This window comes from Lathyrus oleraceus, chromosome 5 (assembly GCF_024323335.1).
Source record: "Lathyrus oleraceus cultivar Zhongwan6 chromosome 5, CAAS_Psat_ZW6_1.0, whole genome shotgun sequence".
Taxonomy (NCBI): domain Eukaryota; kingdom Viridiplantae; phylum Streptophyta; class Magnoliopsida; order Fabales; family Fabaceae; genus Lathyrus; species Lathyrus oleraceus.
In genome coordinates, this window is record NC_066583.1 from 76140364 (window position 1) to 76212452 (window position 72089).

The 72089-nt window shown below is 37.7% G+C and overlaps 1 protein-coding gene and 3 pseudogenes across 1 annotated transcript; 3 read left to right on the forward strand and 1 right to left on the reverse strand.

Moving 5' to 3' along the window:
* The first annotated feature begins 4040 nt into the window (after positions 1-4040).
* LOC127084499 (glycosyltransferase BC10) lies at positions 4041-6578 on the forward strand. The gene is made up of 10 exons (XM_051024962.1): positions 4041-4515; positions 4728-4826; positions 4912-5012; positions 5103-5174; positions 5293-5383; positions 5467-5547; positions 5764-5826; positions 5916-6038; positions 6124-6162; positions 6240-6578. The coding sequence occupies exons 1-10, from the start codon at positions 4165-4167 to the stop codon at positions 6366-6368; spliced, it is 1149 nt and encodes a 382-aa protein (XP_050880919.1). The 5' UTR covers positions 4041-4164; the 3' UTR covers positions 6369-6578.
* Positions 6579-7965: 1387 nt separating this feature from the next.
* LOC127078821 (glycosyltransferase BC10-like) lies at positions 7966-10113 on the forward strand (annotated as a pseudogene).
* A 607-nt stretch (positions 10114-10720) lies between these two features.
* On the forward strand, positions 10721-53975 carry LOC127078823 (glycosyltransferase BC10-like; annotated as a pseudogene).
* A 10294-nt stretch (positions 53976-64269) lies between these two features.
* LOC127089196 (uncharacterized) lies at positions 64270-64369 on the reverse strand (annotated as a pseudogene).
* Between the last annotated feature and the right edge of the window lie 7720 nt (positions 64370-72089).

Consider the following 72089-nt stretch of genomic DNA (forward strand, 5'->3'; position numbering starts at 1 on the left):
GTTCTTATTTTACATTTTTGTGATAATTTGTTTAGCAACATTGTAGATTTTATTGTTGGATGAGAAATAACTAAGAAGTGAAATTCACAACTGTATGTCATGAAATGAAGTAGCCTGTAACATAGGATGGAAATTAGATTATTTCATATGCTTTGCAGAGAACAAAATTGATGACACCTTGCATATGGAATGGATCAAAACATCCATGTTATTTATTTTCCAAGAAGTTTTATCCAAAGGCCTTGGATAGGTTGATGTATTTTTTCTATAAGACTACTACAGTTTTAACTATTTTTGCTTCATCGTCCTTTTTCGATAATCAACAGCTTATGATTATGATCCTTAGCCTCACTTTGGCTATTCAACATAACAATAGTCCCACAATCTATAAGTAATTGGATGAAGTTCTATGGGGAGACAAAGAAACATTGTGGATTCATTCAAACATTTCAATTGTTTTGACCTTGAAAGATGAATAGTTTGATGTTCTTATTTTACATTTTAGTGATTATTTGTTTAACAACATTGACGATTTTTGTGTTGGATTGGAAATAACTAAGAAGGGAAATTCACAATCGTATGTCATGAAATGAAGTAGCCGGTAACATAGGATGGGAATTAGATTATTTCATATACTTCATAGAGAACAATATTGATGATACCTTGCATGTTAAATGGATCAAAGCAACCATGTTATTTATTTTCCAGGAAGTTTTATCCAAATGCCTTGGATAGATTGATATACCTTTTCTATAATACTACTACAATTTAAACTATTTTCGATTCATCATCCTTTTTCGATAATAATAAACTTATAATTATGATCCTTATCCTCACTTTGGCTCTTGCACATAACATTTGTCCCACAATCTAGAAGAAATTGGATAAATTGCTATAGGGAGACAAAGAAACATGGTGGATTCATTCAAACATTTCAATTGGTTAACTTTGAAAGATAAATATTTTGATGTTCTTACTTTAAATTTTAGTGATTATATGTTTAACAACATTGTCAATTATTGTGTTGGATGGGAAATAACTAATAAGTGAAATTCAGAATTGTATGTCATGAAATGAAGTAACCTGTAACATAGAATGGAAATTAGATTATTTCATATGCTTTGCAGAGAATAATATTGAAAATACATTGCATGTGGAATGATTCAAAGCATTCATGTTATTTATTTTCCAGGAATTTTTATCCATATGCCTTTGATAGATTGATGTATTTTTTCTATAATACTACTACAATTTAAACTATTTTTGATTCGTCGTCCTTTTTTCGATAATCAACAACTTACGATTATGATCCTTAGCGTCACTTTTCCTCTTGCACATAACATTAGTTCCACAATCCAAAAGCAGTTGGATAAAGTTCTATGGGGAGACGAAGTAACATTGTGGATTCATTCAAACATTTCAATTGTCTTGACCTTGAAAGATGAACAGTTTGATGTTCTTATTTTACATTTTTGCGATAATTTGTTTAGCAACATTATAGATTTAATTGTTGGATGAGAAACAACTAAGAAGTGAAATTCACAACTGTATGTCATGAAATTAAGTAGCCTGTAACATAGGATGGAAATTAGATTATTTCATATGCTTTGCAGAGAACAATATTGATGACACGTTGCATGTGGAATGGATCAAAACATCCATGTTATTTAATTGCCAAGAAGTTTTATCCAAATGCCTTGGATAGATTGATATATTTTTTTCTATAATACTACTAAAATTTTAACTATTTTTGATTCATCGTCCTTTTTCGATAATCAACAGCTTATGATTATGATCCTTAGCCTCACTTTGGATCTTCAACATAACATTAGTCCCTCAATCCATAAGTAATTGGATAAAGTTCTATGGGAAAACAAAGAAACATTGTGGATTCGTTCAAACATTTCAATTGTTTTGACATTGAAATATGAATAGTTGTATTTTCTTATTTTACATTTTAGTGATTATTTGTTTAGCAACGTTGTCGATTTTTGTGTTGGATGGGAAATAACTAAGAAGGGAAGTTCACAATTGTATGTCATGAAATGAAGTAGCCGGTAACATAGGATGGAAATTAGATTATTTCATATGCTTTGTAGAGAACAATATTGATGACACCTTGCATGTGAAATGGATCAAAGAACCATGTTATTTGTTTTCCAGGATGTTTATTCAAAATTCCTTGGATAGATTGATATACTTTTTCTATAATACTACTACAATTTAAACTATTTTTGATTCATCATCCTTTCTCGATAATAAACAACTTATAATTATGATCCTTAGCCTCACTTTGGCTCTTGCACATAACATTTGTCCTACAATCCATAAGAAATTGGATAAATTTCTATGGGGAGACAAAGAAACATGGTGGATTCATTCAAACATTTCAATTGTTTTGACCTTGAAAGATAAATAGTTTGATGTTCTTATTTTACATTTTAGTGATTATATGTTTAACATTGTCGATTTTTGTGTTGGATGGGAAATAACTAAGAAGTGAAATTCATAATTGCATGTCATGAAATGAAGTAACCGGTAACATAGAATGGAAATTAGATTATTTCATATGCTTTGCAGAGAATAGTATTGATGACACATTGCATTTGGAATGATTCAAAGAAGTCATGTTATTTATTTGCCAAGAAGTTTTATCCATATGCCTTGGATAGATTGATGTATTTTTTCTCTAATACTACAACAATTTAAACTATTTTTGATTCGTCGTCCTTTTTTCGATAATCAACAACTTATGATTATAATCCTTTGCCTCACTTTCCCTCTTGCACATAACATTAGTTCCACAATCCATAATAAAGTCCTATGGGGAGACAAAGAAACATTATGGATTCATTCAAACATTTCAATTATTTTGACCTTGAAAGATGAATAGTTTGATGTTCTTATTTTACATTTTTGTGATTATTTGTTTAGCAACATTGTCGATTTTTGTGTTGGATGAGAAATAACTAAGAAGTGAAATTCACAATTGTATGTCATGAAATGAAGTAGCCAGTAACATAGGATGGAAATTAGATTATTTCATATGCTTTGCAGAGAATAATATTGATGACACCTTGGATGTGGATCGGATCAAAGCAACCATGTTATTTATTTGCCAGGTATTTGTATCCAGATGCCTTGGATAGATTGTTGTACTTTTTCTATAATACAACTACGATTTAAACTATTTTCGATTCATCGTCCTTTTTTGATAATCAACAGCTTATAATTATGATCCTTATCCTTACTTTGGCTCTTGCACATAACATTTGTCCCACAATCCATAAGCAATTGGATAAAGTTCTATGGGGAGACAAAAAAACATTGTGGATTCATTCAAATATTTCAATTGTTTTGACCTTGAAATATGAATAGTTTGATGTTCTTATTTTACATTTTAGTGATTATTTATTTAGCAGCATTGTCTATTTTTATGTTGGGTGAGAAATAACTATGAAGTGAAATTCACAATTGTATATCATGAAATGAAGTAACCGGTAACATAGGATGAAAATTAGATTATTTGATCATGCAAATTCTTACATGATTGATTATGAGTAACTTTTTTTAATATTAATTCAGAGTTTTTTATCATTTAAATTCATGCTTCTTCAAATTAGCATCCTTAAAAACTTAGATCTTATTTATATAAATAAATGAATATGAAATATGCATTGACACTTGTCAACTAATAAATGTGTATCCCATCAAATTATCCCTACATTTTTAAAATACTAAAACAATATTGTTAAGTGATAATTTTTTATTGGACGACGGTATAAAATTATTTTACAATGTATGTAAGTAATAATTACTGAATAACAAACTTTCAAAAAATATATATTAACAAGGATGAAATTCTTCCATCTATAATTAGATTTATTTGACGTGTATGGAAATATTTGGAAACCATAAAAAAACATTTAGAGAAAATTGATCAATATGTATTAAAGACAGTTGGGTGTTTGAGTGAGGTGGCAAGAACTCCGTAGTTTACATAAATCTCATAAATTTGTTGGCTACATGATTCTCATTAGTTATTCATTATTACTCTCCCTCATTATAGTATTATTGCATTTGCATCGCCATAGATCAATGTTTAAGAAATTACTCGTTGTTATTCTTATTCTAATCAATGAATGAATCGTGATTCATGTTTCAATGATGATAGGATTAAGAAAATACACAACAAAGAGACCTCCCACATTGATTCTTACATTTTCTGTTATTTTTTTTGTTATAATTGTTACTGCTTACATCTATTCTACACCAACAACACCACAACGTCCTGAAAAATGTAGTTTTTATTCGTCTGAAGGTTGTCGCACGCGCGATCTATTTCCAAATACTCAATTTTCTCGAGAATTAACCGATCAAGAGATCGAATCTCGTGTAGTTGTTAAAGATTTACTCAACTTTGTTCCTCTTCAAACTACAACACCTAAAGTTGCGTTCATGTTCATGACTCCCGGTTCATTGCCTTTCGAAAAACTCTGGCACCTCTTCTTTCAAGTAAGCCTTTATATTTTATCTCTTATTTAATGTTATGATATGAATCACTCAATCAGACACTGAATTCAATTTAGATGATTGAATATAAGACGTATATCGTCTGTTGTGATGTGTCATATACTAGACATGTCTTTAATTAGAAATATAATAAAAATTCATGTAACAGAAATTGAATTCATTGAAATTTCATCTTTAATCATACCAAAATGCAGGGACATGAAGGAAAATTTTCAGTTTATGTACATGCATCCAAGGAAAAACCAAGACATATCAGCAAATATTTTATTGGTCGAGAAATTCACAGCGAACCGGTACGTATGATGGCGTACATGATACTCTTAGGCATGACATATTTATTTTTTAACATAATAATAACTTATCTAAATTTTCATAAAGGTGAGTTGGGGGAGTTTTGCGATGGTTGAAGCAGAAAGAAGACTTTTGGCAAACGCGCTTTTAGACCCTGATAATCACCATTTTGTATTGTTGTCCGACAGGTAATTTTTCTTATCTGGTTTATCTTTCGTGTAAACTCGTGTTTGGTCTGGGGATTTGATCTTATTCAATGAGACCTTTTTTTGTTTCAGTTGTGTACCTATACGTCACTTCGAATTTGTCTACAGCTACTTAATGTATACAAATGTGAGCTTCATCGAATGGTAAGACGTTATGATATATATACATAATTACATATACAAAGAATTCATATTTGTTCAGTGGAAATTCTGATTAAATTCTTCTTCTTTCACCTAATTAAACTTCCACTGAAATAAAAAGCTTTCTCGATCCCGGTCCTCATGGAAATGGAAGATTTATAAAGTATATGTTGCCTGAAGTAGAGCTAAAGGATTTCCGAAAGGGTTCGCAGGTATGACTTATGTCGTAGAAATTTAGGAATCAATTGAAACTTCTTGTGGCATGTAGTTAGTTTGGATTGTGTTTGTTCTGCAGTGGTTTACAATGAAGCGGCAACACGCTATTATAGTTATCGCAGACAGTCTCTATTACACAAAATTCAAGTATCACTGCAGGGTACTTCCATGTTACTTATAAGTTATAATCACTTTATTCAGGCTTTTGCTGATTTGAAAGTATGTTACTCTTGTTAAATATGTTCATTAATCAATGAACAAAGAGATTTAATAGATTTCTTGTTAAACAATTTACAAAAGCAACACTAGTAGTTTTTCTTTCTTTCATTCTAATCACAAATCCTTAATGAGTTTACATGTTTTTAAACTTCCACAGCCAAATATGGAGGGCGGACGCAACTGTTACTCAGACGAGCATTATTTACCGACCCTTTTCCATGTCAGTGTACAATGTTCATCACTTTGATCTCTTCTAAATGGAAACAACATTCCGCTCCTTTGTTGCTAACTTACTCGTTATACATTTAGATGCTTGATCCAGGTGGAATTTCAAATTGGTCGGTAACATACGTTGATTGGTCAGAAGGAAAATGGCATCCGAGAACATTCGCTGGTCGAGATGTTAATTATGATGTCCTTAAAGCCTTAACCGTATGCGATTCAAACTAAACATTCATTATCAATTCACCTTTTTTTCCTTCTACTATTATGACATATTTTCATTCATTCACTGCAGTCCTTTGATCAAAGTCCACATATTACAAGTGAACTAAAGGTATAAATGATGAAAAAATCTTCAACATAATGATACTAAATTATGTTTTTGAATTGCGAATTTCATATGCTTTGCAGAGAACAATATTGATGACACCTTGCATGTGGAATGGATCAAAGCAACCATGTTATTTATTTGCCAGGAAGTTTTATCCCGATGCCTTGGAAAGATTGATGTACTTTTTCTATAATACTACTACAATTTAAACTATTTTCAATTCATCGTCCTTTTTCGATAATCAACAGCTTATGATTATGATCCTTAGCCTCACTTTGACTCTTGAACATAACATTAGTCCCACAATCCATAAGCAATTGGATAAAGTTCTATGGGGAGACAAGGAAACATTGTGGATTCATTCAAACATTTCAGTTGTTTTGACCTTGAAAGATGAATAGTTTGATGTTCTTATTTTACATTTTAGTGATTATTTATTTAGAAACATTGTCGATTTTTATGTTGGATGAGAAATAACTAAGAAGGAAAATTCACAATTGTATGTCATGAAATGAATTAACTATTAACATAGGATGGAAATTAGATTATTTCATACGCTTTGCAGAGAACAATATTGATGACACCTTGCATGTGAAATGGATCAAAGCAGCCAAGTTATTTATTTGCCAGGAAGTTTTGTCCAGATGCCTTGGATAGATTGATATACTTTTTCTATAATACTACTATAATTTAAACTATTTTTGATTCATCGTCATTTTTCAAAAATCAACAACTTATGATTATGATCATTCGCCTCACTTTGGCTCTTGCACATAACATTAGTCCCACAATCCATAAGCAATTGGATAAAGTTCTATGGGGAGACAAAGAAGCATTGTGGATTCATTCAAACATTTCAATTGTTTTTACCTTGAAAGATAAATAGTTTGTTGTTCTTATTTTACATTTTAGTGATTATTTGCTTAGCAACATTGTCGATTTTTGTGTTGGATGGGTAATAACTAAGAAGTGAAATTCACAATTTTATGTCAAGAAATTAAGTAGCCGGTAACATAGAATGGAAATTAAATTATTTGATCATGCAAATACGTACATGATTGATTATGAGTAACTTTTTCTTAATATTAATTCAGAGCTTTTTATCATTTAAGTTCATGCTTCTTCAAATTAACATCCTTAAATACTTAGGTCTTATTTTTATAAATAAAAGATGATGAAATATGCATTGACACTTGTCAACTAATAAATGTGTATCCCACCAAATTATCCCTACATTTTTAAAATACTAATATAATATTGTTAAGTGGTATTTTTTTTATTAGACGACGGTATAAAATTATTTTACAATTTATATCCATTAACATCTATAAATAATAATTATTCTAGGACAAGCTTTCAAAAAATGTATATTAACAAGGATAAAATGATTCCATCTATAGTTAAATTTATTTGACGTGTATGGAAATATTTGGCAACCATAAAAAAACATTTAGAGAAAAAATGATCAATATATATTGAAGACAGTTGGGCTTTTGAGTGAGGTGGCAAGAACTTCTTAGTTTACATAAATCTCATAACTTTTGTTGGGTACATGATTCTGATTAATTATTCATTATTACTCTCTCACACTATAGTATTATTGCATTTGCATTGCCATAGATCAATGTTTAAGAAATTACACATTGTTATTCTTATTCAAATCAATGGATGAATCGTGATTCATGTTTCAATGACGATAGGGTTAAGAAAATAAATAACAAATAGACATTCTACATTGATCCTTATATTTTTTTTTTTGCTATGATTGTTATTGCTTACATCTATTCTACACCAACAACATCATAACGTCTCGAAAAATATAGTTTTTATTCGTCTGATGGTTGTCGCATGCGCGGTCTGTTTCCAAATACTCAATTTTATTGAGAATTAATCAATCAAGAGATCGAATCTCGTGTTGTTGTTAAAGATTTACTCAACTTTGTTCCTCTTCAAACTACAACACCTAAAGTTGCGTTCATGTTCATGACTCCCGGTTCATTGCCTTTCGAGAAACTCTGGCACCTCTTCTTTCAAGTAAGCCTTTACATTTTCTCTCTTATTTAATGTTATGATATGAATCACTTAATCAGACACTGAATTAAATTCAGATGATTGAATATAAGTGGTTTATCGTCTGTTGTGACGTGTCATATACAAGACACGTCTTTGATTAGAAATATAATAGAAGTTCATGTAACAGAAATTGAATTCATTCCAATTTGATCTTTACTCATACCAAAATGCAGGGCCATGAAGGAAAATTTCCAGTTTACGTACATGCATCCAAGGAAAAACCAAGATATATCAAAATGTCATTTCTTGGTTGAGAAATTCACAGCGAACCAGTATGTATGATGGCGTACATGATACTCTTAGGCATGACATATTTATCTATTAACATAATACTAACTGGTCTAAATTTTCATAAAGGTGAGTTGGGGGATTTTTGCGATAATTGAAGCCGAAAGAAGACTTTTGGCAAACACGCTTTTAGACCCTGATAATCAACATTATCTATTGTTGTCCAACGGGTATATTTTCTTATTTGGTTTATCTTTCGTGTAAAGTCGTGTTTGTTTTGAGGATTTGATCTTATCCAATAACACCTTTTTCTTTCAGTTGTGTACCTATACGTTACTTCGAATTCGTCTACAGCTACTTAATGTATACAAATGTGACCTTCATCAAATGGTAAGACATTATATATATATATATATATATATATATATATATATATATATATATATATATATATATATATATATATATATATATATATATATATATATATATATATATATATATATACATGATTACATATACAAAGAATTCATATTTGTTCAGTGGAAATTCAGATTAAATTCTTCTTCTTTCACCTAATTAAACTTCCACTGAAATAAAAAGCTTTCTTGTTCCCGGTCCTCATGGAAATGGAAGATTTATAAAGTATATGTTGCTTGAAGTAGAACCGAAGGATTTCTGAAAGGGTTCGCAGGTATGACTTATGTCCTAGAAATTTAGGAATCAATTGAAACTTCTTGTGGTATGTGGTTTACAATGAAGCGGCAACACGCTATTATCGTTATCGCAGACATTCTCTATTACACAAAATCCAAGTATCACTGCAGGGTACTTCCATGTTACTTATAAGTTATAATCCCTTTATTCATGCTTTTGCTGATTTGAAGGTATGTTACTCTTGTTAAATATGTTCATTAATCAATGAACATAGAGATTTAATAAATTTCTTGTTAAACAATTTACAAAAGCATCACTAGTAGTTTTTTTTCTTCCATTCTAACCACAAATCCTTAATGAGTTTACATGTTTTTGAACTTCTACATCCAAATAGGGAGGGCGGACCCAACTGTTACTCGGAGGAGCATTATTTACCGACCTTTTTCCATGTCAGTGTATAATGTTCATCATTCTGATCTCTTCTTAATGGCAACAACGTTCCTCTCCTTCGTTGCTAAGTTACTCGTTATACATTTAGATGCATGATCCAGGTGAAATTTCATATTGGTCGGTAACATACGTTGATTGGTCAGAAGGAAAATGGCATTCGAGAACATTCGTTGGTCGAGATGTTAATTATGACATCCTCAAAGCCTTAACCGTATGACATTCAAACTAAACATTCCTTACCAATTCACCTTTTTTTTCCTTCTATTATTATGACATAATTTCATTCATTCACTGCAGTACTTTGATGAAAGTCCACGTATTACAAGTGAACTAAATGTATAAATGATTGAAAAAATATTCAACATAATGATACTAAATTATGTTTTTGAATTGCGAATTTCATAAGCTTTGCAGAGAACAATATTGATGACACCATGCATGTGGAATGGATCAAAGCAACCATGTTATTTATTTTCCAGGAAGTTTTATCCAGATGCCTTGGATAGATTTTTGATGTACTTTTTCTATAATACTACTACAATTTAAACTATTTTCGATTCGTCGTCCTTTTTCGATAATCAACAGCTTATGATTATGATCCTTAGCCTCACTTTGGCTCTTGCACATAACATTAGTCCCAAAATCCAGAAGCAATTGGATAAAGTTCTATGGGGAGACAAAGAAACATTATGGATTCATTCAAACATTTCAATTGTTTAGACCTTGAAATATGAATAGTTTCATGTTCTTATTTTACACTTTAGTGATTATTTGTTTAGAAACATACTCGATTTTTGTGTTGGATGGGAAATAACTAAGAAGGGAAATTAACAATTGTATGTCATGAAATGAATTAGCTGGTAACATAGGATGGAAATTAGATTACTTCATAAGCTTTGCAGATTACAATATTGATGACACCTTGCATGTGAAATGGATCAAAGCAGCCATGTTACTTATTTTCCAAGAGATTTTATCAAGATGCCTTGGATAGATTGATATACTTTTTCTATAATACTACTACAATTTAAACTATTTTCGATTTGTTATCCTTTTTTGATGATCAACAAATTATGATTATGATCCTTTGCCTTACTTTGGCTCTTGCACATAACACTAGTCCCACAATTCAAAAGCAACTGGATAAAGTTCTATGGGGAGACAAAGAAGTATTGTGGATTCATTCAAACATTTCAATTGTTTTAACCTTGAAAGATGAATAGTTTGATGTTCTTATTTTACATTTTAGTGATTATTTGTTTAACAACATTGTCGATTTTTGTGTTGGATGGAAAATAACTAAGATGTGAAAATCACAATTGTATGTCATGAAATGATGTAGTCGGTAACGTAGGATGGAAATTAAATTATTTGATCATGCAAAGACATACATGATTTATTATGAGTAACTTTTTTTAATATTAATCTAGATCTTTTTATCATTTAAATTCATGCTTCTTCAAATTAACATCCTTAAAAACTTAGATCTTATTTTTATAAATAAAACAACATGAAATATGCATTTACACTTGTCAACTAATACATGTGTATCCCACCAAATTATCCCTACATTTTAAAAATAATAATATAATATTGTTAACTGGTAATTTTTAATTAAACGATGATATAAAATTATTTTACAATGTGTATCCATTAAACTCTATAAATAATAATTATTGTATGACAAGCTTTCAAAAAATGTATATTAACAAGGATAAAATGATTCCATCAATAATTAGATTTATTTGACGTGTATGGAAATATTTGGCACCCATAAAAAACATTTAGAGAAAAAATGATCAATATGTATTAAAGACAGCTGGGCGTTTGAGTGAGGTGGCAAGAACTTCGTAGTTTACATAAATATCATAACTTTGTTGGTTACATAATTCTGATTAGTTATTTGCTATTACTCTCTCACACTATAGTATTATTGCATTTGCATTGCCATAGATCAATGTTTAAAAAATTACTCATTGTTATTCTTATTTTAATCAATGGATGAATCGTGATTCATGTTTCAATGATGATAGGCTTAAGAAAATACACAACAAAGAGACCTTCCACATTGTTCCTTACATTTTTTGTTGTTTGTTTTTATATGATTGTTATTGCTTACATCTATTCTACACTAACAACACCACAAGTCCCAAAAAATGTAGTTTTTATTTGTCTGATGGTTGTCGCATGCGTGATCTGTTTCCAAATACTCAATTTTATTGAGAATTAACCGATCAAAAGATTGAATCTCGTGTTGTTATAAAGATTTACTCAACTTTGTTCCTCTTCAAACTACAACACCTAAAGTTGCGTTCATGTGCATGACTCCCGATTCATTGCCTTTCGTGAAACTCTTGCACCTCTTCTTTCAATTAAGCCTTTACATTTTCTATCTTATTTAATTATATGATATGAATCACTCAATCAGACACTGAATTTAATTCAGATGATTGAATATAAGTCGTCTATCATCTGTTGTGACGTGTCATATACCAGACACGTCTTTGATTAGAAATGTAATAGAAATTCATGTAAAAGAAATTTAATTCATTCCAATTTAATATTTACTCATACCAAAATGAAGGGGCATGAAGGAAAATTTCTAGTTTATGTACATGCATCCAAGGAAAAACCAAGATATATCAGCAGATATTTTTTTGGTCGAGAAATTCACAGTGAACCGATACGTATGATGGTGTACATGATACTCTTAGGAATGACATATTTATTTATTAACATAATACTAACTGATCTAAATTTTCATAAAGGTGAGTTGGGGGAGTTTTGCGATGATTGAAGCAGAAAGAAGACTTTTTGCAAACGCACTTTTAGACACTGATAATCAACATTTTGTATTGGTAAGATTCCAATTTTGACACTATGATCCCTCATGATATCTCATAATATGCATTAGCATTGGGATCACACCTTGGCATCCTCCTTACCCCTCACTCATTGGGTTTGCATTGGGAGAGATCACCAAGCATATTTGATTGTATCATACTCCATTTTTCTTTATTTACTAACCAAAATACCAAAAATAGGTCAATGTATAGTTTGTTGCTTTTGTAGGTAGTGTGTATGCTCACCTATGCTCTATCAAGCTCATATATAGGGTTTGAGACCCTCAATGTAAGGAGCACAATCAAAAATTGGTTTACGTTGGCTCTAAGCATAATATATGGATCCCCATGATCTTCACATATCCTTTTGATCAAGAAATCATCAAGAGTTTGGAGTTTGTTTGCCTTGGAAACCCTAATTCATCTGGGTATCTTGTTTGACTTCTTCAATAAGTTTCTTTAATAATTGATCAAATATTTCAATGGATACTTCACATTACATAATCTTATGCATATATGATCCTCCATGAGTCCCAAAAGTCAAGAGAATATCAAGCTAGCAAGATGGTTCATGGTGGTTGATCAGAGGAAGTTAACTGGTCAAAATTGGGGTTCCGTAGACTCTACATCCTACAATTTTTGTCATATTCTTACAAGATAAAAGTTACTCAAAATGATATTCCAAACAACTTTCATGTTGAGGTCAAGATCTAGTTTTTCTTGGAAAGTCATTTTTTATGGTGAAAGATTATAGTTCATTTTGTCTGAACCCTAGTTTGGACGTCAACTTCCGAAGACCATAACTTTATCAATATTTTTGATATGAAAGCCATTAAAATTCCATGATAAAATTCAAGATGTCTACTTAAACTTTTATTTTGGGAGGAAGTTCAAATTGAACTTTCAAATGCATGTGCCAAGAGGAAACATTATAGGTCACTTTGGGCCAATACCATTGAACAAGTGATTTTCCTCAACTTCTAAAATGCATAACTCCTTCATGACAAATCTAAATGAGGTAATATTTGTGACCAAATTGAATATATTTGAAATATCTAAACCTTTGATGAAGGAACGTTTCTCATTTGAATTCCATAGAAAAAGTTATTCAAGGTGGAAGAAGTGAACATTTGACTTGGGACTTAGAAAATTTTCAAATATGTTTGATTTCCCAAACTTCAACCTCAAAACTCATCATGATCCAAGGTTCAAATAAAACAATTTTCAACATGAAAGTTGTTACCCTTAATCTCACCTTTCCAAAAAGTCTAAGATCATCTAATTTGGACAAAGTATGAGGGACTTGCACATAGTTCCATTGTGGGAAGTGTTTTGGCAAGTTTTGAACTTAAATGATCATTCTTATTTGCATGCTTCCACATGATGAATTCAGTACACTTTGCACATGATTTGGAAGTGGATTACATCACTCCTTAGGCCAAAACAATTGCTCATGCACCCATTCAAGAAGCTTTCCAAATTTGGCCAAAATTCAAGTGTTTCAAAAATCAAATGCATTGCCTATTTAAACAAGTTCAAGGCTTCAGAATCAACATCAACACCTTGCCCAAGCTTTGCTAGACATATTTAAACCCCCACTGCCATAGAATTTTTGAAGATTTCTCTTGAAATCGAGCTTGAACTTCATCTTCTGTTTGGAAGTTCAAACTCTAGAAATTCACTTCCCTTTTCATCTCAATTGGTTTCTGCAAGCAAGAGGAAGAGAAAACAATCAAATCCAGATCAAGGTCACGAGAAATTGGATCAACTCGAAGGTGATTTTTTAGAAACTTCATCTCTTCGGTTCTCTCTCAATTCTCTATCATTCTTTGTGATTTTTGGTTGTCTAAAGTCCTATCAATGTAGGCAAGAAGATTGAGTTTCTTTGAGGTCAAATCGAAGCAACTCAGTTCATGATCCTCAAAATTCAAATCCCTTATCTTTTTATATACTTGGAACTGGACAAAATTGAGGCCAGATTCGTGCTCCTGAGCATTTTTCCTTCAAATTAGTGTACTCACTTTTCATTTTCCATTGAGTTGAGCTTAGACCAGTTCGGTGGTCCTCACCGGAGAAGATGACCGGAGCTAGGGCTCTGGTGGTGTGTTGGCAAAGTTTTAACCATCTGATCTGGTCCATAGCTTCTAATCTCATCCATCTAAATTGATTACCACGCGTGTGGGACAGTTGAATGAAGCATTAGTGGAACGCGCGTTTCCAACCATCTGATATGCCACCTCAATTAATGAGAGAGATCAGATGGCTCTCCTTTTTTTGAATTTCTGATTATTTCATTTAATCCATTATTTTTAATTAATTCATATCAATTTCATTATTAATCCAAAAAATATGGGACTTTCACCAACAAAATTTAAATATTTTCCTCTTTCATTTTCTGAATTAAAATTATTTTTTGGATTAATTTTTATATTTTTCATGATTTAATTGTTTTTGTGCATATTTTTAATTGTTTAAAAATACTTTTGACCTTTCAAAAATAATGAATTTTTTTGTCTAAGGTCCTTTGACCTTGTTTGACCTAGGATAAATCTCTTGGCCATTTATTTGGTGTTTTGAAGAGGTTTTAGGTTTTTGATGAAACATAATTTAATTAAATGCATTTTAATTTGATTTTTAATTGATCAATTGTGTAGAAATTATGCTGAGCCATTTTTATTGACTTGTGAAGTTTGTCTATGTGTTTGGGCCTTGGTCAAGGTTGATTTGACTTTTGTTGGATTAGAATCATGGGATTTAGGGGATTGATGAAATGTACATTTCATCTCCCAAAATGAATGAATGATTTTAATTTGATAAAATTCCTCCCATGACCAACTTGTGTTTGTCTCATCTCCCCTCCCTCTTCATCTTCAATCCCATTTTACACCATCCCTTTCATTGACCAATAAAGTCTCAATATCCTAAGGCTAATCGGTTCATCAATAACTTCATGTTAAATGAACTAATACAAGTATGGATGAGATTAGGTCCATCCTTTGATCATTTTGTTTTTGTGTGTGGTATGTTTTAGGAGTATGGTTCATTATACCATATCTCTAACATGCATTAACACCAAGATTTCTATTGCCCGACCTCAGATAGTTATGACTTCTACATAAGTCCAATTACAATTGCTTAACATAGCGCTAAATTTTGACCCAAAGGCATACAATTCTAGTAAGTGAGATTGTAAGTCTCCCCCCTTTCATGGTATTATGTGGAAACTTGGCCTTTTTTCCTTCCTTTGGAAGATGTCTTGGTTCATGGATCCATGCTTGTGAATAGATGGTTGAGTGTTCTCCAAAATATGACTTAATCAATTGAAAAGCAAAACTTCACTAACATCTAATCAACTAACATTTGACTAAATTTTATCATTATTGCTTTTAATTTCAAGTCATTTACTTTATGCGATTTAAATTCAAGTCATTTACCATTCCATTTGCCATTTTACATATCATTTAACTTGTTTATGTTTATGTCATTTTCACTTTACTCACTTGAGCCATATATTGTGATTGTACATATTTTTGTGTGTATCTTGTTTGTGTTTGTGGTCTTAGGACCTTAAAATGCCTAATAAACAACAAAAACCCTAAAAAATATTTGTGTGGACTGTTGGATTTGATCTGAGCTTTGGACTTAGAATTAGGCAACATTCCCTATGCAAAAGGAGTTGGCCAATGCCAACATTTCTGAAACCAAGTTATTGTGATTAGAGCTTTCATTTGATGCAAGTATTGGGATCCACTTGAGCTCATCTGCTACATGGTCTTGATGCAAATGTTACTTTGAACCTGTGTCTAATGCCTTATTCTGAGCCATTCAAGGAGTATGTCATCTGATACATGGGAAGATTAAGAAGAAGACTATGAAGTTGCTAGCTTGGATGTGGCTATCTTTATTTGATGCCTTGCTCTTCATCTTGCTACTTGCTTATTGATATTTCTTGATTTAAAGTCCAAAGGAAAAGTGGATTTCTATATGACATTATTGTCTATTGGATTGCATCCCATTGGTCAGATCCTTTCAACTCTTAACTTTTAAATTTTTGCTTAGGATTAGTCTCTTCATCTCCTCCCACTTCTTAAATTTCAAAATCTCTCCCCCTTTTCAGAAACCTTCTTTGCTTGTGATTTCAAAACTTAGACTATATTGCAAATTAGAAACTTTGGCCTTGTGCCAATGGATTTTTAAACTCTTTTCTTAAATCAAACCTATAAATGAATCTAACCACATTGACTTAAAATTTCAAAAGAAAAAAGAACTAACACTTATTCAAACTTTTTTAGGCACCTTTGTGCCTCTTTTCAATTTAAATCTTTATTAAAATCAATTCACTCACTTTGAAATTGATACCACGAACTACGAGGTTTTGATCCCTCATTTTTATGTTGGTACATAGGCACAAGTCTGAAGGTCTTGTCAAACACAAAAATATAATTAATGAATTCTTTTCTCATCCCCACACTCTATTTATTGCAAACATCTTTTATACCAAAAACACATACGCACATGAAAAAAGTGTTCCCTAGGAGTACCTAGGACACTTTGGGTGCTAACACCTTCCCCCTGTGTAACCAACCCCATTACCTGTAATCTCTGGAATTTTATTAGTTTTGATTTAAAACTTCTTATCTTTGGGTTTTGTTCGTACTTTTCCCTTTTCCTTTGGAAACAATAAAAGTGCGGTGGCGACTCTGGTTTTATTAACGTTAAGTTTATTCATAGCTTAATGGTCATGAATTTACCGCTACAAAAATTAAGTGGTGACTCTGCTTGGGAGTAGTCCTCAGTGGGTTTAGCCTACTTTTTTTATGTGTATAGAATTGTATATTTGATGTTTGTATGATATAATTTGTCGGTTGTGCTTGGTGATCTCTGAGTGGTGAGATAATTTCTAACCCGAACTTGAGTGCAATTAAGATAGGAGGATGGTATAGTCATGTTCGACTTGTGTGGAGTAGTCCTTAATAAGTTGGCTTGAGATCCTTCTGCTCAGTGGAGACCCTTTTGGAGTTATGAATGTCACACAAGTTATTTGTGGTTAGGCATTGCTTTCTCTGATTTGGGGTCTGAGAAACTGAGGACCATAGAACATTTAACCCAACTTGGCCTATTTAGGATGTAGTGCAGAGACTGTTCAAGTGTAGACTTGATAACAATTGTTACGCGATACTACACTCAGACGAGTTTCTCTTGAGAATATTATGGGTTGATGAGTCAGTCATCTTAACCTATAATATCTGATAGATGGAATTAAGACTTTGGGAACTTTTTAGAACATGATCTACAGGTTTTTATCCTTACTTCACTCCTTTGGGATGGTTCTTAACCCAGACTCCATGCTCGTGACTTGCAACAAACCCTTGATTCTTGGTTGATCCAATCAAGTCTTTTCAATATCAATGGAACTTGGGTGTTGATAAGGTGTAAACCATAATCCACCAAAATGGATGATTGATCTTGACAATGACTTGATTCATCCCTTGACCTTTGTTTGTTTGCTTTGTGTGTGATATCTTATTGATGATTGTTGCATTCATGCATCCATGCGCATCATAACATTCATCACACGAAAAATAATTCAAGGAACTAAGGTTTTATTTGCAAATATTTTTAAGACCATGGATTATGGACGAAGTGTCGCATCCTGCGAAAAATCAACCGGCGAGCCTAAAAATAAAAACACACAGAGCCGCCACTAAACGTTATTTATCCCAAGATAGGGAAAGGAAACGCTCAGAGAAACCTGGAAAGACATGGTCTCGCGACCAGAGAGAAAAGGTTCGGGAGTCGGTTACGCGAGGGGAAGGTATTAGCACCCCTCACGTCCTAGGTACTCCTAGGGATCCACGTCCTAGAATAAAGAATAGGTTGCTAAAACATCACACACACACACGGGGAACGCAGGTGGGGTTAGGAGAAGGGAGCTCGATAAGGTATCGCACCTTATGCCTACATATCTTGTCTGGAACAAGAATCAGAGCCACTGTAGTTCGGCTTACGCACGCCAAACAACACCAAAACAACAAAAAACAAACAAGGGTGGCAAACATGGAGCCCGACAACCACTGGATGGAATTACGTCGGCATCCGAACCAAAACACACTCTAAACGGCAAACATGGAGCCCGACTGCCAATCACTGGGCTTACGTCGGCATCCGAGCCAAAACATAACCAGATAACAAGTAAACGCACGCAAAAAAGAAAAAGGTTGCCCGGAGAGGTCTCGCACGACCCCCTGCCTACATACCTCGTCTGGAACGAGGATCAGGGCGATGTAGTTCCCCTGAAAGGGACTAAATTGCTAACCAGAAACAGAGGGGAAAACACGACACTAGGGAGCTGAGACTCGAGCCTAATGTTGTCATGCATCGTTAACCCTAAGTTCAGTTTTCTATCCTACTTGCATAAGCAAACTAACCTAACCAGGAAAGAAGCTAGCACACAAGCATACAATCATATATCATACATCAAATGAGAACAGGCATCTCAAACAAGCATGTCAATCAGATATTCACAGAGCACACGCTATAACCAAACAAGGGGGCTCAATCAATCAGGTTTGACTGCCTAAGCAAGTCGTCTGTACAGGCTGGTTTTGCTCTTAACCTTGCCATTACGAGGCTAAGGTGAAGCAGATGAAAGGATGAAGTGAGGATCAGACCTCACAGCTCTTATCCCTAACCAGGGAGAGCTTCTGACAAATGAGCATGGGTCCAGAATGGGGAAACCCTTCTATACTCGATGACACTGACTCGATTGTGCACTGCACAGGATCTTGGGCTTTTGATCTCAATGCTACAACCATGTAATGGGAGCAAGGAGAAGACTCAACTGAATAGTGGGGGGTAGGCTGCATACCCCTACCTTCCACCAATTGCCTTATTTAAAGGACTTTCACCTGCTTGGCACGAAATTAAACAAACACAATCATCGCCTCTTAAGGAGGACTTCAGACATTTATTTGCCCGGCTCGGTAACAGCCGGGTCTCCAGACTACATGAAGTCAAGAGGACCTACCTCAATGCAAGTTGCTTAAGCAACGCAAAGCAAAAGTTCACAAGGAACTGAGCAACTAAAGTACCTGGAAACAATCCAACACAGTTAGTACTCAGACAGACAAAACCAAACAGCAAGTGTTCAATCAATCAAACTATACAAAGCAATGCACAACAAAGCAAGCTCAAAGCTTAAGCCTAAGCTTCATCACCTACAAAACAATGTTATGTTAGTGTACAAACAACAACAACATCAATTAAAATTGATTTGGATCATTCTCCATGTGCATTATGCTTTTGATCCTGAAAAATCAAGCAAACATTAGCAACTAGACCACTAGGCTAAGCCTAGGGTCCAAAGGCAAGAAAAAAACTTAAAACAGCAAGGTATCCACCATCCAACATCAAATTATCATCAAACACAAGCAAACATCATTGGTCTTATGTTTATATCATCCATTATGTTCAATTCATGCACAAAACAATCCATATTGGTTCAAATGAAGCATCAAACATACCAACAGAAGTATTGCATTCAAATCCATACCAAAACACATCCAAAAATTCTCAAATTAATTACACCTAAACAGGGGGGATTCAAGGTCTACCATGTCAAATTTGAGCTCAATTGGGCAAATGGCAACATGTCAATGAAAATCAACAAAAACAGACACAATTTCGTGCTTCAATTCACACCATCAATGCATACATCCAATTCAAAAATTCATATCTCATTGAAAACAAAAAAGAAATGGATGAGACCAAAACAGGGAGGTCACACAACGTGTCTAGTTCATGCATATCAAATTTCATGGCCATACAATACAATATGAGGATTTCCCAATCAATCTACCAACATGTATCACATGAGCTTGCAATTTCAATCACCAGAAATGAAAAATCATGATCAATTAGAAAAGGCAGTGAAAAATTCTACAAAAATTCATACAACATCCTAACATATCAACAATTCACCATGCCAAATTTCATTCAATTCTAACATGCATAGGTTATCCAATTAAATTCAACAAGTTGACATCAAGAGGTGTGACACAAATTGTCACACCTAAGTTCCAGAATTTGCTGCTCTCTGACCAGGTATCAAAAATTCATGAAATTTACATATAAATAATCCTCAATGAGTCAAGAACCACCACAAAAATTTTCAGCCATTTATCTTATGATATGAGTATTTCATGATCAAATTGCCAAAATGCATCAAAATGTGACATACATTAGAACAGCCTATGCCAAATAAAATATTTGCCAAGCACAACTTTTACCAATAGGTCAAAAATCATCTAGACAAGTCAACAAAGTCAAGGAAAAAATCTCCATATTTTTAGGAATTTTTTACTATTTTTTATGAATTTTTAAAGATGCTATCAATTTTTAACTAATTAAATGAAATTAATTAAAAAACACAATGGCAGTTCTGTAATTATTTTGAGCGGGAGCGGGAAACGCTGAATTTGAAAGTTCAAATCGTTTTCAAGATCAAACAAGGTAATTTCATCTTCTTCAACCAAACTTTGCCCAGAATTTTACAAAATGCTCAAGAACACTTAATTTTCAAAACCTCACCAAAATGAACAAACAGATATGCGTTGGAATCGTATGAACCTGTAGAATCCAAATATTTATTCCAAACAACCTAATAATTCCTAAAACTCAAGAATCGATCGATCTAGGGTTTGACATTGAAACTTTAAATCACGATTTCTCACACTACAGGCAACTATTCTCAAAACCACAAACATATCCATGACCTACGTGAAACACTCTTTCTAACGCACATCATTATCGAACAAATGGTGAGATTCGAAATTCACTCAAACCTGTAATGGCAGTCGTGATGCGCGCGGCTTCGAGCTCCAATTCTCCAAAACAGTTGCACTAGAAGGATATAGAAGGTGATAGGAGATGCTAGCTTCAATTGCCACGGCTTCTAGTATCCACAATTTGCATTTGCCATTGATGATGAGCTATGGAACAGTCACGATTTGGCTTTCCTCTCCTTCCAAACTACCAAAACAGATGGTGAGGATGATGATACCAATCCAAATCAAAAAGAATCTTGAGATTTCGTTGAAGGATGATGAAGAATTGTGGATTTGAAGGTGTTTGTGTTCTTGATGAAAATGGAGAGAATGAAGAGTTTCTAGATCTAACTTTGGTAATTGTGAGGTTCTGTTATGTTTAACCAATGATTATGAATATATATGTGCACTTAATCCAAGCTCTAATCACATAATTAGCAATTTGGAAATGTTAAGTGAAATTGGTTATTAACAAGTGAGGGCATAATTGTAACTTCCACATGACAGCACATGCCAGCTCAAATTTGGTTCCAACAAGTCCAAAATACCATATGTAATGTGTAGAAACAATTCTCATTTCAATTGGTCATGTATTTTGCAATTTCACCCTTTGATGGCATAATGTCCAATTTCAACCATTGCACTTTTCAAACCAAAACTCAATTTGCAAATCCTAGCCATGAAATGAGGATTCAAACACATTCTAAATGCCATTCCTGAGGTGTTGGAAAAAGTCCCATCTCAAAATTCCAAATATTTTGACAGTTGGACAATTTTGCCCCTGGTCCAATTCAGCTGTCCAGTTGAAAAGTGGCTTTTTGCCTTGGCCATTTTTGAACAAATCCAATGATGCACCCTCAAAGTACATGTCAAATGGAGTTTGTGCATATAAAGAACTTGCAATTTGGACAAAGTATGTGGTAGTTATGACCTCCTGAATACAGGTCATTTTCGAATTTCACTGAGCCATAACTTTCCAACCATACATTGGATTTTCAAGTTCTTGGACTTTTTGGAAAGGTGAGAACAAGATCTACAACTTTCATGTTGAACAAATTTGCATTTGAAGCTTCCTTGGACACGTGGTCTTGAAGTCAAAAACTTTCCATTTTTGGAAACTTCAGTTACAAGTCACTTTCTATTTTTGGCAGTTTTTGTCCTGACTTGATTTTCTTCCTTTTTAAGCTTTGCAATGTCATTTAACACTTGTGCCAACATGAATGAAATGTATCCAACTCATTTTCACCTCCAAATCCATCAGATCATGTACAGTTGACCACAGTTGACTTTTCATCTGATAGATGAATCAGGCAATGCATAGATCAATCTGAGCTCCAATCTTCAACTGAAATGGCTCAAGCATGATACCCTAGCCTCAATTAGCTCAATATAATCAAATAATGAACCCCATATCCTTCATAAACCTCATCTCCTGATCCAGCCCTGCTTGGCCCAATACAACTGATTAGGGTTGACCAGTGGTCAAAACCCTAATCTCAAGGAATAAGCTTCAATCTTCTGATGACATCCAACCATGATGATGATGATGTATCACTTCAATCAAGATGAAGACCAATACCCTGGAGGATCATGAAACCCTAATTCACAGCCCAATCCTCAGATGGCCCTGATCAATCAATAAAACCCTAGGCTTGCACTTTGACTTCCTCATCTTCTGATCAAGACTTGGGAGGATAGCCTGCGCAATGTAACCACATGATATGCAATATGAGATGCCTAATGACCTAAAATGAAATGCAAATATGATAATGCTAGTCCCAAGAGAGGAGGGCAAATTTTGAGGTGTTACAGCTGCCCCTATTCAATCCACTGTGAACCTGTCGATACGAAATAGCCTCGGCTTTCGGATGATCAGGATGAAGAGTGATTGAATACCAAGAACAGACGAACAATTTGCACTCTGATGGGATAATAATTAACAACGCCTGTCAGCATCGGCGAAGAAACATTCTCTGAACAAACGTCGACCTGGATACCAAAATAAATGGTAACTCAGGGATAACCACGGCCTGAACACCACACATCCGCTCGGGATTATCATCTCTTTTTATGCTTTTCTTGAACCCCAAAATTTTCTTATCTTTTTTTCATTTTCTTGAACCCCGAAATTTTTTCCGCGCAAACGATCCTCGGATCTCTGCATTTGAACCCCGGAAAATGCCTCAGCACTCCTTCTTTGCCAAAATAATGAACCCCGATCTCCGATTTGAACCCCAGTCGCCTGACGATAACTCTCGATCGCCAGAATGAACCCCGTTCTCCAGAAAATGTCGCAACATCTCCCTTTCTCCATTTGAACCCCGGAAAATGCCTCAGCATATCCTTTCTCCATTTGAACCCCAGGAAAATGCCTCAGCATATCCTTTTCTCCATTCTCCCGTGATAATTCCGCTGGCAACGTCGGAAATAACACCAAACCACTCTGAGGGCGACATGTCAGAGGGTAAACCTTCTCAAAAGGAAGGTAGCATGTGTAACCCTTCCTCAGAAGACACCTATAACGACCTCCATTGGCATCCGCCAAAGCCTAAGGTGACACATGAACAGAAGATAATCCTAAGGACCTCATCCTGGATACAATCTTCAACTCCAATCTCCATTTGAACCCCAGAAAATACCTCAGCATTTCCTTTCTCCGATTGAACCCCGCTCTCCAGAAAATGTCGCAACATCTCCTTTTCTCCATTTGAACCCCGGAATCGCGCTGATCGCGTAACGTCTTCTGATATCATTTCCATCTCTGTCCGACGGAAACATTTCCTCCAATATCGCACTACTGGGGAACACTGCTGATCTGACGTCATGGTACCACACTCCTCAGAGTAACACTTTCAACTAGACACTGACTGATGACTGGGAGAAAATTCGACGTTTACTGGACATCGAACAATGATGTTGACAGGACATCGAACAATGATGTTTACAGGACATCGAACAATGATGTTGACGGGACATCAAACAATGATGTTGACAGGACATCGAACAATGATGTTGACAGGACATCAAACAAGGATGTTGACAGGACATCAAACAAGGATGTTGACAGGACATCAAACGAGGATGTTGACAGGACATCGAACAATGATGTTGACAGGACATCAAACAAGGATGTTGACAGGACATCAAACAAGGATGTTGACAGGACATCAAACAAGGATGTTGACAGGACATCAAACAAGGATGTTGACAGGACATCGAACTATGATGTTGACAGGACATCAAACAAGGATGTTGACAGGACATCGAACAATGATGTTGACAGGACATCAAACAAGGATGTTGACAGGACATCAAACAAGGATGTTGACAGGACATCAAACGAGGATGTTGACAGGACATCAAACAATGATGTTGACAGGACATCAAACAAGGATCGACCAGACATTAAACAATGACTGGGAAATAACTCGACGTTTACTGAACATCGAATGATGATGTTTACTGACACCAAAGAAAGCTCGACCAGACACTTACTGATGACTGGGAAATACTGCTGCTCAAAATGCTGAACTCCTCGGAGTATCGTCTTCACTATCCGGCAAAACCAATCCTCAAGCGGTAACCACGGCTCGAATCGCGCTGATCGCGTAACGTTTCCATCTCTGCCCGACGGAAAAGTGTCCTCCAGTATTGCACTACTGGGGTACATCTCTGATCCAATCATGAGGCTAAACTCTTCGGAGTAACATCTTCACCTCTGGGCAAACCACCTCTCAAACGGTAACCACGGCTTGAGACTAGCTCTATGCTTGCAATAATGATGCATGATCTTTTTCTGCGTAATGCTCCATAATTATGGAAATGCTACGCGATTTATTATTTTTTCTATGCAACATGCTATGCTTTATTTTACATGATGAATGCATAAAAAGTATCCCCCTCAAGGGACTCTTCTGGGAAGCACGAGACACTCTGCTGAGGAACTCGTTGTCGCTCCGATTTCCACCCGGCTGGGGAATAGCACTGCTGCTGGAAAAAGGCAACCCTTGCTGAGGAAGAACCTCCTTTGCACCCAATCCACTCGGGAAACTGCTGGGGATAGGAACCACCAACACTCTGTGGGGATACCTCGATCTTTGACTTGCTTCGGGGAACCCTCACAGATACCTGCTGACTTCACTGGGGAAATACTCACAGAGACCCTGCTAGGGGAATAGCAATCTCCAGGCTCAACTGGGGAAGCATCCATATATCACCTGCTGAAGATAACCATCTTAACCCTGCTAGGGAACCGCATACCGCTCCACTGGGACAACCCACGCAATCCATAGGTAGAATCAGCTCAGCTGGGGATGCAAAAATCCGTCCACTACGGGAACTTGTTCAATCCACCGGTAGGATGAACACTGCTGGAGATATATTTCTTTGAAAAAGACCCGCTCCACTCGGGGAACTGCTGGAGATATATTTCTTTGAACCCGCTCCACTCGGGGAATAGCAACCTTCTGGCCTGGCTGCTGAGGAAACACCGTTGTTGTAAACCTGCCGGGGTAACCATCCTGATTCGGCTGGAGAGGTCACAGACCTTGGATCTGCTGGGGAGTTGGTCCTCTACTTCTGCTTGGGGACCTAGCTGAGGAAATGAGAAAAATTGGTACAGAACACCCGTCGACTCGTCGAACCATGGTATCCATCTCCCAATCTCGCATCAGTTCTCTACTTCCGAGAATTCCCAGACTCGTCTGGACCTTTTCTGCTCCATCATCTTGTATTCCAAGTCGCTCCGCGCTCGACGAGAGATGTACTCCTGGGAGTTATACAGAAATTTCAATCTTTCGACTTTGAAGAGTCTTCTCGATTAATTTCAAAGGTCGTCGGACGTCTCGACGTCTCTTCGTCACCCTTCTTCGTGCACTCGTCCCTGATCGAACTCTGCGGGGAATTACAAACTTTCAAGTCTTCCGACTTTGAAGAGTCTTCTTGATTATCATCAAGGATCGTCGTACACCGCAACGTCTCTTCGTCATTCTTTCATTCATTAGTTCCTGAGCGAACTCTCTGGGGATCTGTTTTCAAAAGCTTCCACACCACAACCTGCAAGTGAGTGAAGAATATCTAACAGTTCCTGCAAAACAGATCGTCAGATAAAACCGTGCCCCAGGCATGTCAAGATTTCAACACTTGGGTCACTCAACCTTCCAAATAAGATTTCGAGCTTTCAATCTTATAAGCATGCATTGGAAGGAACCTGTATGTCTTAAAAATGCAAGATTCTTTATCAAAAATATCTGGATGTTTTTGCAATCAAAACGGTAATGAAAAACAAAAAAACAAAATTATTTGACTGAATATGCATTTTATTGATTTGAAAAGTGTGTGGCTCAAATGAGTAATACAAAAGGAAGCAATTCCTGAAAAGAGGTAATTGCGCAAAAGGAAAAATCTATCCTAATGGCAATGTGAAACCCGCAATCTCATCGAGTTCCAACTCGGTTACACCCCATATGTCCTCAGACTCTCCGTGCTTCTGCCTTCTGAACAAGACGATTCTGATTGATCCCTACCGGGCATTATCCATGATGCTTTAACCAAAGCGCAAACGATCATGCTAGACACAGTTGTTCGTTTCAACCCCTTTTTTGCCTGGACCGCCCTTTCGGGTTTTCAGTCCACCGGGATACCCATTTTTGCCCAAGTCGCCTTTCCAGGTTTTCGACTTGCCGGGTGTACATTTTTTCATTTTTATCCCTAATTTTTGCCCGAACCTTTTCTTCTGTTTTTGGTTCGTCGGGATGCCCATTTTTGCCTGGACTATTTTATTCTTTTCGTCCAGCGGGTCTCTTTACACGAAGTATTTTATAACTGCGTCCGCATTCACAGGGGATGGAAAATCCTCGCCATCCATGGTCGTTAACAACAAGGCTCTATCGGAGAAAACCTTCTTGACCATGCTGGGGATTCATGACTGAGTGTCCGTTTGCCCCTTCGATCGTTTTGAGGAGGAAGGATCCTTTTCAGCACCATATCATCTACGTGATATACCCGAGGTCGTACCTTCTTGTCAAAAGCACGCTTCCTCCTTTGCTGGTATAACTACCCATGACAGATGGCGGCTAGCCTCTTTTCCTCTATTAGGCTCAACTCTTCATACCGGGTCCTTACCCATTCCGCCTCTTGCAATTTCACGTCCATCAGGACTCTCAAAGAGGGAATCTGAACCTCAACAGGTAATACCGCCTCCATTCCATATACCAATGAGAAAGGAGTTGCCCCGGTAGACACACCGAAGATCAATACCCAGGATACCAGTTTCCTACTCAATCACACCGTCGGTGTATTCAATTGTTATCCGGGCAGCAAAAGCTCATTCACCTTAACCTCCCCATCAGACATCAGAATCTGTTCGGATTCAGGGTCAGGCCCCTCCTCCGGGATCGGTCACTCTCAATCTTTCGATTGGAGCACCTCGAGATGTCCTCATCAGGGAACTCAAACTTCCTCGGTTGATAACCCTCAATGGGTTGTTGGGCGAGGTAATCAGGCAATACACCCCTTGATTGCTTTCTAAGAGTATCACAAATCAGTCAACATTCTTTTGCACTCTCGCAACCCGTCCGGTCAATGTTGGCGTCTCAAACCCATACTTGATCGGATCCATCTCGAAATCCACAAAGTGGCATGAATCAGCATATACTGTCTCAATCGGCGAGCAGCCTATGCCAAAGTACATCAAGTTTTCTCAAACAGTGAATGTATTGTTTCACAGTCGGTAAACTTTTTGCTTAGGTAAATTGCATGCTCTTTTCGACAAGATGCGTCATGCTGACCCAATACACCTCGTAGACCCCTCGAAGGCCGTCAAGTACAGAACTGACAATTGCTCCTCCCACAGGAGATATCAGAATCAGAGGTTCCTGCAACTTATTCTTTCTTTTCTTTCAATGCCCCTTGGCAACCATTATTTCACCTGACCGTTTGATCCTTTTTTTTTTCAACATCTTGAATATGGGTTCACACGTGGCTGTTAGATAAGATGTGAACCATGACAGGTAGTTCAATCTATCTATGAAACCACGAACCTCTTTTTCTATTTTTCCTCGGTTCAGGCGTTTCTCTTATTGTTCTTTTTTTTTTTTTTTTGCAGGATGAACCTCGATTCCTCCCTTACAATAAACCCCCACAGCTTACCGGCTCGCACTCTGATAGTGCACTTATCTGAATTCAACCTCAGTTTGAATTATCTCCACCAGATGCCCCACTCCTGTTTGGGACTTTGCTATCATGTCATAGCATAGCATTCAACTTCATGATGAATCATATCATGAAACAAAGTCACCATGGCTCTCTGATACAGGCACTGGCGTTCTGCTTCTCTAGAGGACAGTCTCCTTTCCATGGTAGCTTGTGTACAACGACATCGATATCCGACCCTGGCATATCCTGTTACGACCAGGTGAAGGTATCCACATGCTCCTTCAACAGGACTACCATTCTGCTTTCGACTTGCCCCTGAAGCGGCCCCAATTTCCTTCCTTCCTGACCTCGGTGCTTGGAATAACGATCTTGCATCGCTCCTCGGGCGACTGAATCACCTTCTCCTCTTGTTTCAACAACCTGGCTAGTTCCAGCAGATCACAATCTTCTTCGTCTTCTTCTTCAGCAAGATAGATCGGTTCGTCGAAGTCATATGAGGGGTAACCCAATTGTTATCAACGAGATCCGGAGAATTATTTTTGAATTTGGGACGAGACAAATCAAAAAAGGAAAAATGAAAATAAACATTGCCATTTTTATTTGTTTTTAAACTGCAAAAATAAATGAAAAACAGGGAACACCGCTTTTTGACTGAAAAACATCCATTTATTAATGATGCAGAAAATGCAAATTTAGACATGAGGTGGCCCTTACAATGGACCATTACGTGTCGGGCAACACATATGGCTTTCATGCAAATAAACTGAAAACAAGAAATCATTACTCTTCCAGACGAGTGACAGTGCTGATCTTGTTTAGGCCTTCCAGCTTCTTGGTACACACGATTTTATCCATTGATCAATCTCCCAGTCACTGTCAGTTTCTTTACCCATTGTATAGGCGTGATCTGAATCTAGCATTCCGGCACTTACAAAGGTGAACGACGGACGACGTCCTCTGTTCTGCTCAGACGAGTCTTGACCTGGATGATAACCAATCCCAAACATATCCGCCTTTACCACGATGCCTATGATCTGTCCCCAGCCTGGGATCCCTCCATTTCTCACCACTTCCAATGCCTGCTTGTAAGAAGAAATGAACGGCTTTTTCTCTTTCTCAACACCAATGGCATTTTCCACCTTGACGGTTTCAGCTGCCAGACTGAGTGCTTTACACCTTGCATCGTCCATTTCTACTTTCATCTTTCTCTGGACCGTTTCCCCAATTACTACATGCTCTTTTGTAGCAATAGCGGCACAACAATCATCCACACGAGGGAAAACTCCGCTCTTTGTCGGACGTTTTGGGACCATAGACATTGGCATTCTCAACTGATCATTCTCAGTCCCCTCTATCCCTTTCTTGTCCTTCGACACCATATTCACTTTCACAGGATCATGTTTTGACACGGGGTGAGCACTATCATCTGCCATCGGTGCAAAGCTGATTGCCTTAGAATCCACCAAGTCCTGGACCACATGCTTAAAAGCTTTGCAATCCTCAACATGATGTCCGGGTGCCCCAGCATGGAACTCGCACCTGACATTCTCATCGTAACCGGCAGGCCTCTGATCAGGTTTTAACAGAGTCAACATCCTCGGCTGCACCAATCCAAGATCCCTCAACCTCTTAAACAGAGAAGCGTAAGTCACGGGCGGCTTATTGAAATGACGATCCGTCGTCCTCCTTCTCACTTGGCCCACAACTCTCTGTGTCCTCTGTTGAGGTGGTGATTGCCGCTGTTGTGCAGATGAATCACCAACTGGAATGGTTACGGTGGCGGCATAAGGGTGGTAACGATCCTTACCGCATTCTCTTTTAGTCTGCGCACCTCCTGATTCAACCTTCTTCTTGGGCTGACCACGGTCAAGGGATTTCTTCCCCGCAGAGCCAGAGGGATTTGTTACTTCAGATGACGGAGCCTTTCCCTGAACTTTCTCTTTGATCATCCAGCCCTCAATCCTTTCTAATCTCTCGGCCATGGCTTTCTGCCCCAAGGCAAGCCCTTGCACAACCCTGAACAAATCCCTCACCATCTCTTTCAGTTCGAGGATGTCGGCGTTGGGAGGATCCATCAGCTTGGATTTGTTGCCCCTAGCAGGGTATCTGAACAAACGAGCTATGCGCACCGGTCGACACCTACAAAATAGCAAATGGGTTAGTATGCATGAATGCAACGTCTATCCATATGAGGAAGATTCTGTCCTTTGATTCTGGTTTCATCGAGACACATAACATTTTGACATCCACATTCTGAAATTCAAGATGTCTCTCAACCAGATTCTCAATCCATCATACTCCCCATATGGCTAGACGTGAGTTTGAGTGCAGATGAATGCAAAATGAGAATGATGCAGATGTATGCAATGCACTGAGCCATCCTCCAAGTCATCTGATCATCTGTTGCTCTGAATCACAGCCCTGATCTCTGAACTGATCACAACCATCTGAGGTACTGATTAACCATAAGTCCGACTCAAGGGTTCCGAAATAAACGGAAGACAGATACATCATCATCATCATCATCAGATAAACTCTGAGCAGATACCCATAACCATCTGAATCGGCCCGGGGAATCCTGAAATAAACGGATCCCCACTGATAAATAACTCGGCCCGGGGAATCCTGAAATAAACGGATCTCCACTGATAAATCACGGACAGCACTCCGGCGTCACGGCAATAAATGACCATAAATCCGACTCATAACTAAGACCCACGGAACAAATAGTCACCATCTGAATCCATCTGATCATGCATCTGAAAGAAACACCCTCCCCTCACAGGTAAATTCTAAACAGGTCATCCTAAGGCGGATAATAGTCTCGACAATCGGGCAGAGATACTCAATGGGTTTGCCCTTTCGGGTGTGCCATTGCAGCTCTCCTGAGATCGTCTAAACCAAAGATCCGGGAAATGATCGGTCACCAGAGTCAACAGCTCAGATGGAGTGACTCAAACAAAGTGGATACTCCACAAAGATGAGCACTATCAACTGAGCCTCGTCCGGCTTGTGGCACATCACGCCGCCAGGCACATGTTGATCTAACATGAAAGAGGCAACGTGAGACCACACTAGTCCTAGGTGTATACTCGGGCCTGGGTTTTAGCCCCACTCAGAACACCCACCCCAAACAACAGAACCACCTGCAGAGGAAGATGGCAGCATGACAGTAATGATGCATGCAAGTATTTAATGCAAATATATAAACAAGGGTTAGTATAATAAATGCAATAAATAAACAACACAAGCAACCTAAACTATCCTAAAGCGCTAGGAAGGACTCGCTTAGGGACGATGGACCAGCACAGGTCTACATCGATTTTCCCCAGCAGAGTCGCCAGCTGTCGCATCCTGCGAAAAATCAACCGGCGAGCCTAAAAATAAAAACACACAGAGCCACCACTAAACGTTATTTATCCCAAGATAGGGAAAGGAAACGCTCAGAGAAACCTGGAAAGACATGGTCTCGCGACCAGAGAGAAAAGGTTCGGGAGTCGGTTACGCGAGGGGAAGGTATTAGCACCCCTCACGTCCTAGGTACTCCTAGGGATCCACGTCCTAGAATAAAGAATAGGTTGCTAAAACATCACACACACACACGGGGAACGCAGGTGGGGTTAGGAGAAGGGAGCTCGATAAGGTATCGCACCTTATGCCTACATATCTTGTCTGGAACAAGAATCAGAGCCACTGTAGTTCGGCTTACGCACGCCAAACAACACCAAAACAACAAAAAACAAACAAGGGTGGCAAACATGGAGCCCGACAACCACTGGATGGAATTACGTCGGCATCCGAACCAAAACACACTCTAAACGGCAAACATGGAGCCCGACTGCCAATCACTGGGCTTACGTCGGCATCCGAGCCAAAACATAACCAGATAACAAGTAAACGCACGCAAAAAAGAAAAAGGTTGCCCGGAGAGGTCTCGCACGACCCCCTGCCTACATACCTCGTCTGGAACGAGGATCAGGGCGATGTAGTTCCCCTGAAAGGGACTAAATTGCTAACCAGAAACAGAGGGGAAAACACGACACTAGGGAGCTGAGACTCGAGCCTAATGTTGTCATGCATCGTTAACCCTAAGTTCAGTTTTCTATCCTACTTGCATAAGCAAACTAACCTAACCAGGAAAGAAGCTAGCACACAAGCATACAATCATATATCATACATCAAATGAGAACAGGCATCTCAAACAAGCATGTCAATCAGATATTCACAGAGCACACGCTATAACCAAACAAGGGGGCTCAATCAATCAGGTTTGACTGCCTAAGCAAGTCGTCTGTACAGGCTGGTTTTGCTCTTAACCTTGCCATTACGAGGCTAAGGTGAAGCAGATGAAAGGATGAAGTGAGGATCAGACCTCACAGCTCTTATCCCTAACCAGGGAGAGCTTCTGACAAATGAGCATGGGTCCAGAATGGGGAAACCCTTCTATACTCGATGACACTGACTCGATTGTGCACTGCACAGGATCTTGGGCTTTTGAGCTCAATGCTACAACCATGTAATGGGAGCAAGGAGAAGACTCAACTGAATAGTGGGGGGTAGGCTGCATACCCCTACCTTCCACCAATTGCCTTATTTAAAGGACTTTCACCTGCTTGGTACGAAATTAAACAAACACAATCATCGCCTCTTAAGGAGGACTTCAGACATTTATTTGCCCGGCTCGGTAACAGCCGGGTCTCCAGACTACATGAAGTCAAGAGGACCTACCTCAATGCAAGTTGCTTAAGCAACGCAAAGCAAAAGTTCACAAGGAACTGAGCAACTAAAGTACCTGGAAACAATCCAACACAGTTAGTACTCAGACAGACAAAACCAAACAGCAAGTGTTCAATCAATCAAACTATACAAAGCAATGCACAACAAAGCAAGCTCAAAGCTTAAGCCTAAGCTTCATCACCTACAAAACAATGTTATGTTAGTGTACAAACAACAACAACATCAATTAAAATTGATTTGGATCATTCTCCATGTGCATTATGCTTTTGATCCTGAAAAATCAAGCAAACATTAGCAACTAGACCACTAGGCTAAGCCTAGGGTCCAAAGGCAAGAAAAAAACTTAAAACAGCAAGGTATCCACCATCCAACATCAAATTATCATCAAACACAAGCAAACATCATTGGTCTTATGTTTATATCATCCATTATGTTCAATTCATGCACAAAACAATCCATATTGGTTCAAATGAAGCATCAAACATACCAACAGAAGTATTGCATTCAAATCCATACCAAAACACATCCAAAAATTCTCAAATTAATTACACCTAAACAGGGGGGATTCAAGGTCTACCATGTCAAATTTGAGCTCAATTGGGCAAATGGCAACATGTCAATGAAAATCAACAAAAACAGACACAATTTCGTGCTTCAATTCACACCATCAATGCATACATCCAATTCAAAAATTCATATCTCATTGAAAACAAAAAAGAAATGGATGAGACCAAAATAGGGAGGTCACACAACGTGTCTAGTTCATGCATATCAAATTTCATGGCCATACAATACAATATGAGGATTTCCCAATCAATCTACCAACATGTATCACATGAGCTTGCAATTTCAATCACCAGAAATGAAAAATCATGATCAATTAGAAAAGGCAGTGAAAAATTCTACAAAAATTCATACAACATCCTAACATATCAACAATTCACCATGCCAAATTTCATTCAATTCTAACATGCATAGGTTATCCAATTAAATTCAACAAGTTGACATCAAGAGGTGTGACACAAATTGTCACACCTAAGTTCCAGAATTTGCTGCTCTCTGACCAGGTATCAAAAATTCATGAAATTTACATATAAATAATCCTCAATGAGTCAAGAACCACCACAAAAATTTTCAGCCATTTATCTTATGATATGAGTATTTCATGATCAAATTGCCAAAATGCATCAAAATGTGACATACATTAGAAGAGCCTATGCCAAATAAAATATTTGCCAAGCACAACTTTGACCAATAGGTCAAAAATCATCTAGACAAGTCAACAAAGTCAAGGAAAAAATCTCCATATTTTTAGGAATTTTTTACTATTTTTTATGAATTTTTAAAGATGCTATCAATTTTTAACTAATTAAATGAAATTAATTAAAAAACACAATGGCAGTTCTGTAATTATTTTGAGCGGGAGCGGGAAACGCTGAATTTGAAAGTTCAAATCGTTTTCAAGATCAAACAAGGTAATTTCATCTTCTTCAACCAAACTTTGCCCAGAATTTTACAAAATGCTCAAGAACACTTAATTTTCAAAACCTCACCAAAATGAACAAACAGATATGCGTTGGAATCGTATGAACCTGTAGAATCCAAATATTTATTCCAAACAACCTAATAATTCCTAAAACTCAAGAATCGATCGATCTAGGGTTTGACATTGAAACTTTAAATCACGATTTCTCACACTACAGGCAACTATTCTCAAAACCACAAACATATCCATGACCTACGTGAAACACTCTTTCTAACGCACATCATTATCGAACAAATGGTGAGATTCGAAATTCACTCAAACCTGTAATGGCAGTCGTGATGCGCGCGGCTTCGAGCTCCAATTCTCCAAAACAGTTGCACTAGAAGGATATAGAAGGTGATAGGAGATGCTAGCTTCAATTGCCACGGCTTCTAGTATCCACAATTTGCATTTGCCATTGATGATGAGCTATGGAACAGTCACGATTTGGCTTTCCTCTCCTTCCAAACTACCAAAACAGATGGTGAGGATGATGATACCAATCCAAATCAAAAAGAATCTTGAGATTTCGTTGAAGGATGATGAAGAATTGTGGATTTGAAGGTGTTTGTGTTCTTGATGAAAATGGAGAGAATGAAGAGTTTCTAGATCTAACTTTGGTAATTGTGAGGTTCTGTTATGTTTAACCAATGATTATGAATATATATGTGCACTTAATCCAAGCTCTAATCACATAATTAGCAATTTGGAAATGTTAAGTGAAATTGGTTATTAACAAGTGAGGGCATAATTGTAACTTCCACATGACAGCACATGCCAGCTCAAATTTGGTTCCAACAAGTCCAAAATACCATATGTAATGTGTAGAAACAATTCTCATTTCAATTGGTCATGTATTTTGCAATTTCACCCTTTGATGGCATAATGTCCAATTTCAACCATTGCACTTTTCAAACCAAAACTCAATTTGCAAATCCTAGCCATGAAATGAGGATTCAAACACATTCTAAATGCCATTCCTGAGGTGTTGGAAAAAGTCCCATCTCAAAATTCCAAATATTTTGACAGTTGGACAATTTTGCCCCTGGTCCAATTCAGCTGTCCAGTTGAAAAGTGGCTTTTTGCCTTGGCCATTTTTGAACAAATCCAATGATGCACCCTCAAAGTACATGTCAAATGGAGTTTGTGCATATAAAGAACTTGCAATTTGGACAAAGTATGTGGTAGTTATGACCTCCTGAATACAAGTCATTTTCGAATTTCACTGAGCCATAACTTTCCAACCATACATTGGATTTTCAAGTTCTTGGACTTTTTGGAAAGGTGAGAACAAGATCTACAACTTTCATGTTGAACAAATTTGCATTTGAAGCTTCCTTGGACACGTGGTCTTGAAGTCAAAAACTTTCCATTTTTGGAAACTTCAGTTACAAGTCACTTTCTATTTTTGGCAGTTTTTGTCCTGACTTGATTTTCTTCCTTTTTAAGCTTTGCAATGTCATTTAACACTTGTGCCAACATGAATGAAATGTATCCAACTCATTTTCACCTCCAAATCCATCAGATCATGTACAGTTGACCACAGTTGACTTTTCATCTGATAGATGAATCAGGCAATGCATAGATCAATCTGAGCTCCAATCTTCAACTGAAATGGCTCAAGCATGATACCCTAGCCTCAATTAGCTCAATATAATCAAATAATGAACCCCATATCCTTCATAAACCTCATCTCCTGATCCAGCCCTGCTTGGCCCAATACAACTGATTAGGGTTGACCAGTGGTCAAAACCCTAATCTCAAGGAATAAGCTTCAATCTTTTGATGACATCCAACCATGATGATGATGATGTATCACTTCAATCAAGATGAAGACCAATACCCTGGAGGATCATGAAACCCTAATTCACAGCCCAATCCTCAGATGGCCCTGATCAATCAATAAAACCCTAGGCTTGCACTTTGACTTCCTCATCTTCTGATCAAGACTTGGGAGGATAGCCTGCGCAATGTAACCACATGATATGCAATATGAGATGCCTAATGACCTAAAATGAAATGCAAATATGATAATGCTAGTCCCAAGAGAGGAGGGCAAATTTTGAGGTGTTACACGAAGGAACACTAAGAAGTACACTTTCAGATGTCTTGATTTGAAAGAGCTAAAGAAGCTATCATCTTTTGTATTAGATCCCTTGTACTTCAAGCAACGTCATGGGAAGCTTCTATCTGTGTTGTCTACTAATGTGGTTGAAGGACTCTTAAGTGTGTTGGTTCAGTTTTATGATCCTCTCTATTGTTGCTTCACTTTTCCTGATTATCAGCTTATGCCTACATTAGAGGAGTATGCCCATCTCTTGGGAATGCCTGTTTCTAATAAGGTGCCTTTTAGTGGATTGAAGGAGATTCCCAGATCTCATATTATAGATGAAGCTCTTCATCTGAAGAACTCCGAGACTGAGGCTCATTGGGCGAAGAAAGGAGGAATATTTGGGTTGACTTTTGAGTTCCTTATTGGGAAAGCTACTTATTTTGCTCAAGCCGGTAGCGTTGATGCTTTTTAATCCATATCTATGGTTTGGATTTGTTCCCCAACATTGACGGTTTTGTTGATGTTAATGCCATTATCTTCTTGATTGGGAATCCCGTACCTACTATATTGGATGATGTGTACTTATCTTTGCATCTAAGGAATTCTAAAGGTGGTGGGACTATTGTGTGATGTGTTCCTCTTCTGTACAAGTGGTTTATTTCACACTTGCCTCAGACGTCTGCTTTCGTGGAGAATAAGCAATGTCTACGGTGGTCTCAGAGACTTATGTCTCTCACTAATGATGATATTGTTTGGTATGATTCTGCATTGGGTAGCTTATACATTATTGACAGTTGTGGTGAATTCTCTAACGTGCCTCTCATTGCTACACAAGGAGGAATCAACTACAACCCTGCTTTGGCTCGTCGTCAACTTGGGTTCCCCTTGAGAGACAAACATAATAACACTTAGTTTGAAGGTATTTTCTATCAAAAGGGTAAACATCCCCAACATTTGAAGCAGAAGATGGTACATGCTTGGCATAATATGCATAGGAAAGGAAGATGCGAGCTTGGTCCACGCAACTGTGTAGCTTTGGAGGCTTACACTGTTTGGGTGAAGAAGAGAGCTTTGAAGTTGAAGATGCCTTATGCTTGTGAGAGACCTATGTCTATGGTTGTGGCTGAGCCATTAACTCTCCCTAACCAAGATGTAGAGGAGTTGGAAGACACACTCACCAAGATGAAGCAAGAGAATGGTATGTGGGAAGAGCGATTCCATGCTTTGAGCCGAAAGCATGAGGAGTTACAGCTTGATTATAAGGACAAAGATGCACTTATTGAACTTATTGAAGACCAAGTAGTGAAGAGTCAGAGAGAGCCAGAGGGTCCATCTTCCTCTAGTATGCCTCAACCTTCCGGTGCTTAGAAGAAGATTGTTGATCAGCTTATCCTTGAGAAGGCTCAGATGAAGACTTCTTTTGAGTCTGATATTCGATGCATCCGAAGGAAGTATGCACCTTCTACCATATCATCTGATACTATTGTTAGGGGATCTTTAGGATGATTAGTTTCCTTTTCTCTTCTATTTATATTTTGGTTTTTGAAAATGTACTCAGTGTAATCCTTCCAAATTATATGAATAAAAGAGATTTTATGGTCAAACAGATTATTACAATTGTTATTATTATATATTTGCAAATAAAATAGTTTGTTCCTTGAAAGCAAAAATAAACAAAACATTGCATTTCATGCATCATTTGCATAACAGGTTTTTTCCGCCAGATGTCTTATCGATTATTCTTCTGTGCTTCAGTCAAGCTGACTCACCGATACAACACTCGTGCCAATCAATAGAGAATTATGGAGCACTTAGAGCAAGAGAACCGAGAACTGAAAGATGAGATTGCTCGCCTGGCTGCTATGATGGAGTCTGTTCTTTCTACACATAATCAGTCTTCTCCAACTCCTACAACTCCTCCTCCTTAGAGGACTGTCATCTCCGAGGTTGCCGCCCCGACTGTACCTGTGGCTGCTACTCAATCTGGTCTGACTATGCCTGTTGGATTCCCGTGGGGAAGGCCACCGAATTTCATGCCTGAAGGCTTTGCACCCACCTTTGCTTATATGTCGGCATCTAGCCCGGTCATGTTTGTGCCGCCTCTAGTCGTTCACACCCTGCCTCGTGTTGAGGACACCATCTACCATTCCGAGTCGTCTGAGGGTCTGGATGTTTATGATAAGATGGACGAGATGAAGGATTAGTTCCTTGATCCGCGAAAGGAATTGAAGACGTTGAGAGGAAAGGACTTGTTTGATAAGAGTGTTGCTGAACATTGCTTAGTGCCAAATGTCAAGATCCCAATGAAGTTCAAAGTCCCTGACTTTAAAAAGTATAAGGGAAATACTTGTCCACTTAGCCATCTTGTTATGTATTCCAGTAAAATGTCAATACAAACTGATAATGATCAGTTATTGATTCACTACTTCCAAGACAGTCTGACTGGTGCCGCTCTGAGGTGGTACATGGGGCTAGATGGTGCAAGTGTTTGCATATTTAACAATTTGGATGAAGCTTTTGTGAAACAGTATAAGTACAACATGGACATGGAGCCTGATAGAGACTAGCTAAGGTCTATGTCTCAAAAGGACAAAGAGACATTCAAAGAGTATGCCCAGAGGTGGAGAGAACTTGCTGCTCAGATCAATCCTCTGTTGGAAGAAAATGAGATGACCAAGATTTTCCTCAAGACCCTGAGTCTGTTTTATTACGAACGAATGATTGCTAGTTCCCCCAGTGATTTTATCGAAATGGTAAACATGGGGATGAGGTTGGAAGAAGGAGTCCGAGAGGGATGTCTGCCTAAGGAAGAGGTGTTATCGAGCAAGAAGTATGGAAGCAGTTTTTCCAGAAAGAAGGAAGGTGAAACTAATGCAGTGTTAGAAGGGAGGCATAGGAGGCCTCATGTCAAAAGAAATTCGCAACCACGTCAGCATCATCACTAAGTCTCGTCAGTAATTCTATTATTTTCAAACAATCAATCAAGTTCAACAACAACGTCGACAACAACCACAACAAAGAACAAACAACTACGACAACAACAACAACAATAATCATCAACAATAGAATTTCGAGAGGAAGAAGGTCTCTTTTGACCCTATTCTTATGTCGTACGCTAAACTCTACCCGTCTTTGGTTCTCAAGAACCTACTTCAGCCAAGAAATCTGCCACAAATTCCAGAACCATTTCCATGGTGGTATAACCCCGAGCTTCGTTGTGCCTTCCATCAAGGAGCTCTGGCCATGATATCGAAAACTGTTACTCGTTGAGGTATGAGGTCCAGAATCTTGTAAAAAGTTGGATGGTGTCCTTTGAGGACCGTGCGCCGAATGTGAAAGCTAACCTATTGCTTGCTCATGGTAATTCCTTTGTCAATATGGTAGATGGTTGTCCAAGAAGCTTTCAAGTTTTCGATGTACGACGTATTCGTAGGTCCTTGGTGGAGATGCATAGGACCCTGTGTACCATCAGTGATTGTGAGCATGACAATGATGGTTGTGCAATTTGCAGTGTAAACCCCCGTGGGTGTTTGATCGTCAAGAGAGATATCCAGAAGTTGATGGATGAGAATGTAATCCAGATTCAATAGTCGAGGGATATTGATGATGTGAATGTGATAGTACCAGTGTTTAAGACCCCAAAGCGGGTAGTAATTCATTTTGACAGCAGTAGTAGTAACAGCGTCAACAGATCGGTATCTCCGTTAGTGATACGGTTAACGGGCCCTGTCCCGTATACATCTGATAGAGTTGTTCCATACCAATATAATGCTACCATGGTAGAGAATGGTCAAGAGGTTCCATTGCCTACGACCAATTCTATTGTGAACATCACCGATATTACGAAGGTGACCCGTAGCAATCGTGTGTTTGGACCTGTCTTTTTGAAAGAGGTGATAGAAGAAGTGTCTATTGGTAAGAAGATTGATGCACCTGCAGTAAACCCAGTTAACGCTCCAATGTGTCAGTCTGCTGAATCCATCAAATTGAAGCCTAATAATGACGATGAAATGTTGGGATTGATTAAGAAAAGCGAATTTAATATGGTGGAGCAGCTTCTCCAAACTCCTTCGAAATTTTTAGTGTTGTCTCTGCTCATGAATTCTAAAGTGCCCAGAGAAGCGTTGCAGAGAGTGCTAGAGCAAGCTTACGTAGAACACGATGTAACTGTGGATCAATTTGACCATATTGTGGCTCACATCACTTCCTGCGATAACTTAAGATTTTGTGATGAAGAACTTCCTGAGGAAGGCAGAAATCACAATCTAGCACTGCATATATCGATGAATTGTAAGGAAGACGCATTGTCAAATGTGTTGGTGGATACCAGTTCTTCTTTGAATGTACTCCCCAAGTCAACTTTGTCAAGGTTATCCTATCAAGGCGCCCCGATAAGGTATAGTGGGGTAATCGTTAAAACTTTTGATGGTTCTCGCAAGACTGTTATAGGAGAAGTGGACCTTCCAGTAAAGATAGGTCCGAGTGATTTTCAGATTAATTTTAAAGTAATGGATATCCACCCAGCCTATAGCTGCTTGTTGGGAAGGCCATGGATCCATGAGGCTAGAGTTGTGACGTCTACTTTGCACAAAAAGCTTAAATATGTGAAGAATGGCAAGCTTATCATTGTGGGTGGGGAGAAAGCGTTGTTGGTGAGACATCTGTCGTCTTTTTCATATATGAAAGCTGAGGAGGAGGTTGGAACTCCGTTCCAAGCTCTATCTATTATTGAAGTGAAGAAAACTGGGGCACTCATGTCCTCTTTCAAAGATGCGCAAAAAATTGTTGAAGATGGCAGTACTGATCAGTGAGGTCGTATGGTAGAGGTCGCCGAGAACAAGAACAGAGATGAATTAGGATTTCAGCAAGGGCCATATAATGTCAAAGTCGAAGATATGCAACCGAGTTTCCATAGCGGAGGGTTCATCCATGGTAATGAACAAAAATCAACTGATGTAATCAAGGACGATGAAGATGAAGATTGCGCCAATTTTGTGACGCATGGAAAGGCTTGCCACAATTGGGTTGCTGTTGATGTTCCTGTTATTGTCCATCGCTCTAAGTAATTTGTTTTTCATTATTTTGAGAAAATCCTTCTCCTATGTCTAAGGGAGAAGTGAACATTGTTAGTCGTTTTCAAATTTTATCATCAATAAAATGCAATTCTATTCATCCACATCTATAATGTTTTTATTTTTACTTTTGGCTTTTCTGAAAATGGTAATCACATAAAACATAAATAAATAAATAATTATTTCCCATCTGCATAATATTTAGTCACAATGCACTTCTCTAAAATCAAAAATCAAATTATTATGCAGGTTGGTTTCTAAACCCATTGAATACAATGATCCTACTCCCTCTCCAAATTTTGATTTCCCTGTATTTGAGGCCGAGGAGGAGATTAATGAAGAAGTATCTAATGAATTATCTCGTCTACTTGAGCACGAGGAAAAAGCCATTCATCCATTTGAAGAGCAGATTGAGTTAGTCAACTTGGGTTCCGAGGATGATGTGAAGGAGGTCAAGTTTGGGTCTCAATTGTGTCCAGAGGCTAAGAAGAGGTTGATTGATCTTCTCCGAGAGTATTCCGATGTGTTTGCTTGGTCCTATCAAGACATGCCTGGTTTGGATTCTGAGATTGTGGAGCACAGGTTGCTGTTGAAGCCAGAATGCCCGCCAGTCAAGCAGAAATTGAGGAGGACTCACCCTGATAGGGCAGTGAAAATCAAAGAGGAAGTGCAAAAACAAATTGATGCTGGTTTATTTTTACCGCTGAGTATCCCCAATGGGTAGCCAATATCGTGCTTGTTCCTAAGAAGGATGGAAAAGTCTGTATGTGTGTTGATTATAGAGACTTGAACAAAGCTAGTCCGAAAGATGATTTCCCTCTACCACACATTGATATGTTGGTAGACAATACAGCTAAATTCAAAGTCTTTTCGTTTATGGACGGATTTTTTAGTTATAATCAAATCAAGATGGAACCCGAAGATATGGAGAAAACCACATTCATTACACCCTGGGGAACATTCTGTTATAGAGTGATGTCTTTCGGTTTAAAGAATGCTGGTGCAACATACCAGAGAGCTATGACCACTCTTTTTCATGATATGATGCATAAAGAGATCGAAGTCTATGTTGATGATATGATTTTCAAATCAAGTGATGAAGAAGAACATGTTGAGCATTTGTTGAAGTTATTCCAGCATTTGAGGAAATATAAACTCTGCTTGAATCCCAATAAGTGTACATTTGGTGTTCGTTCTGGTAAGTTGTCGGGCTTTATCGTCAGCGAGAAGGGTATTGAAGTTGATCCTTCCAAGGTTAAAGCATTACAAGAGATGTCTGCGCCCAAAACTGAGAAGCAAATCAGAGGTTTTCTTGGCCGCTTGAATTACATCTCAAAATTTATATCGCATATGACTGCCACATGTGCGCCTATATTCAAGCTTCTTCGGAAAGATCAGTTTTGTGATTGGACCGAAGATTTCCAGAAAACTTTTGACAGTATCAAAGAATATTTGCTTGAGCCTCCGATTCTATCTCCGCCTGTTGAAGGAAGACCGTTGATCATGTATTTGACTGTGCTTGAAGAAAGTATGGATTGTGTTCTTGGTCAGCAAGATGAAACTTGAAAGAAAGAATATGCAATTTACTACCTCAGTAAGAAGTTCACCAACTATGAGACTCGGTATTTTATGCTTGAGAAGACTTGTTGCGCATTGGCTTGGGCTGCTAAGCGTCTGAGTCAGTATATGTTGAATCATAATACTTGGTTGATATCCAAAATGGATCCAATCAAGTATATTTTTAAGAAGCCTGATTTAACTAGGAGGATTTCCCGTTGGCAGATGTTGTTATCCGAGTATGATATTGAATACCGATCTCTGAAAGTTATTAAAGGTATTGTCTTGGTTGACCATCTGGCCCATCAACCAATTGAAGATTATGAGTCAATGCAGTATGATTTTCCTGATGAAGAGATCTTGTACTTGAAAATGAAAGATTACGATGAACCATTGCTTGAAGAAGGGCCAAAACCTGGTTCCCGTTGGGGCATGGTATTTGATGGAGTTGTTAATCAGTATATTAATGGCATTGGGGCAGTGATTGTTACTCCTCAAGACACTCATTTTCCGTTTACAGCCAGATTGACTTTCAAGTGTACGAATAATATGGTTGAGTATGAAGCTCGCATTATGGGGCTTGAAGAGGCCATTGATCTCAGAATAAAATATCTTGACGTCTATAGAGATTCAGCTTTGGTTGTAAATCAGATCAAAGGTGAATGGGAGACAAATCAACCCAGTTTGATACCATATAGAGATTATGTGAGGAGGATTTCAACTTTCTTTACAAAGGTTGAATTTCATCATATCCCTCGAGATGAAAATCGGATGGCATGTGCTCTTGCAATGTTGGCTTCTATAATTGTGGTGAAATTTTGGAATGAAGTTCCCAATTTGACTGTGATGCTTCTTGATATGCCAGCTCATGTGTTTGCTGTTGGAGAGATCAAAGATGAAAAGCCATGGTATTTTGATATCAAGTGTTTTCTCCAAAGTCATATTTACCCGCTTGGGGCATCTCTGAAAGATAAGAATACTTTGAGGAGGTTAGCTGGCAATTTCTACCTGAATGGTGATGTGTTTTACAAGAGAAACTTTGATATGGTTCTGCTCATATGTGTGGATAGACACGAAGCATACTTATTGATGACTGAAGTCCATGAAGGTTCCTTTAGTACTCATTCCAATGGACATGTTATGGCTAAGAAGATGTTGAGAGCATGTTACTATTGGCTGACAATGGAATTTGACTGTTGCAAGTTTGTGAAGAAATGCCACAAGTGTCAAATTTATGCATATAAGATTCATGTTCCTCCGATACTGTTGAATGTCATTTCCTCCCCATGGCCCTTCTCCATGTGGGGAATTGATATGATTGGCATGATTGAGCCAAAAGCTTCAAACGTACATCGTTTCATTCTGGTGGCTATTGACTACTTCACAAAGTGGGTTAAAGCGGCATCGTATGCAAATGTTACCAAGCAAGTTATTGTGAGGTTTATCAAGAATTAAATTACATGTCAGTATGGTGTGCCAAGTAAGATCATTACTGATAATGGATCAAACTTGAATAACAACATGGTGGAAACTCTTTGCAAAGACTTCAAGATTGCACATCATAATTCTTCTCCCTACAACCCTAAGATGAATGGGGTTGTTGAAGCTGCAAATAAGAACATCAAGAAGATCATTTAGAAAATGGTTGTGACATACAAGGATTGGCATGAGATGCTTCTATTTACTTTACATGGGTACCGTACATCCATCCTCACTTCAACGGGGGCAACCCCTTTCTCACTTGTTTATGGCATGGAAGTTGTGCTCCCGATAGAGGTTGAGATCCCATCACTGTGTGTGCTGATGGAAGCCAAGTTGACAGAAGCTGAATGGTGTCAGACCAGATATGACCAGCTGAACTTAATTAAAGAGAAGAGGTTAACTGCCATGTGTCATGGTCAGTTAAATCAGCAAAGAATGAAGAAAGCATTTGATAAGAAGGTAAGACCTCGTGTGTTTGGAGAAGGTGACCTTGTATGCAAGAAGATTTTATCTTTCAAATCGGATTCTAGGGGGAAATGGTCTCCTAATTATGAAGGCACATATGTTGTTAAGAGAGCCTTTTTAGGTGGTGCTTTGATTCTTACAATTATGTATGGTGAAGAGTTCACTCGTCCTGTGAATGTCGATGCAGTCAAGAAATACTTTGCCTAAAAAGAAAAGAATAACTCGCTAAGTTGAAAGCCCGAAAGGGCGGCTTAGGCATAAATGAGCATCTCGGTGGATTGAAAACCCGAAAGGGCAATCCCAGCAAAAGTTAGAGACATAAAACAGAAAAATTTATCTCGATAAATTAAGTACCCCGCCTTGGGTCAATTTATGCAAAAATTAGGGATTATGGCAAGTAACTGCATCCAGTTGAGTTTCGATTTTGAAGAGATTCTTGAGCACGTCATTTGGTTCTGAGTCATCTTCAACCGAAGCCAAGAGCATGGTGGATATCAAATTTGGTAGAAGGAGTAGTGATCATTGTATTCAATGTAGCCCTCTTCCATGTAAATTACCATTTTTTCAACTTTTGTAAGGATCTATGGAGTCTTGTCATTTACAGACTACCATTCTATTAAATAAAGTTGAGCTTTTTATCCAATTGTTTCTACTCTTATTTATTCAGCTAAATAGAATTAAATTTTATGATGATCATTTTGAAATTGAATTTAAAAATCAAAATCATGTTTTTCTTAAAATAATAAAAGCAATTACTTTTTAAAAGAAATCAATTCCATTAAAGGAACATCAACAGCAATCTGAGAATAGGTAAGTCCCAAAATGTGAAGCATTCTTGGTCTTCCCCAAGTAGTTGGTTCGATCATCTTTTCCAAACGGAAAATCAACTTCCCCAGCCGAGTTTTGTTGGTTTCCCCGACTGAGTTCGTATTTGCCTCCCTATCTTTGAGTTGTAGGCGCATCGTCTCAGCGGTTTGCATAGACTCAACACAGAATGTTACCCCGCTCGAGTCGTCAACAAAGTTTGTGCCTAATCCCTGTTAGCACTGATTCTTGAGCAATATTTTTGGTCCTCTGCAAGGTTGTCTCTCATTTGATATGGTGTTGACCTGAAATTCCCCACAGAGTCGATGGTGCAGGTCCTCATCAAATTTGTCCTCTTTCCCCAACCAGGGTCGAGTCTTCGAGAGAGATAATTCATGTTCATCCTTAACATCTCTTTCTCCAATTGATGTCTCTGTCCTATTGAGATTGGCTAAGTGTTGTAATGATGATTTAGACCATTGAAATTTATATCCTTGTGATTGTTTTGTCATCATAATCATCATATATACATATACATATACATTCATGGATTTCATTATCGTGTTATCATTGCATTTTGTGATTCATTCTTTCTCTAATCCTCTACTATGGTGGTATCCTCTCCCCCCGCGCAGATTTGGTGTGTCTTTCCTCTTTCAATTATAGAGTGTCAATCCCTATAGGCAGAAGGAATTTAACCTTTCTCATTCCCCACTAAGTTATTTCCTCGTGGATGATCATTATTTTAGCTTCCTCCCCAGTTGATTGTCTGGATGGAACCACTCCCCTTGAGTTATATCCTCATCGGGTTGAGCCTTTAATTGACTTTTTTCTTTCTAGATCTTGCCTAGATATATACCTTGATCCCCCGAGAGACTGTTACCCAGTAAATGGTAATATTCTTCTCGATTTATGAGTACTTTACTCTTTCCCAATACCCGGTAAAAGTAATCTACTTCCTTTATTCTCCCCAGTGGATCCGTTTTCACGTTTCCCAGGAAGTATATCCTTGATATGTTCATCTTAACCGATGACGTGTATTCATACCTTTGAGTATATCTTTGATATGTTCATCTTAACTGATGACGGATATTCTCGTTTTGGTATCCTACCCAGTAAAAGGTAGTTGTAATCCTTATTTCATTCCCCATAGGGTTAATCCTTGATATGTTCATCCTAACCGATGACGGGTTTCCTCCTCTTTGCGGTTTTCTGCCCAGTAACCAATAGTTGTAAATCCTATTTCTCCCCTCGAAGTCTATCCTTGATATGTTTATCCTAACCGGTGACGGATATTCTCTTTTCGGTATTCTATCTAGTAACTGATAGATGTAATTCCTACCTTTTCCCGGCAGTCTATCCTTGATATGTTCATCTTAAATGATGATGGATATTCTTCAATTTGAGTCTATCCTTGATATGTTCACTTTAACCAGTGACAAATATTCTCTTTCTTTGTGGTCTTCTGCCCATTAATTGGTAGTTGTAAACCCTATTTGGTTTTTCCTCAGCTGGTTATTCTTACCCTGTAACTGGTAATGAATACACCTTTTGTTGCCCTTAACGATTCATCCTTGATATGTTTACCCTAACCAGTATCAGACGTCCTCTCTGTCAGATTATGTTATCTCCTTACCCAGTAACCGATAATGGATAATATACTTTTGTCACTCATGTGTTAAAGTTCATTCTTCCCAAGTTGAGTTCGAGTGTTTTTCCTCAATGAAATTGTCGTATCCTGTTTGGGTCGAGTATTTCAGTTTCGCCCTGATTTACCCGTTTCCCCTGCAAATTTTCCCCTTTATCCCCGGATGAGTCTCCATTGATTTATTTTCATGGAATCCCTCGTGTACCCTATCAATTTTAAGTCGTAGTCTGACATATGCATAACTTTTTATCCCCCGGGGTCTCTGTCTCCCCAGTAAGTTTTCCTTACGAAATGCATTATACTCCTGTGGACTTTCAGTCTCTCTAGATTCTTTTCCTTTGTGGCAACATTTTCCCCACAAAGATTATTTTTAACATTCATGACATATGCATCATGAGGTCTCTTAGGGACAAAAATTTGTTTCTATATGTTATTATTTAAGTCCATTCTACTGAGTCGATATGAAGATTTTAACCTTAATCTCCTCAGCTAGAACGTCCTTAAATAGGGGCAGCTGTAAGACCCCAATTTTGACCCTAACATCCCTCATGATATCTCATCATATGCATTAGCATTAGGATCACACCTTGGCATCCTCCTTACCCCTCACTCATTGGGTTTGCATTAGGAGAGATCACCAAGCACATTTGATTGTATCATACTCCATTTTTCTTTATTTACTAACCAAAATACCAAAAATATATCAATGTATAGTTTGTTGCTTTTGTAGGTAGTGTGTATGCTCACCTATGCTCTATCAAGCTCATCTATAGGGTATGAGACCCTCAATGCAAGAAGCACAATCAATAATTGGTTTACATTGGCTCTAATCATCATATATGGATCCCCATGATCTTCACATATCATTTTGATCAATAAATCATCAAGAGTTTGGAGTTTGTTTGCCTTGGAAATCCTAATTCATTTGGGTATCTTATGTGACTTCTTCAATAATTTTCTTCAATAATTGATCATCTAATGCATATATTATCCTCCATGAGTCCCAAAAGTCAAGAGAATATCAAGCTATCAAGATGGTTCATGGTGGTTGATCAGAGGAAGTTAACTGGTCAAAACTGGGGTTCCCTAGACCCTATCTCCTACAATGTTTGTCATATGAAAATGGTTCCAAGAGAAAAGTTACTAAAAATGACATTCCCAACAACTTTATTGTTAAGGTCAATAACTATTTTTGCTTGGAAATTCATTTTTTATGGTGAAAGATTATAGGTCATTTTGTCTGAATCCTAGTTTGGAGGTCAACTTCCCAAGACCATAACTTACTCAATTTCTATAAGATGAAATCCATTCAAATTATATGATCAAATTCACGATGTCTACTTCAACTTTGAGGTTGGGAGTAATTTCAAATTCAACTTGAAAATGCATGTGCCAATAGGAAACGTTATAGGTCATTTTAGGCAGATACCATTGAACAAGTGATTTTCCTCAACTTCTAAAATGAATACTCCTTCATGCCAAATTCAAATGATGTCAAATTTGTGACCAAATTGAATAGGTTTGAAAGAGCTACAACTTTGATGAAGGAACGTTTCTCATTTGAAGCCCATAAAAAAAGTTATTCAAGATGGAAGAAGTGAACATTTGACTTGGGACTTAGAAAATTTTCAAATATGTTTGATTTCCCAAACTTCCACCTAAAAATTCATCATGATCCAAGATTCAAATAAAAAAGTGTTCAACATGAAAGCTGTTCCCCTTAATATCACCTTTCCAAAAAAGTCCAAGATCATCTCATTTGGCCAAAGTATGTGGGACTTGCGCATAGTTCCATTATGGGAAGTGTTTTGGCAAGTTTTGAACTTAAATGATCATTCTTGTTTGCATGCTTCCACATGATGAATTAAGTACACTTTGCACACGATTTGGAAGTGGATTACATCACTCCTTAGGCCCAAACCATTGCTCATGCACCCATGCAAGAAGCTTTCAAAATTTGGCCAAAATTCAAGTGGTGCAAAAATCAAATGCATTACCTATTTAAACAAGCTCAAGGCTTCAGAATCAACATCAACACCTTGCCCACGCTTTGCTAGACTGATTCAAACCCCCACTGCCATAGAATTTCTGAAGATTTCTCTTGAAATCGAGCTTGAACTTCATCTTTTGTTTGGAAGTTCAAACTCAAGAAATTCACTTCCATTTTCATATCAATTGGTTTCTACAAGCAAGAGGAAGAGAAAGCAATCAAATCCAGATCAAGATCAAGAGAAATTGGATCAACTCGAAGGTGATTTTTCAGAAACTTCATCTCTTCGTTTCTCTCTCAATTTTCCACCATTCTTTGTGATTTTTGGTTGTCTTAAGTCCTATCAATATAGGTCAGAAGATTGATTTGCTTTGAGGTCAAATTGAAGCAACTCAATTCATGATCCTCAAAATTCAAATCCCTGTATCTTTTTTTATACTTGAAACTGGACAAAATTGAGGCCAGATTCGTGCTCTTGAGCATTTTTCCTTAAAATTTGTGTACTCACTTTTCATTTTCCATTGAGTTGAGCTTGGACCAATCAGGTGGTCCTCACTGGAGAAGATGACCGGAGATAGGGCTCCGGTGGTGTGTTGGCAAAGTTCCAACCATCTGATCTGATCCATAGCTTCTAATCTCATCCATCCAAATTGATTACCACGCGTGTGGGACAGTTGACTGAAGCATTGGTGGAACGCGTGTTTCCAATCATCTAATTTGCCACCTCAATTAATGAGGGAGATCAATTTGAATTTCTGATTATTTCATTTAATCCATTATTTTTAATTAATTCATATCAATTTCATTATTAATCCAAAAAAATATGGGACTTCCACCAAAAAATTGAAATATTTTCAATTTTCATTTTCTGAATTAAAATTATTTTTTGGATTAATTTTGATGTTTTTCACGATTTAATTGTTTTTGTGCATATTTTTAATTGTTTAAAAATACTTTTGACCTTTCAAAAATAATGAATTTTTTTGCCTAAGGTCCTTTGACCTTGTTTGACCTAGGATAAATCTCTTGGCCATTTATTTGGTGTTTTGAAGAGGTTTTAGGTTTTTGATGAAACATAATTTAATTAAATGCATTTTAATTTGATTTTTAATTGATCAATTGTGTAGAAATTATGCTGAGCCATTTTTATTGACTTGTGAAGTTTGTCTATGTGTTTGGGCCTTGGTCAAGGTTGATTTGACTTTTGTTGGATTAGAATCATTGGATTTAGGGGATTGATGAAATGTACATTTCATCTCCCAAAATGAATGAATGATTTTAATTTGATAAAATTCCTCCCATGACCAACTTGTGTTTGTCTCATCTCCCCTCCCTCTTCATCTTCAATCCCATTTTACACCATCCCTTTCATTGACCAATGAAGTCTCAATATCCTAAGGCTAATTGGTTCATCAATAACTTCATGTTAAATGAACTAATACAAGTATGGATGAGATTAGGTCCATCCTTTGATCATTTTGTTTTTGTGTGTGGTATGTTTTAGGAGTATGGTTCATTATACCATATCTCTAACATGCATTAACACCAAGATTTCAATTGCCCGACCTCAGATAGTTATGACTTCTATATAAGTCCAATTATGATTGCTTAACATAGCGCTAAATTTTGACCCAAATGGCATAGCATTCTAGTAAGTGAGATTGTAAGTCTCCCCCTTTCATGATATTGTGTGGAAACTTGGCCTTTTTTCCTTCCTTTGGAAGATGTCTTGGTTCAAGGATCCATGCTTGTGAATAGAGGGTTGAGTATTCTCCAAAGAATGACTTAATCAATTGAAAAGCAAAACTTCACTAACATCTAATCAACTAACATTTGACTAACTTTTATTATTATTGCTTTTAATTTCAAGTCATTTACTTTATGCGATTTAAATTCAAGTCATTTACCATTCCATTTGCCATTTTACATATCATTTAACTTGTTTATGTTTATGCCATTTTCACTTTGCTCACTTAAGCCATATATTGTTATTGTACATATTTGTTTGTGTATCTTGTTTGTGTTTGTGGTCTTAGGACCTTAAAATACCTAATAAACAACAAAAACCCTAAAAATGTTTGTGTGGACTGTTGGATTTTATCTAAGCTTTGGACTTAGAATTAGGCAACATTCCCTATGCAAAAGGACTTGGCCAATGCCAACATTTCTGAAACCAAGTTATTGTGATTAGAGCTTTCATATGATGCAAATATTGGGATCCACTTGAGTTCATCTGCTACATGGCCTTGATGCAAATGTTACTTTGAACCTGTCTCTAATGCCTTATTCTGAGTCACTCAAGGAGTATGTCATCTGATACATGGGAAGACTAAGAAGAAGACTATGAAGTTGCTAGCTTGGACGTGGCTATCTTTATTTGATGCCTTGCTCTTCATCTTGCTACTTGCTTATTGATATTTCTTGATTTAAAGTCCAAAGGAAAAGTGGGTTTCTATATGACATTCTTGTCTATTGGATTTTATCCCATTGGTCAGATCCTTTCAACTCTTAACTTTTAAATTTTTGCTTAGGATTAGTCTCTTCATCTCCTCCCACTTCTTAAATTTCAAAATCTCTCCCCCTTTTCAAAAACCTTATTTGCTTGTGATTTCAAAACATAGACTATATTGCAAATTAGAAACTTTGGCCTTATGCCAATGGATTTTTATACTCTTTTCTTGAATCAAACTTGTAAATGAATCTAACCATATTGACTTAAAATTTCAAAAGACAAAAAGAACTAACACCCATTCAAACTCTTTTAGGCCCCTTTGTGCCTCTTTTCAATTTAAATCTTTGTTAAAAGCAATTCACTCACTTTGAAATTGATACCACAAACTACGAGGTTTTGATCCCTCATTTTTATGTTGGTACGTAGGCACAAGTCCGAAGGTCTTGTCAAATACAAAAATATAATTAATGAATTCTTTTCTCATCCCCACACTCTATTTATTACAAACATATTTTATACCAAAAACACATACACACATAAAAAAAGGGCTCCCTAGGAGTACCTAGGACACTTTGTGTGCTAACACCTTCTCTTTGTGCAACCAACCCCCTTACCTGTAATCTCTGGCATTTTATTAGTTTTGATTTGAAAACTTCTTATCTTTGGGTTTTGTTCGTAGTTTTCCCTTTTCCTTTGGAAACAATAAAATCGCGATGGCGACTCTGGTTTTATTGACATTAAGTTTATCCATAACTTAATGGTCATCAATTTACCGCTACAGTATTGTTGTCCGACGGGTAATTTTTCTTATATGGTTTATCCTTCGTGTAAAGTAGTGTTTGTTTTGAGGATTTGATCTTATTCAATGACACCTTTTTGTTTCAGTTATGTACCTATATGTCACACCGAGTTCGTCTACAACTACTTAATGTATACAAATGTGAGCTTCATCGAATCGTAAGACACTATTATATATATATATATTCTGATTAAATTCTTCTTCTTCCACCTAATTAAACTTCCACTGAAATAAAAAGCTTTCTCGATCCCGGTCCTCATGGAAATGGGAGATTTATAAAGTATATGTTGCCTGAAATAGAACTGAAGGTTTTCTGAAAGGGTTCGCATGTATGATTTAGGTCGTAGAAATTTAGGAATCAATTGAAACTTCTTGTGGCATGTATTTAGTTTGGATTGTGTTTGTTCTATAGTGGTTTTCAAGGAAGCGGCAACATGTTGTTATCGTCATTGCAGACAGTCTCTATTACACAAAATACAAGTATCACTGTAGGGTACTTCCATGTTACTTATAAGTTATAATCACTTTATTCATGCTTTTGCTGATTTAAAAGTATGTTACTCTTGTTAAATATGTTCATTAATCAATGAACATAGAGATTTAATAGATTTTTTGTTAAACAAGTTACAAAAGCATCACTAGTAGTTTTTTTTCTTTCATTCTAACCACAAATCCTTAATGAGTTTACATATTTTTTAACTTCCACAACCAAATATGGATGGCAGACGCAACTGTTACTCGGACAAGCATTATTTACCGACCATTTTCCATGTCAGTGTACAATGTTCATCACTCTGATTTCTTCTAAATGGCAACAACGTTCCTCTCTTTCGTTGCTAACTTACTCGTTATATGTTTAGATGCTTGATCCAGGTGGAATTTCAAATTGGTCGGTAACATACGTTGATTGGTCAGAAGGAAAATGGCATTCGAGATCATTCGCTGGTCGAGATATTAATTATGACGTCCTCAAAGCCTTAACCGTATGCGATTCAAACTAAACATGCATTACCAATTCACCTTTTTTTTCCTTCTAATATTATGACATAATTTCATTCATTCATTACAGTCCTTTGATGAAAGTCCACATATTACAAGTGAACCAAAGATATAAATGATTGAAAAAATCTTCAACATAATGATACTAAATTATGTTTTTGAATTGCGAATTTCATATGCTTTGCAGAGAACAATATTGATGACACCTTGCATGTGGAATGGATCAAAGCAACCATGTTATTTATTTGCCATGAAGTTTTATCCAGATGCCTTGGATAGATTGATATACTTTTTCTATAATACTACTACAATTTAAACTATTTTCGATTCATCATCCTTTTTCGATAATCAACAGCTTATGATTATGATCCTTAGCCTCACTTTGGCTCTTGCACATAACATTAGTCCCACAATCCAGATGCAATTGGATAAAGTTCTATGAGGAGACAAAGAAACATTATGGATTCATTCGAACATTTCAATTGTTTTGATCTTGAAAGATGAATAGCTTGATGTTCTTATTTTACATTTTAATGATTATTTGTTTAGCAACATTGTCAATTTTTGTGTTGGATGAAAAATAACTAAGAATTAAAATTCACAATTGTATGTCATGAAATGAAGTAGTCGATAACATAGGATGGAATTAGATTATTTGATCACGCAAATCCATATATTATTGACTGTGAGCAACTTTTTGATTTTTTTTTCAAAATAACCAAATTTTTCAAAAAAAATTCTAAAATAACCAATTTTAAAAAAAAAAACAAAATAACCATGTTTGGTAGAGGATGCGCCAGATGAATTGGCGCACCCCCATACCAATAAGAGGATGCGCCAGTAGCATTTGCGCACATGCATTGGGCCTCATGAGGAGGCGTCAATGCTTGTGGCGCCTGCATTGGCCCTCACGAGGAGGCGCCAATGCCTCTGGCGCCTGTGTGTATTTTTAATGGTGGGTGTATGCGCCAATTCATCTGGCGCATACACCCCCTCCTATTATTTTTTTTATTTTTTTTATTCTATTTTAACTTTTTTAGTTATTTATTTATTTTTTATTTATTTATTTTTAATATTTAATATTTATTATTTAATACATAAGAAATAATAATGAAAAAAAATAAATTCATTAAATATGTAATAATTGGTTACATTGGACAGACAAAAAACTAATGACCCGCCCGATTATAATGTCCCCCGGTTCCACATCCCGGTGCGTTAGTTTGTCTCTGAGGTCTTTCGGTGCTGACCTGATCGAGTGATGGCTGGTTGGAAGGTCTGGCGGAAGTTCTTGCGGTATTTGACAGATGTGTCATCATTTGCTCCCAATATCCGAAGGGGCTCTGGCCAACGGCGCTTCCGTAATGGAGTTAGTTTCCCATGTCATCGTAGTTAGCGCGTTAGGGTTGGGTGAATTAGGGACGGTATAGTTGCCCAAATTGGGCCATTGAGTCGTTTTGAAAACGAAGCAATGGTTCCTGGGGCGTACTATAGTTAAATAGTGGTTGGTTGTTCATTGGTGGGGGGCTACGCTGAAGTGACCCATATGAATTATCTGGGTTGTAGACGGTTGTGGATGCAGGGGTTGATTCTTGGTTTTGTGTTTGGGTGGGTGGTATGAACATGGTGCGACATTGGATGGTTGGTTGTTGGGTGGTTGGCATGAACGGGTTGCGATAATGGGTGTTTGGTTGTTGTGTGTATGTGGTCGGTTGATGTTGCGTGGTTGGTTGTTGGGTTTGGGTGGGTTCACATTGGTGTTGGGTGGTGAATTGATATGGGGAATACGATGATGAAGCAAGTTGGCGCGGATCCATCAAATACCGCGACTCAGATACAAATTGTTGAGTTGTTACATACCTAAACCATGCCATATATTGTTGAGTGGGTCTTGCACCTTGGATGACTGGTTCGTTCAAGATGTGTTATCGTGGATTCCTCCATTGACGATCCATGTATTTTGCAAAGTCTCTCCAGTCAGAATAATCCCACTGTACATCGACCATTTTTTGATGCCAATTCCCTAAACACGTGGGAGATTCTGGAATCTGTTGTAGCATTCCGAACTGCAGTTTGACCCGGTCACTTTGGTGCATTTCCATTGTAGTGAATCGGATAATCGGTGTCTTCATTGTCCAAACTGCATCATCATCATGGTTCACATCATGATTCAGACCCAGATATGGCCTCCAAACAAATTGTAAAACAATACCAAATCGTTAGATGGAAAATAATTTGAGAAGTATTTTTAAATTAAAATATAGTTTGGTAGGAGTATTACATCGTCATGTCCAATGCGGTCCAATAGATTTCGATAGACTACAATAGCGTGTTTCAGACATCTATTGTAGTTCATTCCCCTTACTGACCACCTAAGATAATAAAAAGAAGTGAAAAATATTATTTACTGTTAATTATAATAATAAATATAATTAACTAAATGGTGAATGATAAAGTGTTAGACTTACTTGGTTGCAAACGGGAACACGAATGGGCGCTCATTTATCGGGACGAGCGACGACATTCTAGACCACCCCCAAGCTTGAAGCAAATAAGCACATGAAAAAAAAGTACAGGTATTTCTTTTTTGCAGTTCTACACATTGCACTATATATATGGGCCAACACAGCTGAACCCCAACTATAAGTGTTTACCTTATTAATGTTGCGTAATTGTCGCATCCTGCGAAAAATCAACCGGCGAGCCTAAAAAATAAAACACACAGAGCCGCCACTGCGCGTTATTTATCCCAAGATAGGGAAAGGAAACGCTCAGAGAAACCTGGAAAGACATGGTCTCGCGACCAGAGAGAAAAGGTTCGGGAGTCGGTTACGCGAGGGGAAGGTATTAGCACCCCTCACGTCCGTCGTACTCGACGGGATCCACGTTCTAAGAAAAGAAAAGGTTGCTAAACATCACACACACACACGGGGAACGCAGGTGGGGTTAAGAGAAAGGGCTCGATAAGGTATCGCACCTTATGCCTACATATCTTGTCTGGAACAAGAATCAGAGCCTCTGTAGTTCGGCTTACGCACGCCAAACAACACAAAACAAACAAGCAAGGGTGGCAAACATGGAGCCCGACAACCACTGGATGGAATTACGTCAGCATCCGAACCAAAACACACTCAAAAGGGCAAACGTGGAGCCCGACTGCCAATCACTGGGCTTACGTCGGCATCCGAGCCAAAACACACAGTCAGATAACAAGCAAACGCACGCAAAAAAGAAAAAGGTTGCCCGGAGAGGTCTCGCACGACCCCCTGCCTACATACCTCGTCTGGCACGAGGATCAGGGCGATGTAGTTCCCCTGAAAGGGACTAAATTGCTAACCAGAAACCGGGGAAAGACACACGATTAGGGAGCTGAGACTCGAGCCTAATGTTGTCATGCATCGTTCACCTAAGTTCGGTTTTCTATCCTACTTGCATCAGCAACTAACCTAACCAGGAAAGAAGCTAGCACACAAGCATACAATCATATATCATCAAATGAGAACAGGTATCTCAAACAAGCATGTCAATCAGATATCCACATAACACGCACTATAGCCAAACAAGGGGCTCAATCAATCAGGTTTGACTGCCTAAGCAATCGTCTGTACAGGCTGGGTTTGCTCTTAACCTTGCCATTACGAGGCTAAGGTGAAGCAGATGAAAGGATGAAGTGAGGATCAGACCTCACAGCTCTTATCCCTAACCAGGGAGAGCTGACAAATGAGCATGGGTCCAGAATAGGGGAACCCTTCTATACTCGATGACTCTGACTCAACAGATCTTGGGCTTTTGATCTCAATGCTACAACCACGTAATGGGAGCAAGGAGAAGACTCAATTGAATAGTGGGGGGTAGGCTGCATACCCCTACCTTCCACCAATTGCCTTATTTAAAGGACTTTCACCTGCTTGGGCTTAAAAATAAACAACCACAATCATTGCCTCTTAAGGAGGACTTCAGACATTTATTTGCCCGGCCCGGTAACAGCCGGGTCTCCAGACTACATGAAGTAAGAAGGTTATACCTCAAATGCAAGTTGCTTAAGCAAAGCAAAGCAATAGTTCACAAGGAACTGAGCAACTAAAGTACCTGGAAACAATCAAACTCAGTCAGTACTCAATCAGACAAACTGTAAAGCAATCAATCAAACAGCTCAAACAATACAACACAAAACAAGCCCAAGGCTTAAGCCCAAGCTCCAACACCTACAAAGCAAGGTTATGTTAGTGTACAAACATCCACAACATCAATTAAAATCAACTTGTATCATTCTCCATGTACATTATGCTTTTGATCCTGAAAAACCAAGCAAACATTAGCAACTAGACCACTAGGCCAAGCCTAGGGTCCCAAAGCAAGAAAAAAGTTAAAACAGCAAGGTATCCACCATCCAACATCAAATTAACATCAAACAAGAGCAAACATCCTTGGTCTCATGTTTATATCATCCATCAAGTTCAATTCATGCACAAAACAATCCATATTGGTTCAAATGAAGCACCAAATATACAAACAGAAGTATTGCATTCAAAGCCATGCCAAAACACATCAAAAAAATCTCAAATTAAATACACCTAAACAGGGGTCAATCAAGGTCTACCATGTCAAATTTGAGCTCAATTGGGCAAATGGAACCATGTCAATGAAAATCCACAAAAACAGACACAATTACATGCTTCAATTCACACCATCAATGCATACATCTACTTCAAAAATTAATATCTCAATGAAAACTAAAAAGAAATGGATGGGACCAAAACAGGGAGGTCACACAACGTGTCTAGTTCATGCATATCAAATTTCATGGCCATACAATACAATATGAGGATTTCCCAATCAATCTACCAACATGTATCACATGAGCTTGCAATTTCAATCACCAGAAATGAAAAATCATGATCAATTAGAAAATACAGTGAAAAATTCTACAAAAATTCATACAACATCCTAACATATCAACAATTCACCATGCAAAATTTCAGCCAATTCTAACATGCATAGGTTATCCAATTAAATTCAACAAGTTGACATCAAGAGGTGTGACACAAATTGTCACACCTAAGTTCCAGAATTTGCTGCTCTCTAACCAGGTATCAAAAATTCATGAAATTTACATATAAATAATCCTCAATGAGTCAAGAACCACCACAAAAATTTTCAGCCATTTATTTTATGATATGAGTATTTCATGATCAAATTGCCAAAATGTATCAAAATGTGACATACATTAGAAAAGCCTAAGCCAAATAAAATATTTGCCAAGCACAACTTTGACCAATAGGTCAAAAAAATCCTACACAAGTCAACAAAACCATAGAAAAAATTTCCATAATTTTAGGAATTTTTTACTATTTTTTATGAATTTTTTAAAGTGTTAAATATTTTTTATGAATTTTAATGAATTAATTATAATTAATGAAATTGCAGTGGCATATCCGTAAATACCACAAACCAGGCGCGGGAAACAGAACTTTTAAAAGTTCAACAGGAAAAACGGATTGAACGTCAATTTTTTCCAGAATTTTCCTTCTTCTTCGCACGGCCTACTCGTCCCAGTCCAACAACGATTTTACTCAAACTTCAACCAAATCTCACAAATGAACATCCGTTGGAAAGGTCTCGCTCTCAGGATCTCAAATATGCAAACGATTTCAACTAATTCTCCCTAAATATTCCGGATCGAGCGTTTTAGGTTTTGGTTTCATACTTTCAAATCAAGATTTCACAACCTATGCTTCATCATAATCCAAACTAAACCTAGCATTGCAATCTACATGGAACGAACTTTCAAAAGCACATAACAATTAAGCATTTCGTGAGATTCGAAATTTCGAGTACCTGGAACGGCAGCAAGGAAATCGGAGTTCTTCACGTGTTTCCTCCACAAACAGTCCAACTACAAGCTCCAGGAAGATGAATGACGTGCTCAGAATCAATTGCTATGGCCTTTGTTGCTCAAAATTCGATTTCACCATTGATGGAGCTTGCAATGACAGCCACGATTCGATGCTCTTCTTCCTCCAATCTCCAAAAACAGTTTGAGATGATGATGAATGGAGTTCGATGCAAAAAGAATTTCGAAAATTGGTTGAAGAATGAAGAAGTTTGATGAATTTGAAGATTTGTGTTCTTGATGAACTTTTGAGAGAATGAGAGGTTTTTGAGATCCAATCTTGGAGTGTGTGATTTCTTGTTATGATTATGGAGTGATTATGAATATATACATCCACTTAATCCATCACTAATCCCCTTAATTAACAATTTGGAGTGTTAAGTGAAATTGCCATTTTGTAAACAAGGGCAAATTTGTAATTTCCATGTACAGCTCATTGCCAGCTGTTTTGACAGCTCATGCAACCCCCAAATGCCATATGGGATGTGTAGAAACTATTCCCATTCCAATTGGTTGAGTATTTCTCAAAATCATATGTGTGTGGTAATTGATCCATTTTTAGCATTTCATTTTTCAACCCAAAACTCAAACCACGTGCATTAACCATGAAGTGAATATTCAAACACACTTCAAATGCCATTCCTGAGGTGTTGGAAAAAGTCCCATTCAAAAATTCCAATTATTTTGACATTTGGACAATTTTGCCCCTGGTCCAATTCAGCTGTCCAGTTGAAAAGTGACTTTTTGCCTTGGCCATTTTTGAACAAATCCAATGATGCACCCTCAAAGTACATGTCAAATGGAGTTTGTGCATATAAAGAACTTGCAATTTGGACAAAGTATGTGGTAGTTATGGCCTCCTGATTACGGGTCTTTTCTAAAATTCACTGAGCCATATCTCGCAAACCACACATTGGATTTTCAAGTTCTTGGACTTTTTGGAAAGGTGAGAACAAGATCTACATCTGTCATGTTGAACAATTTTTCATTTGAAGCTTCCTTGGACATCTGTTTTTAAGGTCAAAAACTTTCCATTTTTGGAAACTTCAGTTACAAGTCACTTGCTATTTTTGGCAGTTTTTGTCCTGACCTGATTTTCTTCAATTTTAAGCTTTGAGATGTCATTTAACACTTGTTCCAACATGAATGAAGTGTGTCTAACTCATTTCCACCTCCAAATTCACCAGATCATGTACAGTTGACCACAGTTGACTTTTCATCTGATAGATGAATTTGGCAATGCATTGATCAATCTGAGCCCCAATCTTCAACTGAAATGGCTCAAGGGTGAAACCCTAGCCTCAATAAGCACAATATAATCATAAAATGAACCTCATAACCATCATAAACCTCATCTCCTGATCCAGCCCTGATTGGCCCAATACAACTGATTAGGGTTGACCAGTGGTCAAAACCCTAATCTCAAGGAATCTTCTTCAATCTTCTGATGACATCCAAACATGATGATGATGATGTATCAATTCAAACAAGATGAAGACCAATATCCTTGGAAATCATGAAACCCTAATTCACGGCCCAATCCTCAGATGGCCATGATCAGTCAGTAAAACCCTAGGCTTGCACTTAACTTCCTCATCTTCTGATCAAGACTTGGGAGGATAGCTTGCATGATGTAACCACATGATATGCAATATGAGATGCCTAATGCCCTAAAATGAAATGCAAATATGTTAATGCTTAGTCCCAAGAGAGGAGGGCAAATTTTGAGGTGTTACAGTAATAAAGATAAATACATTATATTCACAGAATTACCTGTACTTTCTAGAAACAAAAAGTTACCAAATAAAATCATAATATAACACTGAGATTTTATTATTTTCTCATACTCGGTTGAATCGTCGGACAATACTATACTGGCATAATATTATTTTAGGTATTTTAAATTTATACCTTGCCCCCTTGCTTGACCGGATGTGTCTCCCTCAATTTCGTCGTCTAACAAAGGGGCACCCAATAATTCATTGATAACATGAAATTATATCACATTTTAAGACTTAATTTAATTAGATTATATTATCATTTACTTTAATTTATCCCATTTTATCAGATATTATGCAGTATTTCTTTTCTATTTACATCAGGTACCCATTTTGAAGCAAAAGTGAAAAAAGGAAGAAAAGGAGGTGTAAAAAGCAATAAAAAGGAAACAAATAACCAAGACCAAGCCCAGCCCAAAAGAAAGCGCACGTTGCCCCTGTGACGGGCGTCACAAGGGTTGTGACGAGCGTCACGCGAAGTAGCCTTGTGACGGACGTCACACATGGTGTGACGAGCGTCACACCAGTCCACTAGCTTTTTGGCGCAAGTTACGCTCTCAGAAGAATGGAAGTAACGTTGAGGACTTCGTGTCCTATTCCCAAGCCGTGTATTTAGCCATGCTGAAGACTCGTAGGAAACGCAAGGCAGTTACCAAGGCTATTATAAATAGCCATCTCCTCTCTTTGCCGAACGACAAGTTTTTGCACGCTCAGTTTTGCGAAAGCTCTGCCAAATTTTCCTTTCACGCCTTTGCTTATTTTTCTTCCTTTCCAGCATTGTTCATTTTATTTATTTCTTTTGCAAGCTTTACTTTCTCTTTTCCCTTGCAATTTATCTTTCCCGTTTTTAGCTTTTAGATATTTTTCGCATAATAGTTTCTACACCGGAAACTACTGTGCAACTTTATACCGGATTTAACCTTACGTTATATTCGAGTTTTATTTCCTTGATTTATTTTACTGCTTAATTGAAGAATCGAAGAACAAATCCTACCGGCTTGTGGTGGAGTGTTCAAGACCATTGTATTACGCATTCAGGTTCTTTAATTGTTATTTAATTTTTTATGTTTTATTCTATTGTTTATTCATATTGCCTGCCTGGAATGAGTCTGTTTATGCATGATATAAATCCTTGTTTATTTAGCATGTCTGGCTAATTTGCCTAGGTATCGGTATGTAAAGTAAGCAGAATAAGGGATCGAGACTGAGTCGGTCTATCTAAACTTAAAATCAAAATCAATCTTTTTATGGTCTCAACTTACAGGTTTAATAACAAGATTTTTTACAAAAGTAAAAGACATAAAGAAGTTAAAATCAATAGAGCGAGAGTTTGAGATTTTAACTGGACAGTGTAAGTTAGGCATTAATTCTAGATCAGGGCGAGAGCAAGTTTTAGAGTTAATTAAATTCTGACCTTTTCCAAAAAGTATTTTTAAAGATTGAATGTGAGGACGAGAGTTAAGCATTTGGATTTAATTATATAACCTAAGTCAACAGAGCGAGAGTTTGAGATAAGGGTGTTTAAAACGGTCAGTATTTTCTTAAAAAGAGTTTCTGCAACTTTATTGTTTTCAAAATATGGTTTTTGACTTAATTATAAGTGACAGCAACATTAATATAAAATCATGGTTTATTCAACAGAGCGAGAGTTTGAGATAGAACCTTTAACCAATAAAGTTAACCGAAACGATTCATTTTAAAACCAAGAAACCGACAAAGACTTGATTCCCTAGTTTTGACGAATTACATACCGATATCCGTTTTATTAATATTTAATCTAGACATTAGTTTAGCTCTTAGTTTTTCCCCAAACAATCAAACATCTTCACCTTAGATTTACGTAGTAACTTTAGATAACGGTATATCGATTCATAAGTCCCTGTGGGATCGATATCTTTTAAAACTACGCGATAGAACTGTGCACTTGCAGTTTGTATCCCATTCTCGACTCACCCAGTCGAGCGATCAAGTTTTTGGCGCCGTTGCCGGGGACTTTTATTCAATCGATATCGTAACTCTTCCGTTACGCTGTAGAGACTAAGGTTTCTTTTTCTTCTATTTTCTTTCTTTCGTTGATTTGTATGCCACGCACTCGCTCTCAAGGCGAACCGCTCTATTTACGAATCAACGATATAGAACTATATCTCCGAGTCTTACGACGAATTCGGGAATATCGTGCTGAAAACAATCTCCCTCCTATAGACCTTCCTGATCTCAAAGATTTTCCTTCTTTAACCGAGATGGCAGAACCAGCTCGTGCTCTTAGAGATTACGCCGCTCCATCGCAAGATGAACCGCATTCAAGTATTGCTCCGCCCGCAATCGAAGCAAACAACTTTGAACTTAAACCTTCGTTGTTGCAGGCTATGCAACAGAACCAATTCTCTGGAAATCTTACCGAAGATCCAAACCTTCATTTATCCGTATTTGTCCAATACGCTGATACTGTTAAAGCTAATGGTGTCACTTCAGAGGCAATTCGACTTCGTCTTTTTCCTTTCTCATTAAGAGATAGCGCTAGAAGATGGCTTCAATCTCTTCCTTCCAACTCAGTCACCACATGGAACGAGTTGAAGAAAGTTTTTCTTGCCCGATATTTTCCACCAAGCAAAACAGCTATGTTAAGAGCCCAGATAAACGGATTTAAACAGAAAGACAACGAGTCTCTTTTCGAAGCATGGGAAAGATACAAAGACATGATGAGACTTTGCCCACACCATGGTTTGGAAGACTGGTTAGTAATTCACACATTTTATAATGGTCTCTTATACAATACAAGGTTAACAATAGACGCCGCTGCAGGTGGTGCACTAATGAACAAACCTTATGCTGATGCTTACCAGCTTATCGAGAGCATGGCCCAAAACCACTATCAGTGGGGAACCGAACGAACAACAGTGGAAAAACCTCAACCGAAAACTGGCATGTACGAGATAAGTAACCTTGATCACGTCAATGCAAAAGTGGATGCTTTGGTCCAGAAGATTGAAAGTTTAAACGTATCGCCTCCAGCAGCCGTGGTTGCTATAACTCAGAATTGCGAGGTCTGTGGAATCCAAGGCCACACTCCTGCGGAATGTCAACTCTTGACTGGAATCCAAACAGAGCAAGTAAACTATGCTCAAGGAAGCCCCTATTCGAATACCTATAATCCAAATTGGAAGAACCATCCAAACTTCTCATATAAGAGTAATAATGCTTTATACGCGCCTGGACAGTCTCCAAATCAAGCCCCATCTATACCTCCAGGATATCAGAAACCGAATCCTAACAATAATACCCCTAGAAAATCCAACTTGGAAATCATGATGGAAAACTTTATAGCTTCCCAACAACAAACCAATAAAGATTTCTTAAACCAGAACATACACACTGGCGAACAACTTAAACAACTCGCAAGCAAAGTAGATGCCTTGGCTACCCATAACAAAATGCTGGAAACGCAAATATCTCAAGTAGCTCAACAACAAGCACCTACCGCTGCACCAACTGGTACATTCCCTGGACAGCCCCAACCCAATCCGAGAAGCCAAGCTCATGCAATTATATTGAGAAGTGGAACGGAAGTGGAAGGACCGTCTGACCCAAGGATAGAAAACCAAAACCCTGAGAAATCCACTGAGGAAAGTGAACCTAAGGAAAAGGAAGAGAGTAATAAGGAAACCCTAGAAAAGAAGGAACCTTATGTACCTCCACCACCTTACAAACCACCTATACCTTACCCTCAAAGGCTTGTTAAAACCAAAGATGTAGGCCAATTTAGAAAATTTGTTGATCTCCTTAAACAATTAAACGTTACAATTCCGTTTACCGAAGCTATTACGCAGATGCCCTCATATGCTAAATTCTTAAAAGAAATTCTTTCTAATAAGAGGAAACTTGAGGATAGCGAAACCGTTACACTCCCTGCCGAATGTAGCGCTATAATCCAAAACATGCCCCCTAAACTCAAGGATCCGGGTAGCTTCTCTATACCCTGTCACATAGGAAAATTTGTCATCGACAAAGCCTTATGCGATTTAGGAGCCGGAATTAGCGTTATGCCCTTATCCATATGTAAGAAACTGGAGATGGGAGAATTAAGACCGACCAAAATGTCTGTGCAATTAGCAGATCGTTCCATCAAATATCCTGTAGGAATCCTTGAAAACGTTCCCGTACGCATAGGTCAGTTTTACATTCCCACTGACTTCACAATTATGGACATTAGAGAAGATGATACGACACCTATTATACTAGGAAGACCATTCTTAGCAACTGCCGGTGCAATCATAGACGTAAAACGAGGACGACTCACCTTCGAAGTAGGTGAAGAAAAAATGAATTCATTCTTTCCCAATTCTTGAAAGCACCTGCAATAGAAGATACATGTTACTTCATGGATATCATCGATGAATGCATAAAAGAAGCAGAGTCAGGAGAAGACAAACCATCAGACTATCTTTTAGAGGACAAATCTAAACAATGCCTAGCAATAACACCAGATCCTACGCAGTGTCTTAACAAACCAACCCCTGATTTGAAAACACTTCCCAAAAATCTGAGATATGAATTCCTAGACTTAGAACTTGAACGACCTGTGATAGTTAATGCAGATCTAGGAAGACTCGAAACAGAAAAACTCCTACATATCTTAAGAAAATATCCAACTGCACTAGGATACCACATCACCGATCTTAAAGGAATAAGCCCTTCTATTTGTATGCACCGCATCATGTTAGAAGAAGACTGTAAAACCTCTAGGGAACACCAGAGAAGACTAAATCCGATCCTAAGTGAGGTAGTAAAGAAAGAAATAACCAAGTTATTAGAAGCAGGTATTATATATCCTATATCTGACAGCAAATGGGTTAGTCCTGTACACGTTGTACCCAAGAAAGGAGGCATAACCGTTATTGAAAACGAAAAAGGAGAAACTATAACTAAACGAATCGAATCGGGATGGAGAATGTGCATTGACTATAGGAAACTAAACAAAGCAACCCGAAAAGATCATTTCCCTCTACCATTCATTGACCAAATGTTAGAACGATTAGCTAAACATTCACATTTCTGTTATTTAGACGGTTATTCAGGCTTCTTTCAAATACCAATTCACCCTGATGACCAAGAAAAGACAACATTCACATGCCCTTTTGGTACCTTCGCGTATAGACGAATGCCGTTTGGTCTGTGTAATGCCCCTGCAACTTTTCAAAGATGCATGATGGCAATATTCGCCGACTTTCTCGAAAACATCATGGAAGTATTCATGGATGACTTTTCTGTATACGGACAAAGTTTCGAAGAATGCCTTGAAAACCTGGAAAGAGTTCTTGAACGATGTGTAAAAGTAAACTTAGTACTTAATTGGGAAAAGTGCCACTTTATGGTACAAGAAGGAATTGTTTTAGGACACATCATCTCGAACAGAGGAATTGAAGTAGACAAAGCCAAAATAGAGGTAATCGAAAATCTTCAACCCCCAAGAACCGTGAGAGAAGTACGAAGCTTTCTAGGACACGCCGGTTTTTACCGACGATTCATCAAAGACTTCTCTAAGATAACTAAACCCTTAACCGGACTGTTGATGAAAGATGTTGAATTCATATTCGACGATAACTGTTTAAAAGCATTTCAAACTCTTAAACAAGCATTGATCTCCGCACCCATTATGCAGACACCAGACTGGAATGAACCATTCGAAATAATGTGCGGTGCCAGTGATTATGCTGTAGGTGCTGTTTTAGGACAAAGAAAGGATAAAAAGCTTCACGTTATATATTACGCTAGCAGAACCCTGGATGAAGCGCAGATGAATTATGCCACAACCGAGAAAGAACTCCTAGCAGTGGTATTTGCGCTAGATAAATTTCGTTCTTACCTGGTAGGAGCCAAAATAATAGTTTACACTGATCACGCTGCTATCAGGTACCTTTTAACAAAAAAGGATGCTAAACCTAGACTCCTAAGATGGATCTTGTTACTACAAGAATTCGACTTAGAAATCAAGGACAAGAAAGGAACTGAAAACGTAGTAGCAGACCACCTCTCTAGACTTGAGAACCTTGAACCAGAAAGAACATCCATTAATGATGATTTCTCGTATGATAAACTCATAGCTACTTTGGAAGAGAACAACTCCGACATGCAAGTAGAAACCACCTTAGCTATATCTGTCATACCATGGTACGCTGATCTAGTCAATTATTTAGCTGCCGGAATAGTTCCACCTACTTTATCTTACCAGCAGAAGAAACGATTCTTCCACGACATAAAACACTATTACTGGGATGATCCCTTACTTTTCAAAAGAGGCCCCGATGGTATTTTCCGTCGATGTATACCCGAAGAAGAGGTAGAAAATATAATCCAACACTGTCACTCTGCGCCTTATGGTGGTCACACAAGTACATCCAAGACCTGCTCTAAAATCCTACAAGCTGGCTTTTATTGGCCAACTATATGGAAGGACGTACATGCGGCTATTAAGGAGTGTGACAGATGTCAACGCACGGGAAACATATCTAGACGTGACGAGATGCCACAAAAAGGTATTTTGGAAGTAGAGATTTTTGACGTGTGGGGGATAGACTTCATGGGACCCTTTCCATCCTCTTTCGGTAACAAATACATACTCGTGGCAGTTGACTACGTATCAAAATGGATCGAAGCCATAGCTTCTCCAACAAATGACACCCGAGTAGTAACTAGACTCTTTAAAAATATAATATTTCCGAGATTTGGCATCCCAAGAATAGTAGTCAGTGATGGTGGATCACACTTTATATCCAAGGTACTCGAAAAACTACTACTTAAATATGGAGTGAGACATAGGATAGCAACACCTTACCACCCTCAAACCAGTGGACAAGTGGAAGTATCTAACAGAGAAATCAAGCAAATACTAGAAAAAACGGTCGCCACTTCAAGGAAAGATTGGTCATTGAAATTACCAAAAGCTTTATGGGCATACCGAACTGCTTATAAAACTCCCATAGGGACGACCCCATTTAAGCTCATTTATGGAAAATCCTGTCACCTCCCGGTAGAATTAGAACATAAAGCCTATTGGGCTATTAGAAATTTAAATTTGAATTATAAAGCCGCCGGTGAAAAGAGAATCCTTGACATAAACGAATTAGAGGAACTCAGAAGAGACGCCTATGAAAATGCCAAAATCTATAAAGAAAGAACAAAACAATGGCATGACAAGCGTATATCAAGGAAAGTCTTCAAGCAAGGCGACGCAGTACTTTTATTTAACTCTAGACTAAAGTTATTCCCGGGAAAACTACGATCCAGATGGTCAGGACCTTTTCATATCACTAAAATCTTTCCCAGTGGAGCGGTAGAAATAAAAGGACAATCTACAGAACCGTTCACCGTAAACGGGCAACGTCTGAAACATTATCACTATACGGAAACCAACGAGGATTCGCAAATTCTACACTTAGGCGAAACGCCCCCAGGACTCATAGACTATATTTAACAGTTTCTTTGTCGAGCTTGCGACATTTAAACAAAGCGCTTAGTGGGAGACAACCCACAAATTAATCTGTTATTTTATTATTCTATTATTATTATCATTTCTCTATTTTTCTCTTAATTATTCTTTTAATTTCTATTTAGTATTCATTATTGATTTATTCAAAAAGAAAAAAAAATATATCTATATATAATAATAATAATTCTTTTCTTCTTTCGGCATTTGGCCAAATCCTGACTTAAACTCATGTTTCTTTTCTCTAGTTAACACTAACCAGATGGGACATTTTGATCGTATGGGTATCAAGTTCAGAGGAATGGCTCAGAAACGAAAGTTTGAAGAACTAGCCGCTAGAGAGATGCTACCTAGTTTATATGCTGATGATTGGGCTATGACTGCCCTTGGACTGAGACAGAGTGTCCTGTTTTTGCTGAATCAGATAGGATGGGAGACCTCCCCTATCCTGAGACATTTCACCACCTACCGGAGACTCACACTAGAATTCCTTAGTTCATTAATCTATCTACCTAGCCATGGAAAAGGAATTAGCAGAGGTTTTATCCAGTTCAGAATGTTCAATATGGAGTACCAATTTAATATTAGAGACTTCACCAACCTTTTGGGTTTTCCTACCTCCTTTGATACATTCACTGTAAGCCAGGAAGAACTTTTTGAATATAGAGAGCTTGAACACTTTTGGGGTAAGCTGACTGGAAATGATGAGCCCGAAGAACATGAGTTTCTCTCTGGAAACATACATAACCCGGCTTTTCGCTATTTCCATAAGATCCTGACCCACACTTTATTTGGGAAGAAGCCAAATAGTACTTCAGTTTCACGTGATGAACTCTTCATCATATTTTGTGCTTCCCAGAACCGTCCAGTAAACGGTGCTACTTTTATGTTAGCTAATTTGGACCACCTTATCCAGGATGAGCGAGCACCCATTAGAATAGGCGGTTTGATCACTATGATAGGTAACGCTATTGGACTACGTCAGCCTATGCTTGACCTTAACCCTTTTTGTGGCATTACTACTATGAGTATACCCTTCCTCTTCAACACTATGTTTATAGCAAACATAGGGTCTGATGAGTTCGAGCTTATTATTGATAACCAGGTTCTCTGCCTATTCACCATGCCCGATCCTAGAACTAGTGTTCATAATCAAAGGAACTGGCTCTATAACCTGAATGAAACCCCAACTCCGGCTGGATCCACTGAATCCATCCAGGATTATGAGATTTGTGACGACTATGAGCACTATGTTGACCATATCTCTCTTGCTGAATCTGACCCTCAGACACCTTCCGGCTACTATGATATTGATCCTCCCCCTCAGCCTGTCCTGACCGAAGAATCAGTCATGCCTGACCTCCGACATCATATGCCAGGAACAGATATTAAAACAGTCATTGAAGCCTTGATGTCAGAGCAAGACGCCCTCAGGGAAGATTTCCATAACTTGAGACTTGAAATCCTAGAATGCATGAGCAGAACGGCAAGTCAGTTACGTATGTTACGGCATCATGTTAACTCTTTTGCTCCTCCGGCCAGAGATCCGAAGATAGATGGAATTTAGTTATATTTCTTTCTAAGTTATTTAGTTTTAGGCTAGATTTTTTTCATTAATGTTGTTTGAATTCATGTTTATTTCTATTTCATTTCATTATTTTCCTTCCCTGTAATACATTATGATCATTTTTATTGAAGCTGTTTAATTAATTTTATTATGCAATGGCTATTATGTTCTACTGTTGTTACCTACTATTATTATTATACAAAGCAAGTAAGCGTGCACAATGCATTAAAATTGCATACTAAAAATGATCATAAGCAAAATGAAACATTAAAATACGCTACCAAAGTAATTCTGTGAAGCGCCACTGAAGCCTTGCCAAAAAGGAGGTGTGACGAGCGTCACACACTCCATGACGAACGGCACGCAAAACGCCTGTTACAAACGTCACACCCCTGTGACGAGCGTAACACCCTTCAGACAAGTGAGCGTTAAGGAGCCGTTGGAGACGAACGTTACACTTTAATTTTTTTTACATTCCCCATTCATTTTTCATTTACCACACTTAATTACTTTTCAACCACTTTTTCTTTCTACCTTCCAATCCTTCTCCTATAAATACCTACCAAAACTTCCTTCATTCACCACAAAACAATTCTCTCATATCAAACACACTTCTTTTCCTTTCCAAATCATCCCTTCAAAAATTCATCACAATGGCGGGAAATCAAAATTTCGGAAATATCATCTTCCGATCCGGAGATGACAACTATCAGCAAGAGCAATTCGAGCGCTTCCAACAGCGAGGCGTCGCTCCCACCAGGTACCCCGATTTAACTTGTTTACAACAATTGGGCTTACTCCAAGGTATCGAGTGGATGCTCCGTAAAGCCGATTTAACCTTCCTTTGCACCCATAACCAACCCACCTACCCTTCCCTAACCTTAGAATTCCTAAGTTCTTACGACTACACCACTCCCGCCGGTGAAGGTGAATTTCTAACCGGTACGGCAACCTTCCGTATGTTTAACACCGAGTACTCTCTAACCCAACGCCAATTGAGTGCCATGCTACAATTTCCCACAGAAGGTCTGCTGCATGCCAGAATCCCTCCAACCTCAAACTGGAACACAGTTCTAGTTTTCGATCTTTTTAAGAAAATTTCCGGTATAAATACCTACAACTGGGAAGAACTCCTTCTCTCCCACATCCATAACCCCACCATCCGTTATTTTCTCCGTATCCTGCAAAACACACTTTTTGGAAGACCAAACAACAGTAAGGTTAACTCGAAGGAGTTATTTTTCCTCCAGTGCGTTTTCGAACCGGATACTAAGGTAAACGCCGCCTCTTTTCTCTTTCATCATATCCGCACCTTATGTGCTAGAGGCCGGCAAGCCTTTATAATTGGTGGATTAATAACCTCCATAGCACTTGGCCTGAACCTAGGGGATAAAC

What these genes read in the sequence shown, in the direction of transcription:
- LOC127084499 (XM_051024962.1), top strand. Translation starts at nt 4,165, where the DNA reads ATGATGATAGGATTAAGAAAATACACAACAAAGAGACCTCCCACATTG. An exon ending in GAGAAATTCACAGCGAACCG is followed by an intron (nt 4,827 to 4,911) that starts GTACGTATGATG and finishes ATTTTCATAAAG; the next exon opens with GTGAGTTGGGGGAGTTTTGC. An exon ending in AATTCAAGTATCACTGCAGG is followed by an intron (nt 5,548 to 5,763) that starts GTACTTCCATGT and finishes AAACTTCCACAG; the next exon opens with CCAAATATGGAGGGCGGACG.